This window comes from Pinus tabuliformis, chromosome 1_2 (assembly GCF_031772625.1).
Source record: "Pinus tabuliformis cultivar Carrire ecotype Pingquan chromosome 1_2, CPIR1, whole genome shotgun sequence".
NCBI lineage: Eukaryota > Viridiplantae > Streptophyta > Pinopsida > Pinales > Pinaceae > Pinus > Pinus tabuliformis.
In genome coordinates, this window is record NC_142298.1 from 338459475 (window position 1) to 338531563 (window position 72089).

Here is a 72089-nt window from a genome sequence, read left to right on the forward strand (position 1 = left end):
ATGGGAATCTTTGACGGGAGGATGAGAGAGCACAGAGGGAGCCTGATCAGACTTCAGCGAGCAAGGCTTGGGAGGGGAAAAGGGAGACCCAATTTCACATTCCAGAGCCAACAGGATCGAGCAGCGGGTGCCAAAAACCGTTCTGCTGCAAGGGATTCCAGCAAAGGGCGGACGAAAGCTAGAGGACGGGATGCGAACAATGTAGTTGATGGCCGGATGCTCCATGCTTAAACCAGAAGCGGCCTTGTCTCGGCCAGTGTGTGCATTTACTTCATACTGCAGGCGTACCTGCTCTCGCCTAAGGCAAGCCATCCAGTGCCGAGTCATGACAGTGAAAAACGCGCAAGCCAACAGCTGGCAGGACCAAGCGCCGCCATTCCCTAATGACACCATTAATGAACCCGATGGTCACCCACATCCAGGGAAATAAATTATTATTATTATTATATTTTTAAAATTAAATAAATGTATTTTATAGATTAATATAAAAAAGGGAATAATGTGCTTTTATAAAGTGAAAATATGTATAAAGGTTAATTTGAAGGTTTTAAAGTTACTATTAACGTTAGCATGTAGTATGGTAAGGTTTTAATGGTTTTTTTTTTAAATTTTAAAATAATATGTTTTATTTAAAATTTGGTTTTTGATTTTTAAAATTTTAAAGTAATATGTTTTATTAAAATGTGTAAATTAAAGAATTTTTTTATAAAAAAATAGTATTTTTTATGTGTTAGGATTAAAAAAAAAAATTATATTAAAAAAAATTTATTGATATATTTGAAATCATCTCATATGATTCATCTTAATTTATATAACAACTAATATACATAAAATTAAAAATGAAAATTACACTTGGAAAAACCCCAAACTCAATAATATTTTACTCAATCCCAATTAAAAAAATTCAATTATGAAAATTACACCATCAAAAACATCCAAAATTCAATTAAATATACCCCAACATCCCTAACATGATTTTAGCTTCTGCTATTTATATATCAATCCAAAATCCCTACCGTACTTGGAATGAGAATTCAATAAAATACAACAATAATCATATTAATCAACCATCCCTGCATTCCACCAACCCTTCCTCCCAACCAATGCACTCCAATAAAAGAAGATTCGCTGTTCAAACACCAACATACAGAACTAATGTGCCCTTCATTGGATTCATTTAATATATACACATCGAATATATACATTTCCATAAAATTGGAGGTCTGGTGGGCGGCTCGACCATTCTTGGCTGCTGTTAATCTTGTGTAAGAGAGGAAAACAGCGGTATTGGGCTGCTGTTCTGTTCAGGAAGGGAGTCATCTGCAGTGGAGAGATAGAGATGGGGAGAGCCATGGCCCCAACCCTCTCCAAGCTCCTGCGCACAGCTGCAACGACGGCAAAACAGCCATCGTGGAATGCATCGAGGGCGGCCTGTGCGAGATCCGTATCGACTGAATCATACACCGACACAACACCCATCTCCGTAGAAACCAATCTTCCATTCACAACCCACCAATGCGAGCCTCCTTCCCGTATCGTGGAAACCAACGCCGCAGAGCTCATGAAATTCTATGCGGACATGTTCACGATGAGGCGGATGGAGATCGCGGCGGATTCCCTCTATAAATCGAAGCTGATAAGGGGTTTCTGTCATCTTTACGACGGGCAGGAGGCCGTCTGCATGGGTATGGAGGCCGCCATCACGAGGAAAGATTGCATTATCACGGCCTACAGAGACCACTGCCTCTTTTATGGCCGTGGAGGGACTCTGCTTGAGGTTTTTGCAGAGCTGATGGGCAGAAAGGATGGGTGCTCTCACGGAAAAGGAGGATCCATGCATTTCTATAAGAAGGAGAATGGATTCTATGGAGGGCACGGAATAGTGGGCGCCCAGGTCCCCCTTGGCTGCGGCTTGGCCTTCGCGCAGAAGTATTCCAAGGCGGAATCAGTTACCTTCGCGCTCTATGGAGACGGCGCTGCCAATCAGGGACAGCTCTTCGAGGCTCTTAACATCTCCGCTCTATGGAATTTGCCTTCTGTGCTCGTCTGCGAGAATAACCATTGTAACAGCTGCATCTCTACCTAGTTTTTACTTTATTTTTCTCTTTGGGATTTTAAGTATCAGATTTCTCTTTCATTTCTTGGATTCTTGGAAAATGTTCAATTATTGGGTAGGAATTCTTATATTATATTATTACTGATTTCGCATTAGATTGATCTGGGGATCTATGGACCGTCTATTATTTTATTTTTTGTATTGTGGTGCAACAGCAACAGCGAAAGATTTGAACCTTGCTTGCAAAATAACCTAAACAAGAAAAGCTTTTACCGATTTACCCTGGCCTAATCCCCCGTCAATTTTATCTTATTTGTTTTAAAAAAGTGTGTTTGAGAAAAAAATAATTTGACGTAAAACCAGAGCACCATGTCTCAATACACAGGTTTAATCTCAAAATAGATTTGTCCAATTCAACCTATCAGAGTATTCCAACACTCATACCAAAACCAAAGGTGGATTATGCATAGATATTTGCTTAATTGTCCACTTGGTATGTAGGTGTAATCAGAAAACATAAACGTAGCAAAAACATATCTTAAACTTTCATGGCTGACTTGCATGCCGGATTTGAAAAGCGGGGCTTTGATAATGATTTGGCCTTTGCAGTGAGATGCACTTCCTCTTCTGCGTAAACGGGAGGCTGACATGTGAAAACTTCGTCCATGATAATTTCCAGGAAACTGTGAATTTTCATCTGGCAGGTTTCTTCCTCTCTGTTTCCTTTTCAGAAACAGGACATAATGCAGCAGAGCGTAGACTCTCAAATAAAGCAAGAACCTTTTCCCGAACAGGGTACACTGGCCAGAGTTTTGTTCCTCTTCGTCTCTCAAGCATTCTCCAATACCAACCAAAACATAATAAATATTTTTGTTTGATAGCCTCTTGTGTTTTGGCTTTATTGGGCTGGAGGAAATCACTTATGGGCTGGACAGAGCCATACCCGACCGAGCCATAAAATCTGCAAACATTCGTAAGAGTGAAAAGGATTTGGCTTTTGCTCCTTTCCTTTCTTTGCACCCGCACTGGATTGACATCTTGGCTTTCAAGGCCTCGCCGTGAGAAACTCTCTTTGCTTCGGAGTCAAGAAACTCATCTTGTCTTTCTTCTTTGGAAAGTATCACTTCAAGTTTCAATGCTGTTTAGTGACTTATGTTATGACTCATATATGATATGGTGTAACTTGTGATTTTGCACTTAGCAGAGTTGCATCCACTTTTCTGTGTAAATTATGATATACTTCTTTGCAAACATTGCTACCTCATTTATGATTATCTAAAGGCTGTCTACTTAAATTGCCTATGAACACAAGCTCGTTTTCACTTGCATTTCTGAAGTATGTTCAACATATTTTACGCATTTGTTAAGCAGAGAGGCTTCGGAAATATGTAGAATTTGTAAAATTTAGGGCCTCTAAGATCTAAAAGGTAGATTCACCAGTGATAGGGTTGGATATTTACTTCATCCTTTAATAAGTTTTAAATTGTTAGAAAACAAAATCTACACGAGTTCTTATCATAAATCAATTTCCTTGAAATTCCTTTGAATTATAGGTACAAGAAATGGAAAACACCTTTCATGTCCAAGTATTCCTCATCGACCAGCAACACACAAGTTTTGAAGTGAAATAGAATCATCACTTATTGAAAATTGAATTCAAGAAAAGCCTGTTGTCAAGTACTGAAATTAAAATGCTTCAATAATAGTACATGGAGAGCTGGGCAATTAGGTCCAGCCTGGGCAGTTGAGCAAAGTGTTATCTTCCCCACCTGTGCTCAATTCCCACAAGTGACATGTTGAGCAATTAACGAGTATCTTGTCGTATCGGTCTTGAGCCTCGAAGAATCTGGTTTATCGTGGGTACCATCCTGAGAATCTGGGGAAGTTCCTGGTGGGTTTCCCTGGGATATGTATCTCACGGAAAAGAAAAGAAGAGAGAAAGAAAATACATGGAGAGCTGCCTTTATTTTTCTGTATGCTTGAAACATTAATTTGAATACTTATTCTAGTCTTTCACTACTTGGACATATGGTACTGCAATCTGAGATTGTTTATTGCATTCTATGAAGGATTCTTACAGCATTCTGTTGTATATTTATTACAGATGGAATGGGAACAGCAGAATGGCGAGCTGCGAAAAGCCCAGCGTACTACAAGCGAGGAGATTATGCTCCTGGCCTTAAGGTCAGATTTCTTTACAAGAACCTTTATATAACATTATTCATTCAGAGTTTCAGTGATTATCATTCTCAGACGCAATTCAGGCATGCCTTTCGCAAATTGGTACTCAATGTTGTGGATCACAAGTGTAAATAATCAGGGAAAATTAGCCATTTACCTTTCTTGCTCTAATTTTTATTAGGCTTGCAATTCTATATAGCTTTGTCTGTTTTGTACAGTCCATATCACTTCTCTGAGCTTCGCAGATCTTAAGATTGTTCAAGTCTTTTCACAAATGCCGGACTGTTATATTGAGTAAAATTTCTGTGAATATGTAAATCCTTCCTTCTGCAGCTTTTCCTGACTTTATGGGCAGTCTTTTGCCGAACATGAAATAAAGGTCTCACATTATTGTCTGTTTGAATCTGTTTCCCTTTAACTGGTTGTTGCCATATGTTCTGTTTGACATTCAGTACGAGCAGAGTTTGTTGTAACAGCTGAATTTTTCACACATGTCTTCCATAGCCCACATCTATGGGAGGAAAAGATCAGTATTGCACAGGTTGAAATAGTTTGCCCGTTTACTTTTATTGCTGTTTTGATAGGTTGCTTATTTGTTTTTGACAGATTTACGTTGATTTCTAAAATTTGTGCACATGTAGAGTGTAGATATGGAGAGATGCTATGATGGAGTAGCATCCTTCCAACTTTGAGAAGGCACATGTGGAGTAGTTATGGCGAGATACCATGATGGAGGATACTTCTAGCTTTCAGTAGATATCAAAGTAGGTATGACAAGATGCCATGATAATTATTCTTTTAGCTTTGAGGCGGCACTTGTAGAACAGGTATGGAAAGATGCCATGATGGAGGAGTATCCTTTGATCTTTGAATAGGCACATGCAAAACATGTATGGCGAGATGCTATGATAAAGTATCCTTCTAGCTTTGAGGAGGCTCATGCACAATAAGTATGGTAAGATGGTACTTCGATCTTTGAATAGGCACATGCAAAACACGTATGGCAAGATGCTATGATAGAGTATCCTTCTAGCTTTGAGGAGGCTTATGCACAATAAGTATGGTAAGATGCTATGTTGGAGGAGTATGCTTCCATGTTTGAAGATATTTTAGAGCAAGTATGGTGGGATGCCATGATGGAGGGGTATCCTCATAGCTTTGAGGTAGGACATGCAATGCATGAATGTTGACATGCTATGATGTAGGAGTATCATTCCGATTTTGAAGTGGCACATGCAAAGTTGGTATGGTGGGATGCCCTTTGGGAAATTATTCCAAAACTTTCTCAGGAATTGGTGATTGATTTCTAGGTTGTAGCTGATGGGTGGTATTGAAGAGTACCAAGATAGGCTTGTTGTTGAAGGATTGTCACAAGAAGAGGGATTTGACTTTGTTGAGGCTTTTGCTTTAATTCTTGGATGTTTTGAAGTACATGGGAAAGATTGACATTTTTGATGGTTGATGAGGGCCCCTAATGGCCTAATGAATGCACTATGATCTTGGTGTTTCATGATCTATGACTTGTTACCATTGTTGGGATTTTTCAAGATTTGTGCTAATTTATCTATTGGTTTCTTGATAGATAAGATATGATAAATGTATTAATGTCCAACATACGACCACAAAAGTAGGTCAATAGGATTGTGATATGTACAATAATGTCTATAAACGACAATGCTAAAGTGGCTCCTATATAAGACAAAAACTAGGAAATAAAAGATTACTAATCTAAAACCCTAGATAACCAACTCCAAAGAATGGAGAGATAGTCTATGAGAAGGATATACAGGATGAGTGGCTCATTGGCCTATAATACTAGTTGTACGAGGCAATCCTAGATCATTAGAACTCTCTTTCCTAACATTTGAGGCTGAATGGAGAAAACTCAGTATAGATGTTTGTTTAGAAGAATAATGGGGCGAGTGGCTTGAGCAAATACTGTGGGACTATCTGCAAGGAAAGGCTTGTCGTTGAGGTTTAGAAAGTCTTAATGCGGGATTGACCAACTGTTGGAATGAGGTCTTGTTTGGGGGCGCCTCATTGATCTCACTAGGATAGGAATGGAACTCAATGCACTCACTAATCTAGAATTATTTGTCTCCATCCGTTGCTTGGTGCCTTGGATTGAGAACACTGTAAAAAATGAGGTAATTTGTTGACTAGAAGTTGATCTCTGGAGTGGATGTGGCTAAAGGATGGAAGTGCAAAAGTGAAGAGTTTCTTGCATATAAAGGGCCAAGCATTTCTAGTTAGGGTATCTAAAGAATCGATCAAATGATTGTATCTTGCGGAAAAGGCAATGTAATCGCCCTTGGATCTAATGGACACTATAAGATGAAGTGCTCCTTTGTCTCTACCTCTTGGAGATGGCATCATTAGCATATCCTGTTTGAGCGACTACTTTGGTGATCATTCTTAGTCTGTAATTTATGAGTCCCAATTGTAGACAAGAATGATGTGTCTATGGTGTGTCTACATTTCCATTCATGGCCTTTATCTAGTGGCCGTAACCCAACCTAGGGGTGATCTAAGTGACCCTTAAATACTGCTTGTAGATGTCCTCTCCAATGATCATGTTCAACTCCTATTGCATAGGTCGAAGGTGACTAGGTCCATCTAGGGAATATTTGAAATGGGGGAGGTGATCAATCATAATGCCAACAAATGCTAGAAGATATGAGACACCAACATACCAATATTGGGGACGAACCAAAGAATTGGTGGATGTAATTGACTTTGATGACTAGTAGGCCAAGTATGAATATTGGTCTTGTACCTTTACAATATTGGCTAAAGCTCTGAATGCGGTGCAAGAGAGAGATGAGGCCAAACACCACTTTGAACCAAAAGGGATAAGCACCAAACTCTACAAGAAAGATGGGCTAGGGCAGTCACTGCTTGCACTTGATGATACATTTTTCTTGGTCTTATGAGTTTTCATTAAAATAAGTCCTAAACAACTCATGATGTGGTGTGAGAAGAATTTGGTTTGTGAAGTCGACACAATGGAAATTGGTGGTTAGTTGATCCCTAGCCTGTTGTGGATATTCTACTGGATAATTTGTCACAATAGATCTACTAGAATTTATTTGAAAATCTGAAATCTACCCTATGAGGGTTAAATTTCCCTTAGAATTGTAGATTCATTAATTATTGTGTTATACTTATGCATGAAATAGATAGAACATTGAAAATAGAGAGAAACGAAATAAAACTCACAAACCACAATGAACACAAGATGTGATCTAGGAAACCCTTATGGGAGAAACCTCGCTGGAAGGTGAGGTTGCTCTGCTCTCTTTTTATGAATGGAAATGGATGCAAGTACAAAGGAGTGAGATCTGTGGCTCGTGGGCTACTACAATACACAAACCTTCTTTATTTGTTCTCTCTCTATCCACTCTTAGCTTAGCGACTCTGCTTATTTATGGAAAAAATGGAACCCTTTTTCCTCCTAGTGGCCCGATTATAGTGTTGAAGAATCTAGGGCAATTAGTATTAGTAGGATTCTTCTAGGCTTGATAACAATTTGTGAAGTGCTTTTACAATTTATCTTAGCTTGATCTACTTCTTATTATTAGTGTGTGTGTTTACTTCATCAAACTGCTACCAAAAACAAAGAGACAAGAACACAAGATGTTTGGCTTTCTGCCAAGGCCAAAACCTCTCCCTCTTGGAGACGAAACCCGCACAAAATTCTTCTTATAGAGATTCCAATTGACGAACACCAATACAATAACCCTTGAATTACTAGGCCACTCCAAGGCCAAGTCACAATCCTTCTTACTATTGAGATTATCATCAACACTGCTGCTTCACCGAGTTCATCATTCATGCACCTTCACTGAGAAATTCATCACAATAAGGAGAACATAGCTGCTGCACCATATCTTCTCTTAGATCATTACCATGGAGGTCCTAGAACTTGATAATATTTACTTGTCATGACTATGCCGAGAATACATCACCATGGGATTACTGAGCTCCTTCTTAACCGAGACTGTGAGAGTATGTTGAGAGTGTGTACCCCTGTAATGCCTGTTTGAAACCACAGGGATCCTTCTCCTAACCGAAAACACTGTACTTCTTCATCTGAGATTTTTGTGCCTCTTAACTTGACCGAGATTTCAGAGAGATATATGTGAAGTTGCAGAGGCTTATGCGAAGTTCTCTACACTCCTGTAATGCGGATTTTAGACCTTGTAACTGACCTTCGAAAATCTTAGACAAACCGAGTTCTTCACTGAGTTTTTGTAGATACCCCAGCTGGGTATAAATAGTGGTTATGTCTCCATTTTTGAGCCGACTTTAACAAGTGAACCGTTGTGTCTTTTATATGAGCTGACATGACATTTGTATATATATTTGAGGCCGACATGATGTTCTCCTTATCATTTTGCTTGCAGAATTCTTTGTGCTTGTTTTGGAGGATTGTGCTTGGTCTTGGAGGGCTGCTCTAGGCTTGTATACATTTTACATAGGCTCATGAAGAGCTCCTTATTCATGACTTTGACTCTTTGACCTTAAATATAAATCCTAAGGCTCTCAATGGGAGCCATCTATAAAACCTCTTGCTCATGAAACCCATGCAACAAGGAATAATAAATTTATTTTCTTGTTTTACAAAAATCATAATTACAATGTCATGAAAACCGAACCTAGTTACATTTTCTTCAACACTCCCTCTTAACTAGGGAGGTATTCATGATGGTACTTGGTCATTCTCAATCTGAAGAATTTCTCATAAGAAGAATCGGATTGGTAATCCCATCTGTATAACATCATATCAATCAACATTGTCATAGTGCAAGGCCTTGACTGACAACTCCATTTCTCTACAAGACCATGAGCTACAATGCTGGAGAGACCAATGATTTATAGACACCTTCATCATTGTCTCTCAAGGTTCATACCGACCCAGGTGTTCACTGAGTATGACCTTCTAGGATTATTCTTATCATGGGTTCCCAGCCCTCAAAGAATATCGGTCCTCTTGCCTACTCTTATCTTGGATGCCCTATACATCCTCAAAGAGTATCAGATGCCAGATGATTACCCATCCCTCCATTTTTTCTTCCCAGGTGAAGACAAGAATGATGTGTCTATCGTGTGTCTACATTTCCATTCATGGCCTTTATCTAGACTTACAACTTTTAGTCCTGGTCTAGTGCATGAGTCATGACACATGAAATAGAAAAACACAATTGTCACTCCTTTGTAATCAGGGGTGATTTAATTCAAGCTCCCCCTTGTTCAAGGACTTGTCAGAGCTCCCTCTTAGCTAGGGACTCTTGTATATATCAACAACTTCTTCATGGGTCCTTCAGTTGCTTGATCAACTTTTCTCCTTAATGTCATGAAATTTAGTTGAGCTTCTTCCTTGTAGGGCATTAGCCATCCATCACTTTCCTTCTTGGTTCGTTATGTCATTCCTTTCTTCATGGAAAGTGGCCTTCTTGATACATATCTTGAACCTTCGTCATATGGCTACTTCTTCCTCATTATGTTTCTTTCAAGAATTTCCATCCACCACATGAATGCTAGTTATACTTGTACTTACAACTCTTGTGCCAGTAGCCTTGCATGAACTCATCCAGATATTATTCAAGAAATCAAAACATAACATTAAATCAAATTGTACCTTTCGAGATGGCTCTTCATCATGACATCTTCTTGTAGGTATCAACATCCTGCATACATGTTGACACATCTCCCAAAGATATCCATTGTCAAGGGTCTTCATCTTTTTCAGACTTTCATCAGAGTCTTCATATCTTTCTAGGAGATTTCCTAGTCAAATCTTCCTGGTCTTTTGGATGTTGATTGCCTTCATCATGGTTGCATGTCTCACGATCCCTTCCTTCCTTGCACATTCCATTTCCAAGAGCTTTCAATCAAAGTTTCTTAATCAACTACCTCATACTTCATATGAGGACATATTATGTTGATTTCATCTAGTGTGACTTATGCCTTCCTGCATTCTTTCAGAGGAGAAGGTCCTTTTTCTCTTGATCATGCTTCTCAAGATAGAAGTAATGATCCATGTTACTTGCAACCATATGACATGACATTATAATATTAAATACAAGCATACATACCTCATTTTACCTTTAGGTCATCTACGCTTCTTCCAAGAGCTTCCTTGATTGAAAATATCTCCAATCCCTTGATCTGCTTCATGTCATCATACCATTATCTCATGAATTCCATACGTTGGAGTTCCTGATGAAACACTTGCTTCCTCTCTAGATTAGTGAACCCTCTGATGAGGATTCCATCAGAGAACCTTGAGGATCTTGCATATCCCCATCTGGCAAATGTTTCCTTTTTGCCTTGATGTATGATGGGCCTTGTCCTAGATGACATCTGTCTTTCCTTCAATGTTAAATGAGTTTCCCAAGAGCAATATTCTTCATGTTTGACTGCCATGGATTATGTCCCTTTTGTCCTTCATGATTCCCATGGTGATGTCACGGGCTTTTGCTTCTAATGCTTCCATGATTCCATGATGAATCTTATTATCATTGTCACAAGATCTAGGAGCTTATGATAGGACCTTTTTGTGAGGGATACTATCTTACTCATAGGAGAGATTTGTTACTTCCTCTTTCCTTGGCCCTTTTCTTCAGCTTCCTCCATATTTGAGCCGACTTTAACAAGTGAAATGTTGTGTCTTTTATATGAGCTGATATGACATTTGTATATATATTTGAGGCCGATATGATGTTCTCCTTATCGTTTTTCTTGCAGAATTCTTTGTGCTTGTTTTGGAGGATTGTGCTTGGTCTTGGAGGGCTGCTCTAGGCTTGTATACATTTTACATAGGCTCAAGAAGAGCTCCTTATTCATGACTTAGACTCTTTGACCTTAAATATAAATCCTAAGGCTCTCGATGGAAGCCATCTATAAAACCTCTTGCTCATGAAACCCATGCAGCAAGGAATAATAAATTTATTTTCTTGTTTTACAAAAATCATAATTACAATGTCATGAAAACCGAACCTAGTTACATTTTCTTCAACATATAGCACAACTCGATCGCCTACTAATGGTTAAGTTTGACTCCCTCAACTCTTAAGTAGAGTTACAAAATTGACTCTTCTATAGTCTTCTTCATCATAATCATGTGGCTAGCCCTTTTTCCATGAATAATGGGGGCTAACATGGCATCCTCTTAAATCATGGTGGTAAAAACAAGAAGGTCAACTTCCAAGCGGCATAGCTTTTGCATATATGGACTCTTTTTGAGCTCTTTCTTCTGCCATTGGAAAGGTATTTGAGTGTAGAATGACATTATGGGGTACAATGTTTAAGAGACAAAGTTTTACCCCCGGAAAAATGGCCTTTGATGACTCACTCTAGTTCTCGAAGGTTTTAGACCCCAATTCCCTAAACTATGACACATCAGAAACAATGGTCATGTGAGTTTATTCCTCCAATTTTTCCTTTTAAAAGCATCAAGATGGGTGAAAAATAATATAATGATCCAATCTAGATCATACCTCCTCATTTTGGGAGGCTTTTTTCCCCAAAAGCTCCTATTGAATGAGGCATGGAATTTTTTCCTCTACCTTCTCTCTGGAGTACGATCTAGATTGTCTTGGAAGCTTTCCTTTTAATCCAATTTGCCAAAGGCCATGCAACCATTATCTTGTAATTCTGGACCTCTTCTACAAAACTGTATCCTCTATCAACTTTGCTCGATCATTTTGTGTCAAATCTTCCATAGAAGCTAGGACCTGTTCCTCTTCTTGATCCAACATGGAAGGCTCACAGAGTTTCAAATTTCATACGTTCACCATTGAGTAAATGCACATGTATAAGGGTAGATTGAGTCTATAGGCGTTTTCTCCAACCTTTTCTACATATCTCATAGCCTTGATTTTCTTACCAAGACCCTATAGTCTCTCTTTGTTCAACTGTAACCATACTCTCTCTCCCACTGAATGACTTTTTCTTTTCTATGTTGATCATGCATGGCCTTGTATTTTTTTGTGACTTTTGCAGTGTTGCCAATACTTGCAGATGGGTTTACTTAATCTTCTCAACAAATTTATTCTCTCATAAGGCATCCCATGTCAAATCCTCACTCACTTTTCCTTCTTGTTTGTATGCAATATTCAAATGTGAAGGTGGCAAATATCCAAAACAAGTTTCAAATGGCGATTTACAATAAGTGTGGATTGCTTGTTATAAGCGTGATATATATATATATATATATATATATATATATATTGCATTGGATGTGGGGATCGGGGGATGAGTTTCTGGGACGACAAGTGCGACAACTAATTTTTTATATTTATTAAAAAATAAAAATAAAAATAAACTTTAGTAATTCAGCATAAACATGAATAATAAATTAAAATAAAAAAGTTAGAACTATTAGTAATTTTGAAATTCAAATTGCAAAATAAAATAATCAAGTCTAATACTAGCTAATCATCATTGTGCATCACAAAAACAAATGTCATCATCATTGCCCATTGTCAAGAATTAAAGAAGTACTATTGCTACAACCTACAATCTACTACTGTCTGCATAATCATTCTATGATGCATGATGAATCATTTCAAAATTTAAGTAGCAACTATTTTTTTTTTTTATAAGCTTGGTAGGACTACATCTTCATCATGTCCAACTTCTCACCCCGATTATAGGGGGATAGCACAAGATTTGAACCCAAGACTTCCAGTTCGGTGAGACCTTATTTCCACTGCCATTGCCAATTGAGCTACCCCAAGCGGACAAGTAGCAGCTAAACTTTAAAGACTAAAAGTAAAATTTAATAAAAATGTAAACATGAACAAGTCACAAATCCCAAATTAAGAGTCTAGAAATTAAGAACCTTGCAGGATCTATCATCAGTGTAATGTATATCATAATGATTCAAAATCACTATTATTTACAGAGCACAAAGATTATTACCATCTCGTCTATTTACCTTATAACATTAAGTGTTAAGGATGAGTTAGCCATTATAATGTTTATTTCAGGGGTAACAAATGTTATGTGCAAAAGTAATAATGTCATAAAGTGAAATAAATAATATAGAATAAATGATGTTTATGTTACCCCAAGCGGACAAGTAGCAGCTAAACTTTAAAGACTAAAAGTAAAATTTAATAAAACAGTAAACATGAACAAGTCATTAAAATTTAATTATAAATCCCAAATTAAGAGTCTAGAAATTAAGAATCTTACGGGACCTATCATCAGTGTAATGTATATCATAATGATTCAAAATCACTATTATTTACAGAGTGCAAGGGGTATTACCATCCCGTCTATTTACCTTTTAACATTAAGCGTTAAAGATGAGTTAGCCATTATAATGTTTATTTCAGGAGTAACAAATGTTATGTACAAGAGTAATAATGTCATAAAGTGAAATACATTATATATAATAAATGATGTTTATGTATCCAGGGAATTAGTTGATTGGTTCCTAAAATGAATAATGGAACTTGCTATGTATATAGACAACACTACTAGTAATTTAGTATCACATTGATATATCATCTAATCTCTCTTGCTTGTCTCTTGCATATATTTAACATGGTATTAAAGTCATGGTGATTGTGGCATAGGGAAATTTCAAAGATTCATGCTAAGAAAAGGTTTGTCACAGACATGGAGAAAGAGACAAGTTCAAATTGAAGGCAAATTAATTCATGGAGTATAGTGACTGTAAACATGAATAAGTCATTAAAATTTAATTATAAATCCCAAATTAAGAGTCTTAGACTTTGCCCCATCGCTGGACTCTTACCTCACCTACAAGCTTTGCTCAAGTTCTCTAAGATTTGTTTACCTTTGCCGTCGTGAATGGAGTTCTCTGTTCAACGTTTACCTTTGTCTGTCGTCTCAGACTTCACTCGACTCTTACCTGCAACCCTTGCAACCTGTGTTTACCTGCAACCTTCGCTCGAGGTCAGTGTTTACTTGCAACCTTCGCAACCTGTGTTTACCTTCACTGCTATGTCTCTGTAACATTGTTTACCTTCGCCGCTGCCATGTAGTGTAGTGTGTAGTATGTGATAGGTTTAGGTTGCGATAGGGTTTAGGTTCCAAAATTTGTTTTTTAATTTTTTCTTTCTTAAGTTTAATTTGCTTGATATTAGGGGACATCTTAAAGTACCCTGAAAGTCCCCAATTTTTCGAGGGACAGCTTGGGGACAACCTAGAAGTCCCCAAAGTCCACGATGGAGTCCCCGACCAATTGGGGAAGTTTTCAACGAGTTCCAAAGTACTCGGATCGTCGAGACATAGGAAACGCCATGAATTTTGGTGGAGACGGGTCCCCGTGCAACACACACACACAAGATTTTCATCCCAAGTCTTTGAATGCTTCTAATTGTAACCCGTTAAAAGCAGCACCAAACTCCTATTAACTACTTCTATTTGCCCTCTTTCTGTGGATGGAATGATGTAGACCTCTTGAAATTTGTGTTCATCTTCTCTCACAATGTAGTCCAAAATGCATTGAGAAATCTTGTGTCCTTGTCTGAAATGATGCACCATGGTATCCCAAAATGCACCCAAACTTGTCCAAAGAACAAGTTCGCTGCTTCTTTCCCGTTGATGGTCTTTTAACAGGGCATTAGAACATACATCTTGTTGAACCTATCAATTACCATAAATAGGTAGTCATTTCCCTTCTTGGTTGTTGGTAAATCTCCCATAAAGTCCATGGAAATGCTTTCCCAAGGATGAATGGGTACAAATCAGGTATGGTATAGACCCTATTTACTGTTACTAGGTTTGTTGGTACAACAAAACATGCATACTCTTATGAACCTAGCTACCTCTTCTTGCATCTTGGGCTAGTACACATACCTCTGCAAATTGGCCGTTGTCTTCCCTACACCAAAGTGGCCTGCAAACTTGGAGGTGTAAGTCTTTCTAATCAGCTGCAGCCTCTCACCTTTAGGAACACATACCTTATCCAACTTGTAGAGTAACCCGTTCTGGATATGGTAGTCAATTGTGCTGTCACCATTGTGCACATGACTCTGGCTCTACAATTGTTGAAACACCTCCTTGAAGCCCTTTTGTATGCATCATGGACGAAAGGGTCTATGTGCATTAGAATTCATAAAGCTATGATTTTTTATATGGGTGGCCTTTGAAGCATGTCGACGAACTTGTTTGTGCCGCCCTTCTTATACATAATCACTAAATTAAACTATTATAGAAACCTCATCCATTTAGTATTCTTGGTCTGTTGTAGCTTATTCTGGTGCTGTATGTATTGTAGTGGCTAGTGATCAGTGTGGATTACTATCCCCTTTTCCATCATATAGTGTTTCCACTTCTTAACAACTTGTATTGGGGCATGAGCTCCTTGTTGTAGATAGGGTAGTTAAGAATTGCCCCATGAAACACTTCAGAATGGTAGCATATAGGCCTTCCTCCCTGCATCAAGACAATGAATGTGAAATTTTCTTAAATTGTAGCCACTGGAATTTACTCTTCTAACTAGTTAGCAGTTTATTAATTTTTTAATTAATATCGAATAAATCACACTGCAATTCTTCACAAATAAATTTTGTGGAAGCTAAATAAAACGCTGAAACTAAGAAAATAGATGCACACAAAAAGGGGATGTGACGCTTAAGTGGCAAAATTTTACCCCTAAAAAACTTTGTTTGATGCCTCAAACTAGTTTTGGAAGGTTTTAGATTCCAGTTTGCCAAACTAACTTGCTAGTAAAAATGGTTGCGTGAGTTGTTTCCTTTCTTAAAGTATCAAAATGGACGACAAATAATATAATGATACAATCCTAGTCATTGGTCAATGGTTATTAGAGACTTAGCTTTCGTTGTATTCAAGAGATTCCTGAATAGAAAAGGGAGGAGTGTTTCAAGTTTATGTTCCTTTATATTTCGTAGGTTCTCAATGTTGAAAATAGCAACAAGAAATGCTAAAAATAGAAATGCAAAAAATAGAATTTCAGGATATATTCCAATTTTGATTTGTCCTTGAATTAAAATTCGAATTTAGTCTCACTAGTTGTTTGAAAAATAATTAATCAATTCATCTTGAGTTAATTAGTTGGAGAAATTCAAACATGAAATCTTTGTGAAGACATGCAACAATTATCCCTTTGATTGAGGAATTTATCCCTTAATTAAGGAGATAAGGATGAGTTGTAATTAGTTAGCTCAGTGAACTGAGTTAAGTCCAGTTAAATTAGTTCCAAATAGTTTGTGGAACTAATTGTGAGTTCAATCAGCTAATGCATGCATGCATGCAACTAGTGTTCTCTAGATAACTGAATATTCTCTCATAAATAACTCATGCATGTCAGTTCAGACAAAGACCAGTTGAGATTAAAGGCAGGGACAGTGTACTATCAGTTGCTAGAATATTCCCGTGTGAAGGAATTCATTCCTTCAGGATTGCGCAGTTACTACAGAGGTTAGAGCAGTGTGTGAGGTGAGAATCACATAGGTTACAGCTAGAAGACCTAGGAGAAACTGTGCAAGGAAATGGGAGGCTTGGAGGACTGAAGGAAGGCATATGTGCTATCTATTCTGTCTATGAGTAGCAATGAGGGATTGTACTGAGAGCTGGATCAATGTTGTAGGAAGCGTCCCCCCCGGTTCCAAGGCCTGAAGCGCGTCCCGTGAGGATGTGTCCAGGAAGCGCCCTAGGAAGCGCGCTTCCGCTTGTTTTGGACGCTTTCTGGAAATTTTAGAAGCTTTCCTCCGAAGTGCGCTTCCGAATCTCCGAAGCGTGCTTCGGCGGTACGAAGTGTGGCGCTTTGAGGGCGAAGCGTACGCTTCCCGTACGCTTACGTACGATTCCGAAAAAGCGCCATGCTGTTTAGAAAATCATTTTTTTTTTTAAGTAAAAGTGACATTCTCCTTTATTTTTCATTTTCATCCTTTTACTTAAATTTTTAACATTGCCATGAAATGACTCAGGATTTTTGAGAGTGGTTCTAGCTTCATTGGACTTCATATGGAGAAAATAGAATTTCATATCCTATTCAAAATTCAACAGACTTAACAGTTTTCAGGAATTCAGGATCAACGGGATTGTGGCATTTCATTAGATTATATCAAGTATGAAGGTATGCGATTAGTATTTAATCAAAATCACCAAGCCCTATATGTACCCTAATGTTGGTGGTGTTAATTGTTGAACTCCTTTGTCACGCGGCACGCCCTTAGCAAAAGATTACCTTTCAATCAAGTCAAAATCATTGATCAAGCATGTTAAGCTCTTTCTACCATATTTTAAATCTTGAATTAGGTAGTTTGATCAAAATTGGGCAATGTTGACTAATATCCCTAGACAATCGAGGTAGAGGCAAAGGCTAGACAAGAGGAGAAGAATCTAGATTCTAGATGGTTGATGCATCTAAATGGTTGATGCTCGAATAATTAATCATTAATGTACAATGGATGTTATATCTATCTTGATTTATGCAAAAATATGCATGTTTTCATGTCTTCTACAACTAATTTGGTATTTGGGATGTTTTTGAGTATAAATGCAAATATATATATATATATAACAGACGCTTCCGCAGACGCTTCGCTTCCTAGATTTTTGGAAAATGACGCTTTCGTGTCCCCGCTTCGTGCAACATTGAGCTAGATAGCTTGAGAGCTAAAGCTTTGTGTAATCTTGAGATATTTCCATTTGTATGATAATACAGATAGCGGGGTTTTTAGCTGAGGCTTTCCCCAGAGTATTCTTCTGTGTTTCATGTGTGATTGCCTCTTCTTCTCTGTTATATTTGTTTTGTTTGATCTTGCTCAAAATCGATTAAGCTTCTGCAAGTTTGATTGTAGAAGTAGATTAAGTATTTTGCTTTAGTACATTGCATAATCAGTTTAATCTACAGTGAGAATTTCTACACTCAATGTTCCTTTGAAGATCCTAGGAAGAACTTGAGACATTGAGGATAACTTGTATTGGAGAACCTTTCTTGCAGAGAGGGAGTGTTAGTTTTCTAGGTTGGTTTGAGTTGTCCTCCATTTCATTGTAGCATGTTGAGAAATATTTGCTTGGTTGCAAAAATGACCAACCATTGCGAGCAGAGATTTCTTGGCTCAATGCGATGCACAAATTCTGCAGCACGAAACTCTATAGTAGCACATTCATTGACGATAGACTTTGCAGCAACAGATTCATCATCAATAGTATCTTGGTTTATGTGTGTAGCAAAGAGGTGCATTGGTCCCTACAACATGCATGCGCCAATTTTAGCTATTTCTAGAATTAGTTTTTTTGTAGATTTTGCTAAAGCTCACGAGTTAGAGGCTTTTCCGAATTTAGAAAAGTCCAGGCATTAGGGAGTATTGCGAGAATTAGATAAGGTGTTGTTTCCAAGCATAGAAGAAGCATGCATGCATGCATTTACTATTCTCCAATGGGCATGCTAATATAGGCAAGTTTCCTATGCAAGCTAGGCACACTATTTCAGGTTGGGTTTGGTTTGACATAGTCAACCTAGTTGATTTACTTTGTGTGCCTACATACATTGTAAAACATAGATCTCTTCCAATTTATAAAGGAGAGATACGGTAGATCATTGAGAGTGTGTTTTAGAGATTAAGAGTGTAGTTGGTAGTTCATTCAATCTTTATATAGGGATGTTGCTAGAGAGTGAACTAGGGTAGTAGAGTGGTTATGCTATTGCGTGATACTATAGTTTTTCAGTGAGATGCATGTGTGTGGTACCATGTTGTGTAATTCTAGAGTTGACAGTAGGAAATCTGATTGTTGCTACATATATAGATCTAACAACTAGTTTTTTTGATGCATTTATTAGTTTTTCTTTCGATTCTATCTAATTTCATGATATGTGGTGGCCACACCCTTGAGTATTCATATAGTACTTTGTTAAAGCGAATGTTTGTTTTGATACATGTTTCCTAATCTTCAATTATTAGTGGCTGTAATTAATTCTTTGAGTGCAAATTTGATTATCATAAGTTAATTGAACATGGTATTAGAGCTGATATAGTTAAAGTTTTTGGACCAGTGCATGGAGAAGACTGTTGCTTGTGATAGAGAACTGCAATTGCGTGATACTATAGTTTTTCAGTGAGATGCATGTGTGTGGTACCATGTTGTGTAATTCTAGAGTTGATAGTAGGAAATCTGATTGTTGCTACATATATATATAGATCTAACAACTAGTTTTTTTGATGCATTTATTAGTTTTTCTTTCGATTCTATCTAATTTCATGATATGTGGTGGCCACACCCTTGAGTATTCATATAGTACTTTGTTAAAGCAAATGTTTGTTTTGATACATGTTTCCTAATCTTCAATTATTAGTGGCTGTAATTAATTCTTTGAATGCAAATTTGATTATCATAAGTTAATTGAACACGGTATTAGAGCTGGTATAGTTAAAGTTTTTGGACCAGTGCATGAAGAAGACTGTTGCTTGTGATAGAGAACTGAGATTAGAGGCTTCCAGAGGGTTTGATTCCAAGATATTTGAATGTGCAATGTTCCACCGAGTTTTTGGGACGGGGAAACGTGGGAGCGGGATACTCATAAAGGGGACGTATATAAGCAACCCCAAAATTTAGGGAATTTTCGAGGAAACGGGGGCATGTTAGAGTCATATAAATTGTAAAATTATTAAAAGTTTTATATAGTAAAATAAAAAATAAAATCCCAACAATATGTCAATATCTAAATTAGTAAGTAGTAAATGTTAATAATTATGAAATGTACATCTAAATATGACCATCATTTCGTATTAGACTATTATGAATTAGAATTATTATTTGACATTTCTGTAATCATCAATGTAAAATTGTAAATCTAAAAGTAAATTACTAAATTGAATCCAACATTTGACATTATGCAATGTTCCATCTAAATTCATCATTTGGCAATGGGCATTAATATTATGCAAGATACATCTAAATTAAATCAATCATTTGACCATTGAAATTACACAATGCACATTGAAAGTAAATTCATTATATGACAATGATGTTATGCTAAAGTCTAAAATAGCCATAAAATACTAAACTAAAAGTGAACATAGAAAGCAGTGAAATACTAGTAAATTTTTCAAAATGTACTAAAGAATAAATCACTGCTCCAATCCAGTGGCTCCAAGTCACAAAATGAAAATCGCAGCTCCAATCCGGCAACTCCAAGTCAGAAAATGAAAATCACAACTCCAAATGTCTCAAGCCCCAGATCGATGGTAAATCTGAATCAGATTAAATTGCAGATGCAAAATGTTAAGCGACTACAACAAAAAGAAAATGTTGGGTGACAAGGTAAAATCTTAGGGTTAATGAGAAATGTGAATGATTATGTTTTAAAATTTTGATTTATCCTTTTAGTTATATATATATATATATTATTTTTTTTTCTTTGTAATTATATTAAAATTTGTAATTTTTTATGTTTTTAATTGTTATTTAGCAAAAAAAAATGGGGGGACGTTTTAATTTTTTTTTTGGTTTCTTTATTTATGTTTTTAATTGTTATTAGCAAAAAATATGGGGGGGGGGGACACTTTTCGTCACTAGAAAAATGTCCCCTTGGTGTTTTCCCCGAGTTTCCCCAAAAAAAGTGAACGTGGGAAATGTTTCCCGATGAGTTTTCCCGTCCCGGGAGCATGGGGGAGCAAGGAAGTGCGTTCCCCCCCAGGGGGTGTGTCCCCGCGAAACACTAATGATTTGTCCTTGAGATAGGCTCACGAATTTTTGAGGAGTTAGTCGCTGAGATGCTCAATAGAGCTCTAGTGTTCGAAGTTGAATTATTCCTGTGATAAGCACCAAAAACATGTGAGAGGTCAATGAGTGTGACACTTAGGGGATGTAAGTATCTTCCATTTAACTTGTGATAGATTTGGGCATGTGAGAGGTTGCATGCTTTAATTTATAGTGGATTCTTCCCTTAAGATAGGAACTCTAAACCTATGATATGTCACTAATTTGTTTTTTCACTAAGCTTTGTTGATACCTAAGACTTTTTCACATGTAGAGTGGTAGGTATGGTGAGATTCCATGATGGAGGATTACCCTTATAACCTTGAGGAAGCACATTTATGGCGAGAGATGCCATGGTGGAGTATCTTTCTAGATTTGAAGAGACGTCAAGGTAGTTATGGCAATATGCTGGGATGGATGAGTATCCTTCTAGATTTGAAGAGATTTCAAAGGAGTTATAGTGAGATGCTATGACAAAAGAGTATTCTTCCAGCATTGATGAGGCACATGTTGAGAAGGTAAGATGAGTTGCCATGATGGAGGAGTATCCTTCTATCTTTTGAAGAGATTTCAAACCATGTATGGCAAGATGATGGAGGAGTATCTTCCAACTTTGAGGCACACGTAGAACATGTATCATGAGATTCCATTTTGGACGTGCATCTTTCTATCATTAAAAAGATTTCAGAGTAAGTTTGGGGAGATGACATGATGGATTATTCTTCTAGCATTGAGGAGTCTCATGTAGAACAAGCATGGTGAGATGTCATGATGGAGTAGTATCCTTCCAAACTTTGAAGAGTTTTTAGAGTGGGTATCGTGAGATGCCATGATGGAGGAGTATCCTTTGAATGATAAGGTAGCACATGCAAAGTTGGTATGGTGGGATTCCATGATGGAGTATTCTTCTTCCATCTATTGTTAAGATGGTACATGCAAAATAGACATGGCAGGGTGCCATTTGGGAGATTGTTCCAAGACCTTCTTAGGAATCAATGATTGATTGCAAGCCTGCAATTGATGGGAGGTGTGGGAGATTGTTCCAAGACCTTCTTAGGAATCCATGATTGATTGCAAGCCTGCAGTTGATGGGAGTATTGAAGAGTATTTGGACATGGTTATCACTGAAGGATTATCTTAAAAAGAGGGGTTTGACCTTGTCGAGGCTTTTTCTTTAGTTGTTGGAGGTTCCGAGGTTCATGGGCAAGATACCCATGTTTTTGTCCCTTATGGATTTGATTAATGCACCACAAATTTGGTATTTCAAGATTGATGAGTTGTTACCCATGTGGGGTTTGACCAAGATATATGTAGATTTATCTTTGGTTGCTTGATATATTTGATCCATTTTTCTTAGTCTTGTATATATCAATATTATCTCTCCAAAATCAAGGAATCGGATTAGAACCACAAAAAAAACCAAAAGAATTTGGTTCACAAAGTTCACATGAAGAACATTGGAGGTTGGCAGGGCATTGTTGAAGTTTTCCTTGTACTAAAGAGATTTAGAGTGCAAAATGGAGCAATGGTCCATGGGTACGTTCTTTCGGGTTTCTAGGTGGTCAACATTTTTTTGAAGCCCATAGTAGAGGGAAAGTTTGAGATGCTAAGAGAGTATCTTGGTGTGTTGGATAATACCTTCCTCGCAAAGATGGAGAGTTAGTTTATCTTCTTGCTTTGAGTTCTCTATTTCGTTGTAGCATTTTGTCCAACAATTTCTTCATTGGAGAGATGGCACAAGATTGGGTAGAGATTTCTTGCATTAAGAAGAGAAAACACTTGGAATGAGAGAGAGTTTCCATTATGGCATTGTGTGATGAGTAGATTTTGCAGCAATAGATTCATAATTGAGCCAAAAGGCTCATTATACAGCCCAGTGTGAAGGCGATGTATAAGAATGTTTGTCCCTCTTAAAATAAAAATAAAATAAAATAAAAATAAAATATTCTCTAAATAGAAAACTAATGTCAACTACAATAAAAAAGAAAAAAAATGCTATGCATATTTAATTAGTTGTCCATATGACCTAATATAATTTCATGTAAAGTAATTAGAAGTAAAAATAAATAAATGAGTAAGATGTTTAAACCTTTTAATTTTCAAAAAATATTTTAACACGTGATATCAACTTCATATATATCTATATATAAAAAAAAGGTTAAAATAAAATATTTTAATGTTGTATACCATAAAATATCGAATGTGGGTTATGAATAAAATGGCTCAATGCACATGTTATGTTATCTCTATGACATTCAAAAATACAATTTAAACAATAACAAATTACAAAGTGTTTTTTTCACTCTAATAAGTTTGCACCTAAAGAAATTTGATCCCTCTTGGCTCATGTTAGATCCATGGTTAAGATGGATTTATATTGGTTTGTAATCCCTTAGTTCCTATGGTAGAGAGGTGCATTAGTTGAGGGCACATCAATGTTGATGAGGTGCATCACAATGATTATGTGGACAATGATGGTGGGTGCATACATGCCTACATACATACACTGGCCTTAAATAGTTTCTAGTTTAGTTATTTCTACAACTAGAAATTACTTTTCTTATTTTAGTCCATACTTACATGTATGTGCCAACCTTAAATAGTTTCCAATTTAGTTATTTTTAGTTAAATACTTAGTTTTTATTTTATTTTATTTTAAATTTTAGTTTAAATTTTCGAGATCTAGCTAAAGTGAACGAGTTAGAGTCTAGAAAAGCTCATGAGTTAGGGAGTATTGCTAGAATTAGATATGGTACTATTTCCAAGGATAGAAGAAGCATGCACATGTGTTTACTCTTTTCCAATGGGCACACTAATCTAGGTAAGTTTCTTGTGCAAATTGGTTACTATTCGAAAGTCTTCCTCTACTTTCAACTTTCAGGATGTGTTTGACCCAATCTCACAAGAGGCCTCATTCCAAAGTCTTAGAGACATTAGCATTTCTGAGACCTTGATTGTTATCATGCGTCTTCACAAGTCTATTCATGGTCATCTTCACATAGCACATGGGTTGTGAAGCTTTAATAAGAGCACTATTGGTGTAAAATAGTGGTGCCCCTCTGTCCCCCATATTGTTTTGGATTTAAATTAATGAGTTGGACTGCTACCTTCATGAGCATATCTATGTAGGCGATAAGTGCCTTCCTTGCTAAATGCTTTTTGTGATGATGTCATCCCCTTGTCCTCATCGCTAGCTACATACATTATTAATTTTTTGTATTCATTGATTGTTGATAGTCAACTTGGGCAAAACCGAGGTTATGATCTTCAAGATGTTGAAGAAGGTCCTCTCAAATCATCATTTGTTTTTTATACGGGAGGAGATTGAGATCCCTAGAGCCTACGCATACCTGGGGTTTGTTGCCGCTCGTCACACAACTACCAGTTAGTGAGAAAAGCCCTTAACCCCACAAGGTGTGGTTGGTGGAAAATTAAAGAGAAGGGGTTCTCATCTATTCCCTACTCTCTTCGTTTAAGCTAGGGTTCTCACCTATTCCCTACTCTCTCCGTTTAAGCTATCTCCTAAGTTAGCTAAGGGGGGTGGTCCCTAAATGGAAAACCAAGTTAAAATATGTGAGGTTTCTAGGATATGTTAAAGTGAAATGGATTACTTTTGAGATTACAAGTAAATATAATATGAACAATGTGAACCAAAATCAACATCAACACATGAGATAGTAATAAGCATATGTAAAACCAATGCCTTCAAATATTCCTAAAAAATGAAAGATACTTGCTCAAAATAAATGAAATGCTTTCAAATGGAAGAATAAGTGATCCTGAAAATGAAACAAAAGATTCCAGCACAATAAAATAATTAATACAAAATATAAATATGCTTTCAAGATATATGATCACTTGTTAATCCAAAGCATACAAGAAAAAAATATCTTGCAAAGGAAACCGATTAGAATTCTACTTGCAAAATATAGAATGAGATGATATTTGCCAAAAAAACAAAGTATTCAATTCAACACATGTTCACAAATGACAAGTGTAATGGTTTTTTGCAAGTAAAACAATAAGATGTGTTAATACGAAATGCACCTAAACTACGATTGGATGCAATTATCTTGGTTACGTTTATTCTAAATGCCTGATCTAGGTGAGAGATCCTCCCTTTGAGCTTTTGCTAAAGGGTAAAATTGGGGTGATCGTAAAAAAAGGGGGCAAGGACATAGTGGTGTTATTAACGATACCTGTCCCCTGAATTTTACTAGCCAACATGTGCCTTCTTTCCTACAAGGGGACAAGCCACCTTCATCACTGCAAGGTCACACGCCTTTACCTTACTTCATACCAATTGAAAAAACTTTCCAAGAAAGCTTTTTTTCGTATGATTTCTATCAACTAAAATTATGCAGCTTTTTTTCGTATGATTTCTATCAACTAAAATTATGCTTGGAGGTTAATTTTAAAATGCAACTAAATTAAAATGCCTAATATGATAGGCAAGTGAGATTGTAAGTGCTATGTAAAAGATTGCTTCAATTAAATATGCTCCACAAGATTACTTCTATAGTTGCTCAAGTAAACACAAGATGCATAAGCTTCATAAAAATTGTGAGTTGCTAAAGATAGATGATGAACCAATAACAAACTAAAGCAAATGAAGCATGTGAACTTTCTGAATGTAAATTGCAAATGCTTTGAAAGATAAACTTGAGATTTGTGCCCACAATAGCTTTGCAAAAGGAAACTCTTAACTTGAGAAAATGAAAGACAACTTGCTTGACATGAAAGTAAATGATTGCCTTGAAAGATAAATTTGCACAATACACAATGCTCCAAATATACTCAAAATGGAAATGTGGCACAACCATAAAGCATGAATGATTTAGACAATATCCAAGCCAAGTATGTCAAAGTTTGCTAAAAAAATAATGAAGATGCTTGCACAAAGTGAGTAAATTGCTTTGCAAAGGAAATGTAAATTTGAGACTTGTAGCAACAATTGTAATGGTGCAAGTTTAAAGAACTTTAGCAAACTTGAAGAAAGTAAATGAGATGTGTGGCTATGCTAATTACCAATTTATGTAGCAAACTCGAAAATAGAGAAATGCGATTTGTGTTACTTCCCAAGTAGAGCATGCATATGTGATGTGAAAGCAAAATGGAAAAGCTAGAACAGAGAACCAACAAGTCAATCCACTCAATATTCTCTTCCTAAAATCTAATGGGTAGGCCCATGCTCCCACAACAAAAACATAATTTTATTGTTACGGTGTTACAATGAGGTTAGAGCCTCTTTGAGGGCTACCCAAGGAGTAATGGACAAATACAATGATAGCTCTTTGAATAACAATGAATTCCCCATAAGAATGGGAGCCTCAGGAGAGAAGAAGAAGCACTACAATTAGAAATTAGAAGCTCCAAAGTGATGCACGACCTAACTTCTTAACAAGCACTCCTTATGCCCATGACTTCCTTGGAAATGAATCTTTGGAGCTTGAGAGAACCTACAAGGAAAAATGTTAGAGCTGCAAAACTAAAACCAAAGTTAGTGTGAAAAGAGAGCATGTAAGTGAGTGATAATGCTACAAAATGATATACAAAAACTAAATCAAGTGATGGGAAAAGACCCCATCACTTGTCTAGCTTATGAAAAACTGCTGACTAGCTAGATAAGAAATGAAAGCACAAGAGTAAAAGATGAAGATTTGCTTGAAATAATTGACTTAAGCACAAACTATGTCAAAAGGATCTCTGCAAAACCAACACTCTCGAAAGATAAGCTATTAAAATTCAAATAACGATGTCACCTCCCAATCCTGACACTCTACTTCCTGCTATTTGACTTTTCAGAACTGCCTTAGACAATTTGGTTGTCTCTATTTCTTCCAATGATTTGAGGGCTCTTCAAATGATTTCTAGATTTGTATTTGAGCAAGGCCCTACCTCATGTACAAGAACTTGCGCAAGGTGATAGTTCACTCTGTATACCCCCTTTATCATTTGATGTTCACATAATTTGCAAGTCAAATTTGATTTGTCAAACCCTCCATCAAGTTCACCAAATTCCCACAGAGGGTCCAATTTTCTTGGCTTTGTTTGTAACTTTGCTGAATCTTGAGTTCTAATGTGAGATTGAAATTTGAAGTTTGAACTTAGGGCTCAAAAAGAATTGCAAGTTAAACAAATGAAATTAAAATTTACATACAACATTTTGAATTTTTGACCAAAAAACTCTCAACTTAATGCAACAATAATGGCAAAAAATACAGATTCAAACACAACCACAAATGATGGAAAAAAACTAGGGCACAAGAGGAAATTAAACAAATAAAACTAACAATCAAGATTTTGCATTTTTGACCAAAAAAAACTCTTTCCACTAAATGCAACAAAAATGACAAAAAAAAACACACTCGAATCCAAACAAAAATCATGGAAAATAAATGGGTGATAGAAAGCCAAGGAAAAACAAGAAAAAAAAAAAACCAAATTTGATGCCCATAACTGAAAACCATGCTCTGTTGAAAAAACTTGGTCCAAACTTGATTTTTTTTTTTGCTTGAGATGCTAAATTCCTTCACTTTTCTCTTCTCTTGCCCTTGTAGATGAGTTCTCTGCCTCTTTAGCTCTCACTTTTTCCCTTTGTCTGCAAAATGAGCAAAAAAAAACGAATTTAGCTTTAAAGGTTCATTGTTTTCCGCCCCGACGATTTTTACTGATCGGATCGTGATTTTTTCATGATTTTTTGAAAATAAAAAAATCGCCAATAACATCCGCTGATAAAATCGTTAACTTGAAAAATCGTGGTTTTTTTAAAACATCACGATGTTCACAACACTGCTATTTTTCACCTTCCTATCAGCTGGTAGTTGATACAAAATTTCAACAAGCATCACACATGAGACACTTATTTTTGGTCAAGTTGACCTTGGAAAAAAAACCCCACAACCTCTTGGGGAAAACCGGTCTTCAAAGGGTGATTTTAATTGCTTGAGAAATTAAAATAAACACAATACTTATTTCCCTTTTCAGCTATAGCATTAAATGCAAATTTCTGGAAATTTGTGCCCACTGTAATTTTCAGATTTTCACAAAATCTCATGCCCAAAATTTCTGCATTTTCTCACAGCTCAGCTCTTTGAATTTAGTGCCCAAATTCTGCCTCGAAATCAGTGCCAACTGCTGCTCGATTTCTGTGCAGAAGAGTGACTGCTGTGCCTTGATTTTCATGCCAGAAGACCACTGCAGACCTCGAAATTCATGCTGCCTGTAGCAGCAGTCCCAAAAGTCAGGTCTTGAATTTCGGGCCTGAACAGTGCTGCGAACTTCCTTGAAATTCGTGCTCGCTGCCTCGAAATTTGTGCTGTGAGTTTGCTGCTGCGTTTCTCGATTTTTGTGCAGCCTCTCCTTGAAATTTGAGCTGCTGTTTCTCGATTTCTGTGATGCCTCTTTCTCCTAGAAAATTGTGCCCTAGCTCAACTCTCCTCCTTGGAATTCAAGCCCTCCTTTCTCTGTTGCAGTTTTTCCTTGAGGTTTTCTCCTCATGCTCTCTCAAGTGTGAAGTGAAGAATGAGATCCCTTTTCTCTCTTTTGTCTCCTTGGAAAAGATTGAATCCCTAAACCTAGGATCCAATGGTTGAGATTTAATCTCCAAATTTCAAGATGTGTGGTTGAGATCAATTCTCCCAAATGACCCCCCTCATACATTGGCCCCATCACTTAAAAGTCTCGTAGTACTTTTAGTTTTTCCAAGTTGTATAACTTTTCTATTTTTTTAATAAAGTGATTTTCAATTCATATTAATATTAGAAAAGTACACTATGTACTTTACACACAAAGTCACTTTATAAAGTACAAGTGACTTTAATATTAGAAAAAGTACACGGTACAACACTTCTAAATATTTTTTTCACCCATCACATTAATTTAACTCATAAATGTCATTGAGACAAAAGTCCATTAATGTGCTCACTAAGGTTAAAAGGGATAAAAGCCTAGTAACACCTCTCCTTGGTACTATTTTCAATAGAATTTTGTATTAGAACCTAGAAAGGCATTTTTGCTTAGTGTCTTGGTTTTGGGGGGCTCCCATTAGATGAAATACTAATTTACTTGGGAATTCATACGTTGTAGTGTCTTCATTGCAAATGTCCTAAAACCCTGAGGCATTTGTTTTGGTTTTTCCTATTAGCCAAACCTACATAGGCATGGGTGAAGTCTCTATGCCAACAACACCTCTCTGCCTCCTTATCTTGATGGGTTGCCTTTCTTGGTGATTGGATGTCCTGGGCCTTCAATTTCCATTCTTTTTATTTGCTTAGTGGGGTTGAAGTTTCATTTTGGATATGGAAAAAGAGGAATAATGGTTTATTTAACTTTGTTGCCACATTAGGCTAGTCTTGGTGTGGTGGCAATCTAATTTGTGCCAGCTTACCCTTATAGATTGAGGTGCAGTTAGGCAGCTAGGCTACATACACTTGGAGATGGAACACATATAGTGGCTCTAGGCTATTTGCATGAGGCCCCTTGTATTATGAGCTATGTGCCTCCTGATCCAATCCTTGCTCGTGATCATGCTTCCTCCGACCTGCTTCCATGGGTTCTTTAGCAAGCAGACGTTGACTTTGGGTTGATGGATTGGTTCACGAGCATTGTGAGTGTGGGCACAACATCTTTGTGGGCCCACCCTGGCATGTGGACAAAGCATTTTTTACTTGGATGGGACATGTAGTCTGTGGAGGCTGGCTTGCAATTATTGGATGATGCCCAGCCCTAGATGATAACGACCAGCCCCTGCCCCCAGGGCAGTTGAGATTAATGTTTACTGTTCGTTGTTTTATGATGTTTTGGTTTTCATATCGTGGAGGTTGAGCACTTTGATAGCGTGTAGGTGTTTTGACTGAAACCAGCCCATTTTTTGAATTTGACCCTTGTGTGTTTTGGTTATCACCAGCCCATGCTTATGTTGCATTTTTCTCTGCTTGTGTGGCTGCTTGGGCACTCCCCTCCTTTTGATTTTTTTTTACAGATTGATCTCATTAATAGGCAGAGGAAGCTTTTTTTTCAAGATTTTTTATTTATTTATAAAGATTCCCACATATTTGAGATTTGCTCAATAAGATGGTAAGCTCCCTGACATATAGAATAAAAGGGATGCCTATGCTTCTGAAATTCAAGTACAAGGAAACTTGAAAAATTTGCATGACTGCAGTTGTCTCTTTCTGCGGAAAGTGGAGAGAAATAGGGAACAATTATCTTTTGCATGCTACAATGGATAGAAAACTGACCACAGACCTATCTTTTGAAATTCGTACCAATAAAGTTATTGTGCTGAGGTAGTGATGGAATTCACCATAACTTATCAATCATCTTAATAGTGTATTATTTGATTCCTTTCAACTTGAATGGATAGTTTCTACACTAAAATTTCAAACTCTCTTAGGTCAATTGAAAACATGGTTGTGACATAATTTAAGGATTGAACAATTTCATGCAGTGATAACTTCTGGGAAGTTTTTAACCTACTTTAGCATTGGTCCAACTCAGCATTGCTGAATAATGTAATTTACCCCAATCAATGTTGACTAAGCTAGTGATAAGATGAATATAAAGCAGAGTAATGGATCATTAAATTTTATGTGGCCAAACTTTTGCCGATCAGTTCCGATGATTTGGTCCTGGTTGGGATATGCTCTAAAATCTTATTTTCTTTCTTCATTTTATGGATATGTTTGTAACTTTACAAAGAATCTTAAGTTGTCCCTGAACTAACATGCTGTTTGCAATGTTGCATGCATCATTATAACCTATTATCATCATGATTGCACGGGCAGTTTCTATACTAACATGTTTGCATGCATTATCATAATCTATTATGATTGCATGGGCATTTTTACTAATTCAATTTAGCTGAGATGTATAGAACAAAATTAAAGGACACGCTGATACTAGTTTTGGTCTTATAGCATATTTTGATTACACGGGAATTTTATTGTTTTGATTTTTTTAAAGTATATAATGCAAATAACGCTTCCTGGGTTTATTTTTGGTCTTACCAGGTTGATGGTATGGATGTATTTGCCGTGAAGCAAGCTTGCAAATTTGCCAAGGAGCATGCACTAAAGAATGGGCCCATTGTAAGTAATTGTGTAGCTTTTAGTTCAATTTTTTATAAACAGCAAAGAAGATACTTTATTGATACTCAAATATCGGAATTAAATTATTAATACTATTTTAACTGTTCCCGTTCCTAGTTCACAGGATAAATTCTTGCTGCAATAAAATTGTCAAGTGGTGGCATATGCTTCCAGAAGAAAACTGTTCATAGTCTCTTTTATTTATTTATTTTTTTAACCTGGTGAGTTGGTCATAGTGTTCTTTATTGCCAGAAACCAAAACTTCTTACTTGGGGTTCGGTTGTTAAAATACTCTCTGTTTTAGATTATGCATGGATGGGCCCATGACTTAGAAACTAAAACAACTAGATTATGAATAATCATAGTTACCACATTCTGCTTCAAGTTTTGAAAACATCAAAATTCTCTGAATCTCAATCATTGGTGATTTAATTCCCTGGATTCATCAAATTTAGTTGTCACAAATCTGATTCATATGCTAAATTCTAATATAAGGGAATTTTATTATTCTATTTATAATATAATTCTCTGACCATTGAAAAATATAATTATCTTATATTAGAATTTTAAGACAAAAGGGGTCCATTAAAAGTATAATCTGCTCTTAATTCTGAGTTTAATTGCCATAAATCTGAAATTTAATTGCCTTAAATTCCTGAAGTTTTGGAAAATTCAAAATTCTCTGAATGTCAAGCATTGGCTATTAAATTCACTACATTCATGGAATTCTATTGTGACAAATCTGATTCATTTGATATGTTCTAATATAAGAGAATTTAATATGCTATTTAAAATATAATTCCCTTATCATTGAAAATATAATTATCTTATATTAGAATAGTGAGAGAAAAAAGGTCATTAAAAGTATATTCTGCTATGAAATTTAAGTGGATATGCTTAAGTTTTTTGAAGAACATAATGGTGAATTTATTAATTTAATCATTTATCTGCACTAGCATATTTTTTTGGATTATTGTTGCCAAAAATGGGCATGAACACAGGCCATGTGACCTTTTTAATAACAATAATGAAAGGGCAGTTTAAAAAAAGTTTTGAAAGTTCCTGTCTATACGGTCGTATGCTACCATCTTACATGGTTTCCAAGACAAGGGAGCATTGGGAGTTTTGCCCAAATTTGTATGAAGTGACAAGTTGGGAGCAGCAATAATATGTATTCAAAAATATTTTAAAAATTTGAAAAAACAGAACTAATATATTTTAAATGATAAATATATAGTAAGTTATGTTATATCGATTCCTCGGTGGGCAGTCCTGTTTCAGTTTTCACTGACTAATCATGACATAACTCTGTTCAGCACCGCAGAGGCCGGAGCCTCGTTATACTTTTACTGTTTTTATTAATAGATTTAGCGTTACTTAGAAAAAAAATAAAATATCGATACTTTCTGTTTTAATAATATAAGGTCTACTTGATATATAATATAATTTATATAAAATATTAAATGTATTAAAATTTTATTATTTATTAAGTATTTATTTTATATAAATAGAAGTTAATATACAATATTCTTAATATATGTTGTTTTTAAATCACAATTTTATTCAAAAGAACAAAATTACATTTTGCAGATGCTTAAAAGCATTCGATCAGACCAGCCTTACCTGGTACAAAGGAAGAAAATAAAGAAGAAAAAAAGCACTACTCTTTCCTACCTTTCTTTTTCTCCACTTTTCGCCAACTGCCAAAGTTGGGAGTGGAAGATACAATAGCCATTTGATTTTCTGTTACATTTACAAAAAATTCTTTACCAGAGTCCAAACTCTCTGATGCATGATTTCTTTTTGTACCGTTTGTCTCTCTTTCAGATACAGTCTTTTTGGTTTGTTGCTGGAGAGATGATTCTGTTCTTGCTTTGGATGTTTGAACCATTGGACCTACCTGCTTCGCCCACCTCTTCTTTATGATTTCTTGGGAGTTTTGTTCAACAATATTTGTAGCATTCACTGGGATTTCTTCCTCTTCTGCTGTGATATCATGTGAACCTGAGAACTGCCATCCCTTTGGCTTTTGGACTTGTCTCTTTTTTCTTTTGGGGTCTTTTTTGGTCCGAGGACACGAGTTTTGCAAGTGTCCAGTTTGAAGGCAAATATGACATCCAAATGCCGTGTTTTCAAAATCTAGAGACTGGGACCACTGCATATTATTATGAATTAGAATAATATGATCTGGTAAACCTTTACTGAGGTCTACTTCTACACATATCCTGACAAAGGTGAAGATTCCTTTTAACACTCTACTCGAGTCTACCTTTAGGAATTTCCCCAAAGATTTGTTGATTCCTTCTAACACTTTGTAATTCCAGAAATGCAAAGGGAGATTATGTAATCTGACCCACACCGACATTTTGGAAATCACCATGGAGTTAGCATCAAAACCCGAGAACCATAGGGTTATAAAAAGACCGCACTACCCCAAAACCATGGTCCTTCTTTTAAAACATATTCTAAATCTTTTGCTGTATCAAATTTTACAATAAAAAAACCTCTAGAGCATAGATGAATATCACAGTTTTCAGTCCAAGTGGAGAAGATCCATTGATATAGGTCCTCTGTCTTGGGCCAGAAATCATTAAATTTGCATATGATTGCTCTTTAGTGGAAATCATAATAGAGTTCATTGACCTTTGGTAGGTTTACTGTCAAATCTGACACCTGTTTAATTTGTTCCACAATATAGGGGCTGGGGATAGTGGAAGTTGATCAGATTTGATATGTGTTTCATCCATTCCTTTTACCGCATCCTTGAAAGAAGTTGGACCCTTTGAGTTATTGGAAGACCCTCCTGCTCCTAAACTTCCACCCTACAATCTCAGGTTTATAATAATGGTTGAGTTACGAGTGACTTTATATTCTAATTTCTTGCATACAAAAGTTGTCTTGTAAAAGCTTTCCTTCATAGATCAAACTTGGAAACGTTGTTGGAAAACCCAAACAATTTTGTACTTTTGTTTTCATATCCTTTACTATATCCACATCCTGAACATCAATGAAAAATGATTTTCCGGGAGGGGACCTTGCGAATATTTGGAAGGGCATTATCAAAGCTTGATCTGGCTCCAGATCTGACGTGAAGCTTGCCGGATCTGGTTTTCCAGTCTGTTCCTCAACCCAATCTGCAAGAAGAAAAGGGCCTGGGAGCCATGGGTATGAGATAAACCTAGCATCCCTGCCCTCGAACAATTTGGTGTTGAGGCAAAAAGCCACAACTCCTGAGATTGGCATTTTATAAAACATTTGAACCAGACCCGTCAAAAGAGTCATGGAAGCGCCATGTAATGAAGGATTCTATAGATTAACATCCTGATCTGTAAGGTGATGGAACGGATCTGCATCAACTGTGGGCAGAAAAGCTTGTTTGAGTCTTCGCATATGCAGATTTGATAGTGCGAAAGCAAAAACCAATTCTAGCGTGTTATGAATATAATTATGTAAAAGTAATAAATAAAGATAATAAATAATAAACATAATAATATGTAAATTAGTAATAGTTAGCTAAACAAAGAGGCATTTCTCTACAAACATGATTGTTTGTGAAAGGGTACTTATTTGGCAATATACAGGACCCTCAATCTCAATTGTATAGTCATTCTTACTCATACATTTTAATATATGTATTCTTGTATCTCAATGGAGATCTTTATATTCAAGTCTTCTAGAGTATTTAACGTGAAGAACGAACTTTGTTCGCTTCATTTGGTATCAGAGAAGTTCGATCCTCTAGCCACTCCACACACAGAACCACGCTCTCCGATACTGGCCCTTGGCCATCAAGGTTTTGTCAACATTCTTGCTATCAAGATTGAAGCGTTTCACTACACTTTTGGAGTTTTTTTGTTGCCGAGTTCGTCAAAGACCCTTGGTCATTTTTTAAAGAAGAAAAAAATAAAATAAAAATAAAAATAGAATAAAAAAATAGAAAACAAAGAAAAAAAGAAAGTTGTATAAAAAAATATTAATTGGAAAAATAAATAAATGAATAAAAGAAAAAAGAATTAAAGAAAGTCGATATATATAAAAAAGGAGTATATATATATTAAAAGATTTTTTTAAAATCAAAGAAAAAAATAAATTAAAAAAAGTTAATAAATTATAAATAAGAAAAATAAAGTTGTCTTGCGACCAATCTGTATTTAGCACTGCCATCCAACAACCATCTATCCAATTGCATGACGACTGCCACAACAACCGTCTACGCCATTGCCGTAGACCACTTGCACCAGAGCGACCAATCTTTCGCTGCACTCGACCAAGGGAGCCACAACAATACCCGCCACCGACCAGATAGTGTCCAATTGCTGCTTCCATCAGACAGACAACCACCACTGCTGTCAACCCTAGTGCACGCCATCAAACCACCGCTATCCGTCGTCCGTTGCCTCCACAACCCCCACGACAGTTTGCTGCATCCCACTGCACGATCAACATCACTCTCATCTGTTTCTACCCCCACGTTGACTCCCTTCGTTGCTAACCTACGAATTCACTCAAAATTTTTTCTGCCAGTTCTACGTTTTGTTCCGAAACTTGGCCGACAAATCCTTGTGCCACCATTGTTCCAAGCCATCGATCTGCGTTAGCTTGTCACTGTTGTACCACCTCGAATTTTTCCTGTTTTCTGCTACATTTGCTGCCGTCATTCCTGCATGAATCCATTAAACAAATCATTGTTGTACAAGTCCATTAAACGTCACTACTCTTTGTTTAAGTCGTGACCATTAATTATCAAAGACTTTAAATTGCCATGGTATATTTTAAAAAAAGACCATTCGTTAAGTTGAGAAGTATATTAAGTGAAATATATGAAAATTGTGACTCTACTTTTTCCCCAAGGAAAAATTGTAATTTCCATTAATATTTGAAAATTACATGTTGTAGATGCTTGAAGAAGCATATGCTGTATGTTGTGGCGAACTACCATTAAGATGTTCATGTACAAAAAACTCTGTAGGGTATACTGATAATATGTGCATAATTACATATCAAAAATAAAATATATACATAAAACTGTTCAGTGAAATATGAATTGGCAGTAGCTCAAAACTCATGTAAATAGGCCCTCTTGGGCCCCTATATTCTGTGATTGATGTATGGATGATGATAGTAGTGATAGTGGTCCCTATCCTTCTGCTCTTGTATCATCCATAAACCCTGAGGTCAGACCACAACCTCCTTCGATAGCTGGTTGGAAATCTGGTTGCACTCCCTGTAGATATGATGACAAACATGTAGGTTTTAACCCCGTACAGAAATTACCTACATACGAATTTTAAAACACAGAAAATAAACAATGCGAGAGCTTAACACATAAAACACATATACACAGAGATTTTCCTTGGATCCCAAAATCGGGACTACCAGATTGATTTTTCATTATGTTCATTTCAATGTTACAATACATATATATACATGCTGAAGCATCCATTACCATGGACCAAAAAACCATCGTGCCCAAAACCAAAGGTAGGTTTGTCCCACCTAATATAGGGTCCCAAAAAGTTTTCCCTGGGGTGCTGCCCCGAACCCTGTAGAGGGGGGCTACTCGCCCCCCTCAAACCCCTTGGACAGGGGGGGTTGCCACCCCCCTTAAACCCCTTGGACAGGGGGGGTTGCCGCCCCCCTGTGCAATCAACACAATGAAGGGGGGGCGAAGGTTAACTAGGGTAGCTAGTCGTTGAAAGAATATAACACAACCCAACAAAACAATGGAGTCAATTTGGGCCCTTGAAAGCAGTGCATCATCCAATATGTGCCTGAGTGTGTGTGCATGGCAAATAGATAAGATGTTGAACCAATTTATGATAATCTTGGAGTCACCAAAAACTTGTAGGTGCCTACACTCTTTTTCTAAAGAAAATTGCAAAAGATGTCTGAGTGTGAGCAATTCTGCAAAGTTATTGGTTCCATTGCCCAAACCCATCTGAATTTTGAAGAAATGATTCTCTGATAGGTGTAATAAAACTCCCCCACCACAGCCCTGAGCCTGGGCAGATCCATCGAAATAGGCCCATGGAATGCTTTTGTCAATGACTTCAAGGGTAATGGATCGATGGGGGGTAGGTCTATCATCCTCAGGTATATTGGAATAAATGGACAAGACCCGAGCAGAAGCCTGTTTCTAGTGAGGCATAATATCACTGAATATGTATTTGTTTTGAGTTAGCTAGATAGCCCCTGCAGACCAGTAATAGGAGATTTCTAGCTTTGTGAGGCTGAGCCAATGACCACCAAAGATTGCCAGGCGTCAAGGATGGTATTTCCCTGCCATCTGAAGGTGATGGAGAGAGAGAGGAGAGAATTAGGGCCCAAAAATCCAGATGGTGGGACAGTGTAGGAAGAGATGCTCAATGGATTCAGAGGCTTGTCGACATAAACTACACCAAGTATGACCATGGAAAAATCGCTTCACCCATGGGAGCTTTGTGGCGAAGAACAATCCACATGAAGAGTCTGGTACGAGGAGGAGCTTTCAATTTCCATAATAAGCTCCACTAGTAAGAGATTGGTGGCTTATGTGTAGAGTATCTAACAAGGTAGCCATCCTTGGGAGTGTAATGACCATGCTTAGTATGTGCCCAAATTAGTTCATCTTCACCTGCAAGAATCTTGACATGTGATTCAGTAAGAGCATTAGTATAACTGAGCCAGTCTAGGTGCCAAATGTCAGGTATGCCAAGTTGTAATGCCAATTTCCAAGCCTGAGAAAAAATATTAGTGTTTTTTGGGTCTGCTATTTGATCAAGATAGATAATACCAACATTAGATAAATAATGGATGAGTTCAGGTGGTAGTCTAAAGGCATTACCACTGCCGGACCATGGATGCATACCCACACGTATTGAGGAGCCTGACCTAATCCTCCAAGCCAGTCCATATCGAACATATGATATAGAGTTTAATGCAACTCTCCATACGGATGATATTCTTGTCCTGTTCCAAGAAGGGAGCCGAATCCACTCAAGTGTGCGAAGGGGCTAGATGTATTTTTGATGAACAAACTCACTCATAAGCTTTGTGCCGTGAGAATCTGCCAACCCATTTTGGCTGCGAGTGTTTTGGAGAAGGACTTGAGGTTTTTTAGTCCTCAGCCACCCCATTTCTTTGGAAGTGCAAGCAAATCCCAATGAACACATGCATAAATGTGACCATCTTGTCTCCCTTTTCATAAAAATGTACAATACAACTGTGGGATCTGCGAGAGAATGCCTTTTGGGATCCAAGCCATGGACAACCAGTAAACCGGAGTCGCTTCCAATACATATTTAATTAGAACCAATCGTCCAACTCTGGAGAGGTATTTGTGATGCCAAATGTTTAGTATTCTTTCAATCTTGGCTACTATCCAAGTCCAATCAACAATATTGTAATGAAGGGGTTTAAGTCGAAACTTAAGATACTTCAAACCATCATCCAAAGATAGGAGAGAGTAAGGAAATCTATGGAGAGTGAATTGGATCTCATGAGGTGAGCATCTAGAAGATGTAATAGTAGATTTTTGGGCATTACACTCCATACCAGTAGAAAAACAAAATAAATGCATAATAGATTGAAAGATTGATAGATCACCAATGCCCCATTGAGAAAAATTAAAACATCATCTACAAAAAGTAAATGCGTTAAGATACAATTGTTGGTGATCTTAATACCCTGGAGATGTCCCAGTCTGCGCTCTTCTGTAATGAGTCGGCTTAGGCCTTCCATAATTAGTAGGAACAGGAGAGGGGAGAGGGGACAACCCTGTCGAAGATCCCTCTCTGCATGAAAAAAGGGGGAGGCAGATCCATTGATGAGTACACTAAAAGATACCTTAGTGATGTAACACATGATCCAATTGACAAATTCCAGAGGGAATCCCAAATGGGTTAATAGCATTCTCAGGTAAAGCCAACTTGTGTGATCAAAAGCCTTTGCAAGATCAATCTTAAGGATCATGCCTTTCAATTTCTTAATTTTGATGGAGTGTAAAACTTCTTGTGCAGTACCAATGGCATCATGTATTTGTCGATTGTTAAGAAAGGCAAATTGTTCTGGGGAGATATGTGTAGAGAGAATGGGCTTAAGTCGATTGGCAATGATCTTATAGATGCAGTTGCAGAGAGAGATAGGTTGAAATTCGTTGAAAGATTCATGGCAATCAGATTTCAGAATGAGGGATATGAAGGTAGAATTGAAAACCTCATACATCTGACCACTGGTGCGACAATCTTCAATGATTTGGAGCAGATCTTCCCCCAGAATGTCAAAGAAAGCCAAGTAAAACTCGACCGGCCAGCCACCGGGACCAGGACTCTTGTCCTTCTTAAACCATTTTAAAGTATTGTCTAGCTCCCCCATCGTAACTGGCTTGAGGAGATCCTCAACTGCCTCCTGATCAACAAAGCAAGGAAAAAGGCCAGCCACCGTAATGATTTCTGCCAAAGTTACTTCCCGAGGGGCCTTGTAAATATTTTTAAAGTGAGATGAGCCGAGAGATGCTAAGTGATGGAAGGAGTGTACTCTTTGGCCTTCCTCATTGGTCATCTGCCAGATGGTGTTGATCGCTCGACGCCCGTTAGCATATTGGTGGTAGAATTTTGTATTGTCATCTCCTTCTTTCAACCAAATAGCTCTGCTTCATAGTCTCCATGTTTCTTCTCTGTCCTTTAATATTTTGTCCCGTTCAGTGTCCAAGTTGATGAGATGGGTCTTGGCATCAACAGATAAAACGCCCCTCCCATTTTCATCCTCTAGACTAGTGATCTCGATCTCGATGGGGTGGGGCTTGATGTCATCTTGCTGTCGCTTGTTATGACCCCAACCAATGGATAATTGTTTGAGTTTAAGAAGGTTGTTAGAGAAACCTTTTGAGATTGATTGGCTTGAACTTGGAGGGTGAGCCTTCCAAAACTTCGAGACTAAGCGGGTGTAGTCAGGGTCCTTTAGCCAAGTGGCATTGAATTTGAATGGAGATTTTGGTTTGCGATCTTGTCTGCTGATCTCAAGATAAATAGGAGAGTGATCTGATAAGCCCCTCGATCCTACCCATTGCCTGTAATTATGGAGAATGCCAATGAGCCTCTCCTTAATAAGGAAACAGTCCAATCTTCAAGCCAACATTGCCTCACCAGTCCTTTTGTTCCTCCAGGTAGGTTGAAGTCGCGCCATGGGAATATCAATAAACCGATGATCCTCTAGTAGAGCCTCCAAAGTATCAGATAAGGGGTCAATCTAGGCATTGTGTCCCCATGATTCAGTGTGTCCAATGGAAAAGTTGAGGTCACCACCCATAATGATGTTTTCAGCTTGTAAAAGAGCTGAGTTGAGCAAGTGATCCCAAAAAGCAACTCAGTTGTGATAGGGGCCATACACATTTATCAGACGAAGCTCCAAGCCCAAATCAGATGAGAAAATATCTGCACCAATGAAGCCATACCTGCCCCAAACATTTGATAGTCTAACCGTCCTAGGGTTAAAACCAAAGGCAATACCCCCAGATCGCCCACGAACATCTAGGGCATGGAAGTGCCATCTAGGTACCAGAGATTCCAATACAGGTATAACTAGGTCAATAAGACCTAGGGTTTCTTGAAGGAAGAGAACATCCACCCTTTCAGCTTCCATAAGTCTCCTGAAGGCTAGTTTTTTAGCGGGACTAGCCAACCCTCGACAATTAAGGGATAACCACTTCATGGGGGAGAAGAAGAATGGGTGCTTTGTGCTCTAAGAACCCAATCAATAGCGAGTTGTCAACCTTCCGCAACATCAATACCAACTTGATGGATGGCTTTGGAAATGGTAGAGTGACGACCCCGAGCAGATTTAGGGGGCTTAAGGGAGGGTATGATCCCAATACCACAAGAGTCCTTGACAGAGGATCTATCCAAGGAACGAAGATTGTAGGAGTGGGTAGGTCTAGAGGAGTCTGATGCCCCCGACAGAGAAGCATATAGAGGGGGGTCTAGGAACAAGGGGGGCGTATTTGAAAAAATAGGGGGGGTGAATCAGGGGGCAAGACAAGGGAGATGATGCAGATGCAGATGTAGAGGTGCAAAGTGAAGAAGTGTATAACAACAAAGACTCAGATATAGCAATTGAATTAACAATAAAACAGAGGAGAGGGTTACCCAATGAGAGCGCAACAACGGTCGCCACCCGGGATCTGGTAAGAGGAGGTGAGGGTGGACGGACCGGAGTGGTGCCACACTTCTTCCCCTGAACCTTTACTTGAGCCAAATTACCAAAAGTAGTGGGTGTCCTCTGTACATGTGAACCTTGCTTGTCCACCAATCCTTCAGTCGCTTCCTCCAGGGGGGAACATGGTTCACTAATGGGCATTCCTTATATAAATGCCCTACCTTATGACATCTTCGGCACCTGAAAGGCAACCCTTCGTAATCAAGGATTTGAATGCAAGTGAAGTGCTTCCAATGAAGGGTTATCTGTTCCTCCAACCCTTCTCTTGTGTCAAGGTGAACCAATATGCGGGCCAAGGACATATTGCTGGAGATAATAAGGGGTTTGTCATGATCCAGGTAGTTTCCTAATGCATTGCCGATGCGCTTGAAAAATGTCTTTGGACCAGAAGTGAAGTGACAACCGAGGAAGCCTCACCCAAAGTGGACCAACTCCCAATTGCTCCCTCTCAGGATCGAACAAGGGACTACATCGCTTGAGCAGGATGAGGGTTAGCTCTATGTGCCAATATTTTGAGAGCACATACGAAGTGTAATTAGCATGATGAATCGAAGGGCAAACCAACCACGCGCAAGAGTGGAAACGGATGGCAATTCGGTGAGTATTTGTCCCCAGATTTTAGTGATCCATTGTCGAAGCCTGACTGCAGAGTAGGATCGACCTTGTACCATCCCCACCAGTACTCGGTCCGTGGTATCCATCGCATCCCCCATCTGAATCCCTTCACCAAAGCAGAGAGAGACGTCTTTGTTCTTTTCCTTGACACACTTAGACTTCTTCACCGATTTGGATTTCTTGTTAGCCTGGGGGACCGAAGAGGGCTCAGGAGGGGGGTCCAGATCCTCAGCCCTAGGGTTAGTGTCACAGTGAGCGAAGTTAATGGGTGTGCCTTCAAAAAATCCGGAAGAGGGAGGGCCGGGTACAAAACACTGGGAGTTCGGCTGAAGAGGGAGAGGCCCAAAGAGATGATCCGGGGGGATTGTAACCGGTGCAGAGGATGAAAAGTGTGGGGGTGCAGTAGCAGAGGGAGTAGAGGAATAACCTGATGGGTAAGAGGGGGTGGTGGTATCAAGGCAGGTAGCCATGAATTGTAGGGATGTCGGAGAAGGGGGAAGATAATCTGAATTTGACTAGGGAAGTGAGGCATCAGGTAAGGAAACATTCGGACGTGAGGAGCTAGGGTTTGTTGGAATAGGTGTAGTAACAGCCCTAGGGTAACCGACAAGAGAGTCTGAGGGCGCAGACAACGACACATCCGACAGTGGAGGGGGTGTTGTGGTCTAGATGGGCATCGAAGCATACGGGTCGTCCATATAGTCAACCAGGTTTACCTCCATTTCCGTTGACCTGCCAACAGCTCGTGATGCTGGTGAAAGTTCCCTTGCCAGATGCTAGGTAGGGTGACGAAATTGAGGAGAGCGAAGAAACCCAGGTTAGCTGCCAGAAGGGTGCATGATGGTAGAGTTCACAAACTGAAGCTGCAGAATAGCAAACCCTAGGAAAAATTGGTATTGCATCATATCGGGTGAAGTTGCGCCATCGTTCTCTCCAAGCCATGCACTTTGTTATGGGAGGTATTTAGTGTTATCTTGAAGAGGAATTGCTTTTGCAATAACTTGTTCTATTGTAAGTTCTTGTGGAATAGTTACTCATTTTTCCTTAATAGTCCCTAAAATAATCAAAATTGTGACTCTTATATTATCTATATATTGGAATTTATAAATATATATATTGAGTTACAAAGAAGTAAAAAATTATTAAAAGCGTATGTTAATAAGGTTAAAAGGGGCGCTAATCCGAAGCAAGGAGACAAACTATATTCTAAGGAGAAGAAACATTAAATAAAGAGAGTTGAGAATTGTGAAGGTAATTTTAAACTACCTTATTATATTCTTATAAAAAGAATAATAAAATTATTTAAGGATATCAAACTTGAGGAGTAAGGGGATCATTTAATAAAAGATAAAGGCAACTTAAGCTCATCTTAACAAAGGAAGTAGTATATTAAGTGAAATATATGAAAATTGTGACTCATATATTAAGTGGAGTGACTCTTATATTATATATATATATATATATATATATATATATATATATATGTATGTATATATATTGAGTTACAAAGAAGTAAAAAGTTATTAAAAGCGTATGTTAATATGGTTAAAAGGGGCACTGATCTGAAGCAAGGAGACGAATTATGTTCTAAGGAGAAGAAACATTAAATAAAGAGAGTCGAGAATTGTGAAGGTAATTTTAAACTACTTTATTATATTCTTATAAAAGAAATAATAAAATTATTTAAGGATATCAAACTTGAGGAGTAAAGGGATCATTTAATAAAAGATAAAGGCAACTTAAGTTCATCTTAACAAAGGAAAATGGGGTCTAATCTAGAAACAAAAGAAGGAAGATTTTTAGAAACCTTACCTAGATAAGCTAAGGTTCTTTTTAAAATTAAGGGAACTGTCGCAGGAAAAGGCGTTACTATTTCTATCTCTCCCGCTGAAAGTAAAAATTTTATAAACCCTAAAGTTGCGAACCGATTAGTGATTCCTGAATTAAATATAATCGAAAAATTGGACTTCTTGGACAAAAAAACAATACGAAATAACTGATTTATGGTTAAACATTGGAGAATATACATTTATATCACAATTCTTTGTTCAATCCCTATGGAATGATCAAGGTGACATTATTCTGGGATTGCCATGGATGGAAACCCTAGGTTCCTTCATCTTAAATATGAAAAAGAAGTTTTTAACATTTTCCTACATGAAGAAGAATTTAACACTCCAAGATGTTACATTGAAGCCAAATTCAGTGACACCAGAAGAAATACTAGATATCTCAAAAGTAATTTTTCAAGAAGGTAAAAAAGTACTACAAAATATGCAAAGAGAAGTTGACAAGATCACTGCTGAAAAAAATGAAGAAGTTTTGCGACTTAAAGACCATAGTGAAAAACTACTGACGCAAATTAAGAAGCTAAAAAAGGACAAGAAGTTTTTGGAAAACAAGGTACAATAGCTTATCGAGAAAGAAGCAACAAATGTAGAAGTCCAAGTTGAAGGAAAAGGAATAAATATTGATGCAGTGAATATCGTAACTCAAGAAGAAGGCAAACCAGTTTAAGGAAAGACGCACTTAGATGTTGCAGTTTAGATGATAAACATCCCAAGTGAAGGTTCTGTAACCAACTTAACAACATTGTCACCTGAAGTAAATTAAAATATCGCCACACATATGATAGGCGAAAGACAAACCAAAAGAACTCTTTATCTACATCCGAATCACAAGAGCAAACATCTCAATCAATCTACAAATCCATATCACTCAGAATATAAACAACAAACTTATGTTACGAAGAATACTGAAGTGTGCACAACTCAGTCCAATAATAACATTTCATCACAAGTTTCCAATAATCAAAAGATTTCACAAAAAATTAATTTAGGATGGTCAGTTCCTTCCTTCGTGCGATAGTTGGATCATATCAACTTGTGTCGAAAAAGATGACTGTCCCGAGACGAGAAGACGTTTGTAGCAATAAAAAAGAGGTCAAGTCCTTTCATCAACAAGCATTGAGGACAAAGCTTTTTGAAGAGGAAGGCAATGCTATGAATATAATTATGTAAAAGTAATAAATACAGATAATAAATAATAAACAAAATAATATGTAAATTAGTAATAGTTAGTTAAACAAAGAAGCATGTCTCTACAGACATGACTGTTCATGAAAGGGTACTTATCTGGCTATATATACAAGACCCTCAATCTCAATTGTATCATCATTCTTATTCATACATTTTAATATATATATTTTTGTATCTCAATGGAGATCTTTATATTCCAAGTCTTCTGGAGTATTTAAAGTGAAGAAGGAACTCTGATACCAACTGAAGCGAACAAAGTTCATTCTTCACGTTAAATACTCCAAAAGACTTGGAATATAAAGATCTCCATTGAGATACAAGAATATATATATTAAAATGTATGAGTAAGAATGATGATACAATTGAGATTGAGGGTCTTGTATATATAGCCAGATAAGTACCCTTTCACGAACAATCATGTCTGTAGAGACATGCCCCTTGTTTAACTAACTATTGCTAATTTACATATTATTATGTTTATCAGTGTTGATAATATCGGTATCGGAAAAATATCGACGAGGGTCTAGAAAACATCTTATCAGCAATGTCGACGAAAATATCGACAAGCATAAAAAATGCATAATATATTCATTTTTTTTCTTCAGATTTTTAAACATATAAAGCAATAACAACATGAAATAAACATATTGGCACATAAATATAAAGAAAGCACTGATATATATGATGTCAAATAGAAATGATACGTCAAAGGCGATACCAAATCCCGCTGATCCCTGATAATTGTCCAATCAAGGACTGAAATGTGGAGAACCAATACAAAATAACATCAATATATAAAAGTATCTCATCATCATGAGTTATATGTAGAAAAACAAATAAAACTAGCAGCCATCTATCTAAAATCAGTGCCCTCTCCCTCTTTTACGGGAAAACATGATGGGCTATTTCCAAAGCCTGCCCCTAGCAGTAGAAGGCCATGTCCCTAGCCCTGCACCTAATGTCAAATAATGAGTGCTAGGTATGGAGATGTGCTCTCCTATATCTATAGCAGATGGTGTTGATGCTAATGCTCCCACAGCCTCCTACTCCTCCTCCTCTACCTCCTCCTCCTTGTGTTGTTGTTTCTCCTCCTCCTCCTCTTGCTGCCCCTGTGCTAATGGATCATCTGGCTCTAACCATGAAGGTGACTCCTCCAAGATGGGCACCTCAGACTCCACCCTCCACTGAGACAATACATCAATATTGTTCAAGGAAATGGCATCTGGATCCATTGTTACTTGTATTTACTTCACTTGAAGTCAGATATTGTAGTGCACATACACTAAATCATTGAGGTGTGCGAACTCCAACCTATAAGAGTGTAAAAAAAACTAATGAGTCTTGACTCTTGACTCTTGACACTTGAGGGTCATAAATTAAAAATTAAAAATTACAATAAATGTAATTGCTCATTTGAAGGTTGAAGCTCAAAGTTATACTTGTTGCGCTTTTTTGAGTGTATTTTCTCAAATACAGTCCAATTGTGCTCACACCCTGAAGAGCTACATGTTTGATTCAGGATTTTTATGGCCAATTTATGCAAATTTGGTGCCCTTGTACCATAATTTTGCCACCAAATATCTACAACAAAATAAAGAAATAAAAAAGTAAAAAACTTAAAACATAATTAAACTTTCAAATAAAAGTTACATAATTGAATTTTAAAAATCTAGAATTATAAATAAGGAAATTCTAAATTGAAAATTCTAATGAGTGATGACTTGTCACTTTCTCATGAAGAGGGTTGTTTACCTAATAACATCATCAAAGCCAAATAGGCCAACACAATCCTGATAAAACTGTTTCTCGCAATTGATTTTGCTATGAAGCTCAGGATCAGGTACCATCCTCTAAATATAGGAATGGAGCCCTTCCATCACCTCACCATCAAAATCAAAGGCACATTTGTGTATGAAAATGCAGGGTTGAGGAAGAGTGCTGCTGCATGAATGGGTCGATGAAGCATCCCTATCCATCGACTATCAATCACATCCCATAACATCATATGACTATCAAGCCCAGCAGAACCCTTTTCTGCATAATAAGAACGAATAGCCTCCTTGGCCCTATTTATGGCCTCATACAAATAAGCCATTGCAGGCTTGTCCCCATCTACCAATCTCAGAACCTTTACTATAGATTCACTAACTGAACACGCCTCTTCTACTCCCTGCCAAAACGTGTCAGAGTACACCTTTTTTGCAATGGCTCTCCTGTCTTGTCTCATGATGTATCTACAATCACGCCACTCATCAAAAACAAACATTTGCTTCAACTCGAACTGGCATCGAAGCAAAGACTAAAGAGTAATAAAGTTGGTGGAAAAACGTGTGATTGCAGGACGCCACAACTCCTTGTTTCTAGTGTACCTCCGCATGAGGCTAAGAACAAAAGCATGGGTTATAAATAAATGCGGGGATGCTCCTAGCCATATCAATCACCTCCTTGATGAAGGAGAGTTTACCCATATCCTCAAGCCATATCCTTAAGCAACAAATCGATAATGTACTACACAGAGTCCAGAACAATGTGCGGTGCCTCTCCATAAGCATCCTGCCGATAGACACATAATTAGTTGCATTGTCTGTTATGACTTGCACCACATTTTGCACACCAATCTCCCCGCTGAACCCATCTAACAACTCACATATCATTGCTGCATCTTTGATATGTGCTGATGCATCCACTGATTTAATAAACATGGTACCTTTACGAAAATGTACCAAGAAATTTATAAGGGTCCTACCCTTCCTATCTGTCCAACCATCAGACATCACTGTGCATCCAGAAAGTTCCCATGTTTGTTTCAACTCCGCCAATCTAGAGTTGATGTCTTGCTTTTTTGCTCGAAGAATTGGCCCTCACAACTCCTCATATGTAGCACTTTTGTACCCTGGGCCCACAATAGCAATAGCATCACACATTGGCTGCCAAACTGGATTGGTTTTGGTGATGCTGAGAGGCAAGTTGCTCTAGAAAAGAGACCTCCCCATAACTCTATCTGCTTCTTGCTTCTCCTTTCTTTTAACAATTGATTTTATGGAAGGTTGTGCTTCATGTCCTGTTCGTGGAACAAAAAATGATGACCTCGCACTAGTAATAGCAGGTGATGCTGTGGATCCCCTCCCACTACCCTCAGCCTCAAAATCAAAAGGAGGTATCTCGAAATATCTACCTGCATGTTCAACCTTGTTTCTTTCTGACTCCTCCTTCTTTCTGTCTTTTTCATCAACTGCTTCAAGAGTTTGTATAAGCTCCAGACTAGAAACTGTACAAAGCCCAACATCATGTCCAGGGAGTCTAGCCAAATGGTATTTCAATTGCGTAACCCCTCCTGTCACCTTGGTCCCACACAATTTGCATGATAGATATGCCCGATTTGTCCCACCATCAGGCTCTCCATACTCCCAAAATGGGTCCAAGGCTTTTGGCATATTTGTAGTGAGCTAATTCAAACCTAGGGCACCAAAAAAACAAAAAATTGGAATTAATGATTAAATTTACTCCACCCATACACAAAAACTAATAAGTAATAACCACCTCATTTTACAAAATAATTTTTTTGCTACATTATTTGCAATGTGAATTCAATGAAAAATGACAATAAGAGGGTGCATTTGAAAGTTAAAAAAAGAAATGGAGTTTGCTGTCCAAATATGGAGAAAACCCTTGCATTGGCTCATGGGCATGAAAATCATAGCAAATGGAAAAAGGAAGAAGAAGCAAAATGTTGGTAGGCAAAGAGGCAAGCAAGAATAACCCTAAATCTATGAAAAAAATCATTAACATAGGGGTTTTTAAGAACATACATGTTAATGGAAGAAATGAATTTTGTCTCACTGTTCTTCAATCTTTGATCAACAAAAAATTCGTAGTTGGTGGTGATAATGGCTTGTCGATCCTCAATTCCTCCTTGACAACTACCACAACACTCTCCCCTTCCTTCTCCAACACTCAGAAAACCAAAATGAGCAAAAAAAATCGCTTGTTCCTTTTTCTAGGTGCGGGTTAGACGGACCAACGATATTTACTATCGTTGCACGATATTTTCGCGAGGTATCAGCGAAAATATCGCGATATTTTATCGCCAATATTTTGACTTCCCGAAAATTTGCGATATTTCTGAATATCGACGATATATCACCGATATTGTCAAAACTAATGTTTATTATTTATTATCTATATTTATTATTGTTACGTAATTATATTCATAACATAGTGTAACTTGGTAGGGCCCCTTCCTCCGATGTATAATCTTGACAACAGAACTAACTCTTGGACGACGGGACAACAACCAAAAATTATGCGAAAAAACTTCAAAAACCTCCGCAATCACACATTGGGGACTCTGATTTCTAGTAATGCAGCCTTCATTTGTAGTAGTGACAATCTAATGCTCGATGGTGGTGACATGACTAAATGCATATAAATGCATAAGAAGAAACCTTAGCCATCATTTGAAGTCTCGTACAATCTCTTTCTAACCCCAACATATCTTGTCTATTAATATATATTGTTTATATTTAATAGTAATAGAATTTTGACACAATAAAAATTATTGGTGAAGTGACGTAGCAACCTAAAATTTATTCCACAAGATATAAACAACAAATATTCATGTTGTCTGTGTAACAATTCAAGCCACGAAAGAAGCATCTAACAAATGCCCTTGTCTTTCATATTTTTTATATAACGTTGCTCTAGAATTTGTCTGCAACATTGAAGAGGAGATCTACCAAGGTCTTCCATGAAAATTTATTGAAAGTGTTCTAAAGGAAAAGAGATTAAAATTTAAAGTTGTTGCTTAGATAGAAGATCGAAGGTCATTGACCCGCTGTGTTGAATAGGCTCAAATTTTTGGCAATATTTTTAATGCTTTTGATCGAGAAGTGTCTGGAGTAATCACGACAAAATGTGAACGCTCCTAAAAAGCTCCCTAGGCTTTAGGTATCGCTCTATACACTTCTTGAACATTTTGTACCTACGTTGAAGTTCTCGGGAGTGGGGAAATGGTGGCTATGGGTTCCCAGATTTGGGGAGCATTACTTGTGCAACTTTGGTATGCTATAAAGAAATTCCTCCTTGATAGCAGTGGTGCTAGCATGGTTGATTATGTTATGGCTAACTAGAGCTTGATCTACCACATTTGGAATCACTTCGTTTTGTCCCCACTCTTCATTGTTGACCACATCTACGTCATCTTTACCCTTGTGGACACCTCCCTTTCCCCACCTCCATCACTCCTAAGATTGTTTGACAACCAACTTACTATAGTTCATGTTGATGTGGAATATGCTAATACTTATACCTTTCACCCTTCCAAATTGTTCCACCCTCGTTCTACCTCTTTTTCCTCAACACAAGTATGACCAAAATGAATAATTTTCAATGGTCCTTTGGGAAGCCACCTAGACTTGTACCCCCATAGCATCTACCACAAGAAGCCTATTTCCCCCCTGGGCAACTCTTCTATGAACATGTGGCATGGCAGTGGATGCAAGGCTATGCATAGGTATCTTTGTTTGTCCTCACCCATGACTCACCCTCTATTCTATCTACACAAAGGGACTATTGTCATCTCGTTAGACATAAGAAATGATACTTTGTTGCTCCAAGGAGATGTGATTTTTTTTAGCCTTACACACTTGCCCTAAAACCTTCTAGCATACACTCCTCACTAAGAAAGTTACTCATTTTCAAACATTGATTACCACTCTTGGATTTTAGATGCGATTTTATGCAATGAATTTGTTGTGTTAATCCCCTGCTCTTGCCCCTTCTCCCCCACCTCCTATCACTTACTTTCCTTGGGAGACATCAAGGCTGTCCAGACATTTGAGCACTAGCAAAGCATTGGTTGAAGGTCTTTGAGTCAAATTTCTCAAGTATGGTATTGATTCAAGGCTATCTAGACTTGGAGCACTAGCAAAGCATTGGATGAAGGACTTTGAGTCAAATTTTCGCAAATATGGTATTGATTATCTCGCATTCCACTTTAATGATGTGGTTTGCTCTGACATCCTGTTGGCTTCTTGGAGGAGTGCTTGCAAGTTGCATCCATGTAGGTTCAAAACAATGAATGACCATGAAGGAAGCACGTAACAAACCTTGAGCATCGACATATCCAACAAATAACCACAAAGGCAAGTAAATCTAATAACATCTCTTATCAAGAAGAAATGAACTGATAACATCCATGATTGAATGCAGACAGAAAGGCAAATCATTTATAACCATACCCATGGAGGTAAGTGCGTTAAGAGCTATTCCCGTTGATATTTAAGAGAGAGTACAACATGCACAAGGAGCGTTCATAGCTCAAGCACAAAGTTATTCAACAACTGATAGCCAAAAATTAACACGTTACCTTCGAAGGAGCAGGAGCCTCTATTTATGCAAATCTGAATTTAGTTCTCTTTCTTGCTCTCTCTCTCATAAGAAAATATATTAAAATAATGCATTGAAACACCAAAGCATCTTTAAGTAATATTCGTTTCTATGCCTAACAGTTTGGTAGTTAATGTGCACAATGTATCATCTACACTGTTTCTAAATTTGAGGATAACTTTGAAATTTGATACATATAATTGTGGGACTTGTATGATTGCACACACCTTTGCTAAGCTTTATGCTTATCATCCTAAAGATGTAGTTTTCAGAGCAATTGATTTTGGAGAGAAACAAACTCAAAGCTCAGGGGCAATCACATTTGCGGTCCATGGTATCATTGAGGAGGCCTGAGAATGTTCATCCAAAGTCTTATGCTTTCGTGGACTTCCAGAAAGCTTTTGATTGTGTTTCAAGAGAATCCTTGTTCTAGAGATTATGTGATATTGGTGTCTTCAAGTCTCTGATGGTTGCTTTTATAAGGTTCTATGGTACAATTATAGGTCAGTTTCACAAGCTCACACATTCCAGGGATGCCCCCTCTCATCACCTTTATTTGTGATCTACATTGTTGAGTTGGAGGTACACCTCAAGAAGAATACACATGTTGACACTTGACGATGGTTCCCTTTTATACCATGTTTTGATTATACTACTCTTGTTTGCATATGTTGTGGTCCTTTTGGCTGCCTCCTTGGAGGGCCTATAGAGGCAATTTGATGTCCTTGTGAGGTTTTGTGATAGTAGACACTAGACAGTTGGTGGTGAACCTTGGCAAAACTAAGCTTATGATTTTTAATAAATTAATACTCCATAGAATGCTATGCCAGACTTCCACTTCTTCTTTAAAGGGGTGAGTGGAAATCACTACAAGTTACATTTACTTGGGAGTCCATTTCATGAGTCCTAGAGTTGAGCTATGACCCCTATCCCAACCTCTTCTCAATGAGGGGGGTATGGGTCTGTCTTTGTCCTTGAGCACCAATTTTTCAATATGCAACTCTTAGGATATCCCCTCTAAGATTTATCACTTTGACATGATCATCAAACCTACTGTACTTTATAGTGTTGAGGCTTGGAGGTCTAGTTTGCTTCTAGTTGGTGAAGCTTGTGCAGAGAGAGTTCAATCTATCATTCTCCATTGAATTATTTGTAGCAAATGGACGGTATTATTTGTTGCAAGTTGCAACTAGCAAGTGGGCTATGTCAAACTTTCACTTGAAGGGGGTGAATGGAAATCACTTCAACTTACATTTGCTTGGGGGTCCATTTCACAAGTCCTATAGTCGGGTTATAGCTTACATCCAAACTTCATGTCAACAAGGGGCCTGTCTTTGTACTTGAACACCATTTTTTCCATATGCAACTCGTGGGACATCCATTTTAAGATTCAACACTGACATGATCATCAAACCTACTGTACTTTATAATGTTGAGGATTGGAGTCCTAGTTTGCTTCTAGTTGATTAGGCTTGTGCAGAGAGAGTTCAAATGGGCTATGTCAAATTTCCACTTCTTCTTTAAAGGGGGTGAGTGGAAATCACTAAAACTTTTATTTACTTGGTGGTCCATTTCATGAGTACTAGAGTCAGGCTCCAACCTACATCCCAACTCATCTCAACAAGGGGCTTGGGCCTGTCTTTGTAGTTGAGCATCAGTTGTTCTATATGAAAATCGTAGAACATCACCTCTAACTTCATCATTTTGGCATGATCATCAAACCTACTGTGCTTTATAGTGTTGAGGCTTGCAGGCCTAGTTTGCTTCCAATTGATTGGGCTTGTGCAGAGAGGTTTCAATCGATCATGCGTCTTTGTATTATTTGTTGCAAATGGGATAGTTAAATTAACACTTCTTTAAAGGGGGTGAGTGGAAATCACTACAACTTACATTTACTTCGGGGTCCATTTCATAAGTCCTAGAGTCGGGCCACGACCTAAGTCCCAACCTCATCTCAACAAGGGGTACTTGATCACCATTTTTTCCATATGCAACTCCTAGGACACCCCCTCTAAGATTCATCACTTTGACATGATGATCAAACTTACTGTACTTTATAGTGTTGAGGATTGGAGACCTAGTTTGCTTCTAGTTGATTAGGCTTTTATAGGGAGAGTTCAATCTATCATGCCCCATTGTATTATTTGAGGACACAAAATGAAAAATTCCAAAAAACTGTTGGTGAAATCAGGGCCCAGAGCCCGTGACAAAACCCAACTAGTAGAATGACACCCCAAGTGGGTGCCCCAAATGGTCTTGCAGAGTCAAACCAGCAATCCAAAAACAAGAGGAAGTGTTAGGGGACCCTACTCAAATGCTAGACATCCCAAGGACACAGAAGAGCCTGCATGTCAAGGATGAGAGATTTCAATGTCATCAATGGGCTGGTCATGTATGGAAACAACACAGAAGTAGGCCGCACCACAGTACCTCTAAGTGGGTAGAGGTGTATGTGAGTATTAAAATGTGAAATCCAGATGCTGTACACTAATGGTCTTTCCAGGAATGCCATTTACAAAATTATAAAAGATACAATGATGGAAGTATTGACACAGCTGTTGCTCATAAGATTAACAAAAGGTTCGATAAAATTTGACAGATCATATGCAGTACTTTTTGACCACCCAAAAGAAATTAGCACACATACAAAGTGAAGAATAAATTCTATAAAATCAAGCGTGTTATGATGGGGAATATTGATGTCCTTGGCTATGATAAAAATACGGTATTTTGGTCTGCCTAAAATAGAGAACCTATAATTTCAGGTTCTGGCACCAGTTTTTGAGGTCTGTAGAGGGCAGGACTCTTACAGGATGAAATTCAAAAAGACACAGACAGAGCATTAAGAATGGTGGAACATCAGACGGAAGGCAGACGATTTTCCCAAAACGTAGCATGTAATTTATAAGTCTCTGCCAACTTATAAAACTAACAAATATATCTTGATCCTAGGTGTGGGATCCTTTCCAAATAGGCCTACATAATTGAAATTATCTTTTATACATAAATACAATGTTACACCTTGGTCCTCTTGGACCCAACATAATTGTTGATGATATCACAGAAGTCCCCATCCACAGAGCGGTGCAAAGTCTTCACAGTCACCAGAATTTATTGCATCATTCTGTGGTCTCCAAAGACCCTATATTATCCACTACATTTCATCATTTCATCTAAAGAACAGGAATGCAATTGGGATGGTGTTACAAGTTGATTTATGACTTCAATGAATCCTCCTCTGAATTAACCTTCATGAACGATAGAGCAAATTACAGAAATATAAGTTATCATAACATTAATATTCCCTTGTTAAGGTTGGCTCCATTGTAGGCTTATCTACATGGAAAGCAGGGTTCTTGTTCTTAAGTTATGGCGAAATACAAATTCGTTTGGTGAGGTGGATGGCCATCTCTAGTGAGAACTTGATTCAGGTAAAGCTACACAGGATTGAAACATGATAGTTAGTGGAGTTGGACACAAATACTGCTTTGAATTTTTTGAGTGCCACCAAGAGTGAGCTTCTTCAACTGCATAACATTCATTTGCTTGGATGCTTTTTTGTTAGTCCGAATTCCATGTCTTCTCAGAACTGGGAGGGGGTATTTAGTTTAATTGTCTTCCTGAGATTTACTGTGTTTTTGTTTACCATGAACCCAGGCCTGTTTTTGGAGCAAAACCCCACTTCTAGGTGACAGGTCTAAACTATACTGGACTAAAAGAGTGGTCCTAACATCTATAGCCAAAGTTACATTGTATGTACAATATGATCAGTATGGTGCACACTGGACCTAAATTATAGATGACAGTTGCAAGACAAATTGATAGTCTACAGGACAAAAATGCAACCAGCATACCATTCAAAACCATAGGATCTTAGAATAATAATATAATTTGATAAGGTACCTGCCATCTTCCAATTAAACACAAGTCTGATAATGTAAACAGTGTTCAAAATTTTACTATCCAAGCACATGAAAATATTGGAACATTCATTTTGAAATGTTTCCAACAGGATCAAGAGCGAAGACATGAGACCAAGTGATGAGTTATGATTACTTTGATCTATATATACTTCATTAGACAATTTATCATTTGATTCTTCCAAATTCCTGGCTGTGACATGTGCATATTGAATGATTCACTGAAAAGGCATATTCCTATTGTTGTGCATCTATTTTCTGGGTTCACATAAGCAGGGAATCGACCAAAAGCTATCTTTTTTATACTTTGAGCTCTAAAATCATTCGCTATGTGCTGAGAAGTCAAATCCAAAAAGTTCTGTCATAAACATCTGTTGCATGTTAATTGGCGAGACTGATTTATGGGAGGCCAAGAAGCAAATAAAGCCACACGAATGGTTGAGAGGAAGTTGTAAAACCAAAAACACTTCGTATTATCATAAACAAATTAACACTTCTCTTCAGTTAAAACTCTGTAAAATGTAATATTTTTTCGAAGTTTGGTCAATATTTCTTAATTACTGAATACTCAAAGATGAACTTGAAACAACAAATTTAGCATGATGCCATCTAAGAAAACAGGAACATCTTAAAATGCAATGGTTTTCGTTAGAGTGCATAGGTGTATGATAAAAGGAAAGCAAAAATTTTGAGTTTCGTAATATAGAAATGCTATATGTTCTGAGCTCTGCATGCAAATTGAATGCTATTGAATATTTGTTGATGGATATAGTCAGGTCAATCCTAGTAGAAAACTTAACTGATCTAATTCAAACATTAACCATGTGGCCTACTATTCATATTATGTGATGTGGAAGTCCATTTGTGATCTGATATTTTTGTGGTTCAGATATTTTGTCACCTTGTTTTTACAGTTATGCCACACAAATGCAGTTAGCAGCATGGACAAAAAGGATTTTTCTTTCCAGTGATTTTGCTCATTACAACCAGTCTACGTGAATTGTTATTTTGAAACAAGCTAAGATTGTATTCTTAATGCTTTTGCTTGTTGTCTGTGCTGTCATGTCTTTAGATACTTGAAATGGACACATATAGGTACCATGGACACTCAATGTCAGATCCAGGGAGTACTTACAGAACCCGAGATGAAATAACAGGTGTCAGACAGGTACTACAAACTATTTGAAAATTACTCCTGAATGCATTAAAACATCTCCCACTTCTAGGATTTATAATAACAGACAGAGTTGAATATGAGTATATTTTGGTGGTTTGCATTGCAGGAGCGTGATCCAATTGAAAGGGTCCGTAAACTTGTGCTAGCCAATAACATAGCCACAGCAGCTGAATTGAAGGTGCCAAAAGGATTAAGTGGATATTATTTTTTCCCCGGCATATTTTTTTTGTACTTTGGCTTGAATGCTTCTCATCATATTTATCTAGTCTGCAAGGTTTGCAGTTCAAGATAGGTTGTAATGACTTGCTGTAACTTAATTTTTTTATAGGATATTGAAAAGGAAGCAAAAAAAGAAGTTGATGATGCAATTGCCCTGGCAAAGGTAAATACTAAATACGATGTTTGGAATATCTGGAAATTATGTTTACTTTTGGAATTCTTTGTTAAATTTCTAGGTTAGCTCTTCATTGTAAATACCGTACATTAGCCTGAAGTTTTGATCTCAATAATTTTTTCAATTATGTTTCACATCAAGCAGGAAAGTCCACTGCCAGATCCTTCAGACCTTTTTGCTCATGTATACGTAAAGGGGTTTGGAACTGAGGTATCCAATATCTTGACCTTTTTTGGTAAATCTTTTGTAGTTTTCCTTTTTTTTTTTTTCCATTATAAACTCATCATTCAGGTGTCACTTTTTGGTAATGCAGGCATTCGGTGCAGATAGAAAGGAACTGAAAGGTTTATTGCCGTGATGAATGTTCTTTACAGTCCAATTTTTTGAGTTACAGTTGAATAGCAAATAAGAAAGCAAATGTTAAAGCAAATGTTCAGTGAAATTTATATTATTATTCATTGGGTGTAAGGGGTTACTGGGTCAATTCTTCCTGTTAAAAGACTTTAATTGACCAGTGTATTCCATGGAAAGATACTTTGACGGGCAATATTTTGGTATTGTCATTACTGCTATCTTCAATTCGCTGGCTTTTAACCATTTTTCAGGAAGTCAGTTCAAACTTCATATAAGAAAATGATTTGGAATATATTTCTGCACGTTTCTCCAACTTTTCCTTACGCAAGCCTGTTCGATATAAGAGTACTGTTTGCCTATTTCATCAGATGTTCAACTCCCATTATTTAGGTGTCTAAGATGGTTTTCTTGTGCTTTTGACTTCGAGGACTAGTCGTTTAGAAATTAGTTGGAAGAATCTCATTTAATGGGCAACAGAAGTATCTAAAGAAATTATTGCAATGCTGTTTCTCATGCTTAACATGCATTTTAGGTCATGGGGTGTTATCCTCTTCTTCTATTTGTCCTCAAAGTGATACATGCAGATCTATGTTGATAACCCCTTTGAGAGAACAGAATTATGACTTGTGTCCATCTGTTCCTCTGAGCCTTGTCCAAAGTGTTTCTTAAAGCTAAAGGTCAAACACATCCATTTCCTCTCCGAAGGCTCGTGTTTGTAAGTTCCTTTATTATTTCTTCAAGTATGGTGTGCAGTTCAATGGGATCACACGAGTGTTTAGGACGGCATTATGACGTTATTGGTAGCTATTTCCTAGAATTGATTGCCAATCAGAAAAAAACTGTTTTAAGTCAACCCCATCTATAATATTGCAGTTATAGATAAACTCCATACGTAATATTGGAGTGAGAATCAACTTTGTTTTGACATTCCTGCCAACTTGCTGGCAATTCAAATTCATTTCAGTTCTTTTTTCATTGATTTTTCTAGAAAAAGGATCAAATTAGTCTCTGCATATTATTGATTAAACCTCGGTCACTATCTATCTCTCATTTTTTATTGAAAATGTTGAATATGTGCAAGTGTACATTTGTTTGAACTTTGAATTGCCACCTATATTTGTAAAGTTTATTTTTCACTTTTCTGTTTGATGAGATCTATGTTTATATGGTTAGCTGTTTGTAAAACTGTTCCATCTATTCTGAACTTTGCAAAGTTCTATCGATTATACAAGGTGGGAGGTTGGGTATTTTTCAGGCAAATTTTGAGAGAACTAATTGCCTTTTTCCATCACTACTGAAGTTGAGGAAGGCAGGGAAATATCCAATAACTTGGAACTCAAAAGATGAACCATTTTGAAGGAATTGTTAGAAAACAAAGTTTTTACCATCCATATTCGTGAATGCTATTTTTTGCCCTTCTGGTGGATGAGAGCTATGATTGAATAGTCTGATTGTGAGTATTGTTCCATCTGTGATCGACTTTGTGCAGTATTGAATTAGCAAGCTGGGAGGTTGAGTGCATTTCTCAGGCAAAGTTTGACAGAACTTATTGCCAAATTCTTGGCTGCTGAAGTTGAGGAAGGCAGAGAAATTAACTCCATATTTGGAAATAAAAGGATCAACCTTATTGAAGGAATTGTCAAAGTTTGAAGTTAAGGGACATTTAAAAAAATGACACTGTCTAGAGTTTTATTTATTTATTTTTCTTCTCTTTTGAATTATCTATTTTTGTTTCATTTCAAGGACAAGAATAGATTGAGTTATACCATGGGATTTTCATGGTCCCTATTTATTTGAAAATATCTTAAAACATATCCATGCCAATTTGATTGTGCACTGGCAAATTTGGGGTCTCAAATGGAGCGTTGTGCATATTATGGAACCACATTCTCACTGTGGCCTGAAAGGTTTACGTGGCTGTCGTTGGAGGTCCATATGAGCTGCTTCTTTGGAGGTCAGCTCCAAGTGAATCGCTAAAAACACCATCTAATTGTACCAAAAGTTAAGTTGATGTGCTTACCAAATTTTGCATTCCCTGTGAAGCATGGTGTTTTGGTTGCATTTGGTGGCTTGCAACATTGCTATTGGTGTGTGCCATGTGCATGGGGGGTGAAGTGGAGGTGGTTGCTGGTGTTGAGAAATCTATAGGGCTGCAATTAGGACGATTTCTCTTAAACTTGATAACTGCTTGTATTTTCTTTTTATTTTTCTTAATTATTAGCGATTAGCAAGTTGGGAGGTGGAGTGCATTTCTCAGGCAAAGTTTGACAGAACTTATTGCCAATTTCTCGGCTGCTGAAGTTGAGGAAGGCAGAGCAATTAACTCCATATTTGGAAGTAAAAAGGATCAACCTTATTGAAGGAATTGTCAAAGATTGAAGTTAATGGGCATTTAAAAAAATGACACTGTCTAGAGTTTTGTTTGTTTGTTATTTTCCACTCATTTGAATTATCTATTTTTGTTTCATTTCAAGGACAAGAATAGATTGAGCTATACCATGGGGATTTTCATGGTACCTATTTAGATGAAAATATCTTAAAACATAGCCATGCCAATTTGATTGTGCACTGGCAAATTTGGGGTCTCAAATGGAGCTTTGTGCATATTATGGACCCACATTCTCACTGTGGCTTGAAAGGTCTACGTGGCTGTTGTTGGAGGTCCATATGAGCGGCTTGAAAGGTCTACGTGGCTGTTGTTGGAGGTCCATATGAGCTGCTTCTTGGGAGCTCAGCTCCAAGTGAATCGCTAAAAACACCATCTAATTGTACCAAAAGGTAAGTTGATGTGCTTACCAACTTTCGCATTCCCTATGAAGAATGGTGTTTTGGTTGCGTTTGGTGGTTTGCAACATTGCTATTGGTGTGTGCCCTGTGCATGGGGTGAAGTGGAGGTGGTTGCTGGTGTTGAGAAATCTATAGGGCTGTGATTAGGACGATTTCTCTTAAACTTGATAACTGCTTGTGTTTTCTTTTTATTTTTCCTAATTATTAGCGATTAGCAAGTTCGGAGGTGGAGTGCATTTCTCAGGCAAAGTTTGACAGAACTTATTGCCAAATTCTCGGCTGCTGAAGTTGAGGAAGGCAGAGCAATTAACTCCATATTTGGAAGTAAAAAGGATCAACCTTATTGAAGGAATTGTCAAAGCTTGAAGTTAATGGGCATTTAAAAAAATATGACACTGTCTAGAGTTTTTTGTTTTGTTTTGTCCACTCTTTTCAATTATCTATTTTTGTTTCATTTCAAGGACAAGAATAGATTGAGTTATACCATGGGGAATTTCATGGTACCTATTTAGATGAAAATATCTTAAAACATAGCCATGCCAATTTGATTGTGCACTGGCAAATTTGGGGTCTCAAATGGAGCTTTGTGCATATTCTGGACCCACATTCTCACTGTGGCTTGAAAGGTCTACATGGCTGTCGTGGGAGGTCCATATGAGCTGCTTCTTGGGAGCTCAGCTCCAAGTGAATCGCTAAAAACACCATCGAATTGTACCAAAAGTTAAGCTGATGTGCTTACCAACTTTTGCATTCCCTATGAAGCATGGTGTTTTGGTTGCGTTTGGCGGTTTGCAACTTTGCTATTGGTGTGTGCCATGTGCATGGGGTGAAGTGGAGGCGGTTGCTGGTGTTGAGAAATCAATAGGACTGCAATTAGGATGATTTCTCTTAAACTTGATACCTGATTGTGATTTCTTTTTATTTTTTTTAATTATTAGCGATTTGCAAGTTGGGAGGTTGAGTGCATTTCTCAGGCAAAGTTTGGCAAAACTTATTCCAAATTCTCGGTTGCTGAAGTTGAGGAAGGCAGTGCAATTAACTCCATATTTGGAAGTAAAAAGGATCAACTTTATTAAAGGAATTGTCAAAGACTGAAGTTAATGTGCATTTAAAAACACTTTCTAGAGTTTTTTGTTTTTTGTTTTTTTTTTTACTCTTATTTTGAATTATCTATTTTTGTTTCTTTTCAAGGACAAGAATAGATTGAGTTATACCATGGGATTTTCATGGTACCTATTTAGATGAAAATATCTTAAAACATAGCCATGCCAATTTGATTGTGCATTGGCAAATTTGGGGACTCAAATGGAGCTTTGTGCATCTTATGGACTCACATTCTCACTGTGACTTGAAAGGTCTACATGGCTGTCGTGGGAGGTCCATATCAATTTCTTCTTGGGAGCTCAGCTCCAAGTGAATCGCTAAAAACACCATCTAATTGTACCAAAAGTTAAGCTGATGTGCTTACCAACTTTTGCATTCCCTATGAAGCATGGTGTTTTGGTTGCGTTTGGTGGCTTGCAACATTGCTATTGGTGTGTGTCATGTGCATGGTGGTGAAGTGGAGGTCGTTGCTGGTGTTGAGAAGTCTATAGGGTTGCAATTAGGATGATTTCTCTTAAACTTGATAACTGCTTGTGGTTTCTTTTTATTTTTCTTAATTATTAGCGATTAGCAACTTGGGAGGTTGAGTGCATTTCTCGGCAATGTTTGACAAAACTTATTGCCAAATTCTCGGTTGCTGAAGGTTGAGGAATGCAGAGCAATTAACTCCATATTTGGAAGTAAAAAGGATCAACCTTATTGAAGGAATTGTCAAAGATTGAAGTTAATGGGCATTTAAAAAAATATGACACTTTCTAGAGTTTTTGTTGTTGTTTTTTTTCTACTCTTCTTTTGAATTATCTATTTTTGTTTCTTTTCAAGGACAAGAATAGATTGAGTTATACCATGGGATTTTCATGGTACCTATTTAGATGAAAATATCTTAAAACATAGCCATGCCAATCTGATTGTGCACTGGCAAATTTGGGGTCTCAAATGGAGCTTTATGCATATTATGGACCTACATTCTCACTGTGGCTTGAAAGGTCTACATGGCTGTTGTGGGAGGTCCATATGGGATGCTTCTTGGGAACTCAACTCCAAGTGAATTGCTAAAAACACCATCTAGTTGTACCAAAAGTTAAGTTGATGTGCTTCCAACTTTTGCGTTCCCTATGATGCATGGTGTTTTGGTTGTGTTTGGTGGCTTGCAACATTGCTATCGGTGTGCGCCAGTGCATGGGGGTGAAGTGGAGGTGGTTGCTGGTGTTGAGAAATCTATAGGGTTGCAATTAGGATGATTTCTCTTAAACTTGATAATTGCTTGTGGTTTCTTTTTATTTTTCTTAATTATTAGCCGTTTCTCTTATTATTAGGTTCTTATCATCAAACAACTACCAAAACAAGAAGATCAACAATACACAAGAGCACAGGATGTAGGCTTTAAGCTAGGGCTAAAACCTCTCCACTTGAGAGGAAAACCCACAAATCTCCTCTTCTTATAGATTTTTCAAATGACGAATTCCAAGAGCTTTAGACCAAGACCAATATGCTTCCAAGACCAAGCCATACCTTCTTGATGATGCGTTCCTTCTATCTAAGTCAAACCCAATCTCTTCTAGCTACAAAACTTCGACCCCCGCTACAAAATTTCAGCCTCCACTGCAAGTCTGAAATTTTCGGCCCTTGCAACAGCTACCGCTTCCACACATGTGAGCAATTCTAGGGCTTTTGCAACTTCCTTTGACCTTCGCTTGGGTTGCTTCTCATTGTAGGGATTGTAGGTGACCTAATAGTCCTTTCTTCGACCTTTCTGGAATTTCCTCAACTTAGACCTTGCAACATCAAAACCCTAGCCTTCCTTTTTCGCATGAGAGAGAGAGAGAGAGAGAGAGAGAGAGATAACCCAAACTTTCATCCTTCGTCCTTCCTCCTACGCTAGCCTTATTTCGCTTCTCCTTCACTTAGATGATGAGAAGTGAGTGTCCATAGGAGGTTGAGTTCCCTCTTATATATAGGCTTCCAAGGAGCATGACATGCCCTAATGAGGCCGACTTCTTAATTGCCAGGCTTGTTAGGGTCCTATATTTCATAAGAGTTGTTTTTACCTGATGATTTTATATTTGAAAACTGTAAATATCTTTCATGTTTAAAATTTATTTCCAAAAGAATAATATCTATATATATAGAAAAAGAAAATAAATTGTTGGGGATAGAAAAAAATAGAATAAAGAAAGAAATGAAATGAAATGAAAAACAAAAAACAAAAAATGTGTGAAAATGTCCCTCTAGGTGAGCAAATCTAAATGCCACCAAGAAAAATCAGTATTGCATCAACGTAAATTTAGAAATTTTGAATAAAGTGTGCAACTTGTTTAAGTGCCACTTGGTAAATAGGCAAATTAGAAATAATTTGGGCTAATCAACCTATTTAATCATGATTAGGCTAGGAATACAATAGGTTAGATTAGTGAATAAATTAATCACTTGGTTTTATCATGATTAATCGATAGGAAAAAAATAGTAAAAAATGTGCTATGCTAGTTCAAATGCGATATTGAATTGTTTCTAAATAGTTTTTAGGAAAAATTGGTTTTTGATTAACTTTACCCTAAGTAAAGGGTTAATCGCGCTTTAATGCGCTAGTAATAAGGTTTGGAATATGGAGTTTAGCCTAAATTTGCACTTTCGAATAAAATGGATGGCTGAGATTGTCCCCTGCCCAGATCAACGTTTTCTCCATGTGGGGCAGGGGGGGGGGGTTCCGAAGCTCCTACTACGTGGTACCCTCTCGACATTTCGCTCCCCCCTCTCACTTTCCTCTCATCACATCCCCCCTCGAAAAGTCTTCTGCTGTTGACTTCCTCTGCTTCCACTTCCACTCATCCCCTGCCACGTGGGTCTCCTGTCCCCACCTTCCCTCAGCACCTACATGCCATGACATATCTCCGACCCTACCATACTTACGACCTTAGTTTACCTTCCCTCTACGTGCTCTCTGCCACCTCACCCTCGTGGACCCCACTCCCGTGACTACTCTCGACTATTAAACTTATCCCGATGACTCACCTCCTCTGAATCTTATGCCGCCATTTGGTGCCCCCCTCACCATGTCAGCAAGTTGTTATTGTATTAACTCCCTTGCACTCCCTATGCAACAAACCCGCTCCCCGTTAACGGTAAATGATTAACGTTAATTGGGAAATCACTCTATATAAACGCTTTGAAATTGTAAAACTTCTTTCTTTCACCGTGTCGTATGATCAACAACATGTTACAAATTCTTAAGCCACAACAGTGACTAATTAAATTGCCCAGCCATTACTGTTTCAAATTGTCATCAGGGACCTAGTTCAACATTCCTTTGTCGTTTTCCTATTTCAGGTAATCCGTGAGCTTTTCTCATTTCAACAAATTCATCATGCCGCCTAAAATGAAATTCCCCAAAGAAAAGGGAAAGAAACCAGAAGAGAACCCCATGTTGCCCCCACCTGTAGACTTATATCATGTACCCTTATTGGACTTGCAATATAAAATTGTTGAAACCAATTGTGAATTTGACTTGTTCGAACTTCACAGTTGGTTAAACATAAATTCCTTGACCAAAGCGATGAAATTAATCTGTGGGAGTCTACCCTACCTCAGTTCATGTTCCCACAAACCCATTTTTTCCTTGAGTTAGTTTCCTGGTGTCAATTGAGTTATGTCCCCTCACAGAGAGCTATTGTAAGTCGCAATGGTGAAGTTTTGATAACTATCACAATTGAAGCCATTGCCCAAATGCTCTTGGTAACAATCCTAGAGTCAACTATGCCACTGTTAGTAGACTCTCTCTTAATGCTCTACAAGAATTTAACTTTTCTCCAGAGAGCCAAGATTTTTGAAGTTTTTCTGCCTGAAGATGCCCAATAACCAAAAACCAACCCTCCATATACATCTTCCATGTTGGCATTATGAGACAAGTGTTGTCCTTGATGGCAAATCACACTGATGACAAATCATAGTGCAGAAGGATAGCAGCAAGGAATTGATGATCAGACTATAAGAAGAAGAGAAAATTCATATACGCAGGTTCATTAAGTCCAAGTCGCGTATACACGCAGGTTCGTCGCGTATACGCAGGTTCGCTATATACCAAGTAGGGTATACACGCAGGTTCGCTATATACCAAGTAGGGTATACACGCAGGTTCATGAATGGAAAAGAGCGTACGTGTCGGAAAGCTTACTTTTGGTCCGTGGTAGTTAGTCCTCGGTACTTGAGCCTATGTTTTTGGACCAAAGTATCTCGACAGACGTGTTGATCCCTAGTATTGAGTTGATGGTATTGTTTTACTATGGTTTTGGACCGTGGTATTATGAAAGGCCTAAACCTATATAAGGAGAAGATCATTAGGCCAAAGGTGGTGAGTGAGTAATGAATATCTGATGAAGTGTGAGATCCAAATGCTGGTTATGGGTTGGTGATCTGAACCATGGTTTCACTCATGTGGAGGATGATGAACTATGGAACGGGATCTCAAGGCTTGGAATGATTATCTTCATATGGTTTAACTGTGGATAGACTAGATCTATTGACGCATGTTTATTGTTATGATCTGGGTATGTTTTGATGTCTGGTATAGCTGCGGAATTATAAGTTAGGATTTGCAGATCTGTACGCAGGTTGTCTTTGGCAAAAGAGCGTATACACGCAGGTTGGGTTTGTCCAAGTAGCGTATACAATGTGATGCATGATATTTGAAGATGAAGTTGGATCTGGTTACTGTTATGTTGTCTATGTTGTTGACAGGGTTTCAGTGATTCAGTATTGGGTGATTCAGAGATTGATGATGCAGGTTGTTTTATGGATCCAGTATGAAAATGTATGAAACGTGGTCCCGGGAAGATCGTAGAGTTCAGTAGGCTGGCACCTACGTACTGGTAAACATATCAGCCAGTACAAGAGCTAGGGGGTAGTAGCTCCCTTCCAGGAGCAGCTGGAGAACAAGTAAAGGTTGGAGCATTCTGTAGGCAGGCACCTACGTACTAGTAAATGGATCGGCTAGTACAAGAGCTAAGAGGGTTGTAGCCCTCTGCAGGTTGTAGCCTGCATGCTGGTAAAGGACTGCACCAGTACATTGTAAAAGAAGTTTCTTATTAAAGGAAGATAGAAACAAAATTGCAGCAGGTGGTTTTCACCCACATTGGGTTTCCACCTTATATCATGGTGTTCATGTGTGTGCCTTATGTGTGATGATCTGTTCTGTTATACTGCACCTGTTTACTGTTAATATGGTTAATAATGTTCTGATGCATTTACTGAAGATAAGCTAACTGAATCATAAGATTACTGCATGTACGCTAGTTGCCCTTAACGAAGTCGCGTATATACGCTGATATCCTTAACTGAAGCTGCGTGTATGAATCTGAGTATGAAATTGAAAAGTTTTATCTGATCTGATAATACTGATTCCCCCCCCCCCCCCCCCCCCCCCCCTCTCAGTATTATTTCCATCAATTGGTATCAGAGCAGGTCCTTTGATAGAAGCTTGATCACTTGAAGGAGATCCGTGGAACAATGGGAAAGAAGCTTAAGAAGAAAGCTCATAAGAAGAAGAAAACATCTCAGAAGGACTATGACAGTGGGAGAATCGATTGGGGATTAGGTATAAGAAGCTCTTCAGATTCAGAATCAGATTCAGAATCATTATCAGGTATGAATGTGTTATCCTCTGATGTTCCAGCTATATTTCCTTGTGAAAGAGATGGAAGTGATAGTGAAACTACTGAACTTGCTCTTATGGGTGAACAAGAAAGATATCAAATAGAGGCAGAATTTAAAAGGCTGACAGACAAAATTAGAGATCAACAAGATCTATTGAACAAAAGGGAATGTGACTTCAAAGAAGAAGCTACCAAACTAAAGGCCCAACTTGAAGAAGGAAACAAGGTAAGAAAACTACTCAAGGACAAGGAAGGCCAATGTCAAAAATTGCAGCATGAAGTGACATCATTAAGAAAAGAAGTCAATGAAAGAAGCACAACCATCAAGAAACTCAAAGATAGATCCAGCTACTATGAAAATCTTGAAGCTACAATCCTCTCACTAAAGGGAGATCTTGAAGAATCAAGGAAGCAGAATGAAGATCTACATCAAGCAATAGAAAAACAAGACAATGAAGTCATCAGCTTAAAATCCCAGCTGGAATGTGCCTTCCAAGTTCGTCAAATGCAGCAGGATCTGAATGAAGAACAAGAAAAGGAGATTCTCAAACTAAGGGAACAAATGGAAGAAGGAAGAAAAACTGAAGACGATTTGAAAAATCAATCTCTTGAAAAGGAAGAACAGCTTCAGGATGAGGTAAATATCTTGAAAGGTAAAATAGAAGAAAAGGATAAGCTTTTACGATTTCAAGATAGCTCTAAAGTCTTGGATGATATTCTTAGTAGTCAAAGATCCCCTGCTATAAAGACTGGTCTTGGTTTCCATGAATCTATTGAAGGTGAATCTAGTTCACAAGGTGAGGCAAGGAACTCTAAAGAGAAATCTAAAGTGATCAATGAAGAAATGAAAGATCCATCTCATCATCACCAAGGAAAGAGATTCTTCAAAGAAAATCTTTTACTTCTCCTATGAATAATGTTGAATGTTATGTATGTCATAATCTTGGACATGTTGCAGCCAGATGTGGAAGAAGAAGAGTTCAAGACCATCATGCAGGAAGATCATCACATTCAAGGTACTTTAATGGATATTGCTTTGCTTGCAATAAGTTTGGTTACAAAGCTGCTGATTGCTACAGGAGGAATATGAAACATGTAAGATGTTATGCATGTAACAATCTTGAACATATAGCAAAGGAATGCAGGAACAAAGGACGGACATCACACCAAAAGGAGAAAACATCATCACACTTGAAGATATGGAAGAAGAAGGAAGTTCAGCCAGAAAGATGTGGCACAGCACAAAATACTCAGGTTCAGCACAACACAGACATAATAAACTCAGAGGGAGCTGAAGGTGTAAAACTTCAGTGTCCTGAAACTCATACGCAAGTTTCATAAATTGAAGTCGCGTATATACGCGCGTTATACACTGCAAAGTCGCGTATATGTCAGTCTGTGGAAAAGCAGTGGGGATAGGCTCAGAAAAGGGGTCTGATATGATTCAATCCAGTATCTGCTCTATTGGTTAACAGTTACAGTCTGCTGATGTCTAGAAATGACTTGATACTTGTAAGATGCTAGAAGTGTTTTAATCCTAACTTGATGATGATGATGTCTTGATGCTTACTACTGATGTATGCATGTTCAGATCTAACAACAAACAGATGGCACAGGTTGAGGGGGAGAATATGTCTTTAATATTGCATTGTTGGCATTATGGATTAATAGTCCTTGGTGATGTTACTTATATGGCTAAATGATATATCTTGCTATGATGTGGTTGTGAGTAGTCCATGATAAAATTTCATATGATTCTTGGGGTTTCATAGTTGATGTTCAGATCAAATTTATGGTTGACTCATTGATGATGCATATATGGTGCTTACATGGTGATCTTCATAAGGATAAGGAGAAGTACAAAGCTTGAATACACATCTTCCTCACTTGATGATGAGTCACTCATATGCTGCTGTCGTCATATGCATAAAGATCATACAGTTATGATGCAGGCACTCATGGGGATAAGGATTGTTGTTGTTGATGATATCAAGAAGTTTTGTCAAAAGAGTTTGAGCTCAAGATACATAGTGCTGATACATGGATGACTCCTCAAAGTCACTTTGTTGAAGACATGATGATGAGTTCATATCTATATGATGATAGGTTGATACTTACATATGTTGGTTGATGCAGATGTTCCCAAGTAATGATACTTGGATCATGTAGAGCTTGATGAAATGGCTATGGTGGTTTCACACATGATATAATGTGAATGACTCTGAATTCTGGTCAGAGGGATGAATTGATGCAGACATACCTTGTTATAGGTTGATGACTTATTCTCTACTGGACATTTACAGGTTGCTGATATGGAAATTTGTGTACGCGAGTTGGATAAGGACTATCCGCGTATATACGCTTGTTTATGTAGATACAGTCGCGTATATGATAATTTGAAGGAAATTAGTGGGTCAAACTCAGAATGAGAAGATTCTGATATGGGTCTAACAGAGACCATCTGGCACAGGTTCAGGGGGAGCAGATTAACATCTAATAATGCATTGTTGGCTTTTGGTTCACAGCTGTTGCTGGTTTCAGGTGGAACAGAGGTAGATGGAAAACAAAAGGAGAACATGATTGCTGATATATATAGTGATTGACAGATGCTGCTGATAGTAGTTATTGATGATTTGCATAGTCTTGATATTTCATCTCTATGTCATATATCTCTTTTATGTGGTATCTCTTTCATGGTGTCAAGGTCATGTAACAGCCTATATTGGTTTCCCCACTATGCCTGGGATGAAGATGTAATGTAATTGGTTGTCATATGTAAACTTCTGATGTATCCCCACTTGGTTGGGTGAAGGATGTATGTATGAGTCTTTGGTGTTAGGAAGGTCACTTATGATGTATAGAGTTGTGTTCTTTCTTGTAGAACATCTTTTTGCAGATCTTGCCTTCAGTCAAGAAGAGCATGAACAACACACTTCAGCAGTACAGAGACTTGGCATGGACAGATTGGTACACTTTGGCATATACAAAGGGGGAGCACATTTGGAGATTTCAGCAGGTACTCAGGGGGAGTATGGACAGCAGAATGTTTATCAAGGAAAGAGAATATCTTGGTCCACCCTTTGCCCTTGATGTCAAAGGGGGAGAGTGATTTGGTGTTGTTGCCATCAAGTCCAAAGGGGGAGATTGTTGGAATTATGAGACAAGTGTTGTACTTGATGGCAACCCTCTCATAGAAGAACATCTCAATTACATATAACTAGATCAATCTACAGATGTGACTAAATGCATGGGATGCAAGACAACTCAAAGGAACAAGAAGATCAAGTTCTAAGTGTGACAAGTTAGCTTTGCCATCAAGTCCAAAGGGGGAGATTGTTGGCATTATGAGACAAGTGTTGTCCTTGATGGCAAATCACACTGATGACAAATCATAGTGCAGAAGGATAGCAGCAAGGAATTGATGATCAGACTATAAGAAGAAGAGAATTTATATACGCAGGTTCATTAAGTCCAAGTCGCGTATACACGCAGGTTCGTCGCGTATACGCAGGTTCGCTATATACCAAGTAGGGTATGCACGCAGGTTCATGAATGGAAAAGAGCGTACGTGTCGGAAAGCTTACTTTTGGTCCGTGGTAGTTAGTCCTCGGTACTTGAGCCTATGTTTTTGGACTAAAGTATCTCGACAGACGTGTTGATCCCTAGTATTGAGTTGATGGTATTGTTTTACTATGGTTTTGGACCGTGGTATTATGAAAGGCCTAAACCTATATAAGGAGAAGATCATTAGGCCAAAGGTGGTGAGTGAGTAATGAATATCTGATGAAGTGTGAGATCCAAATGCTGGTTATGGGTTGGTGATCTGAACCATGGTTTCACTCATGTGGAGGATGATGAACTATGGAACGGGATCTCAAGGCTTGGAATGATTATCTTCATATGGTTTGACTGTGGATAGACTAGATCTATTGACGCATGTTTATTGTTATGATCTGGGTATGTTTTGATGTCTGGTATAGCTGCGGAATTATAAGTTAGGATTTGCAGATCTGTACGCAGGTTGTCTTTGGCAAAAGAGCGTATACACGCAGGTTGGGTTTGTCCAAGTAGCGTATACAATGTGATGTATGATATTTGAAGATGAAGTTGGATCTGGTTACTGTTATGTTGTCTATGTTGTTGACAGGGTTTCAGTGATTCAGTATTGGGTGATTCAGAGATTGATGATGCAGGTTGTTTTATGGATCCAGTATGAAAATGTATGAAACGTGGTCCCGGGAAGATCATAGAGTTCAGTAGGCTGGCACCTACGTACTGGTAAACATATCAGCCAGTACAAGAGCCAAGGGGTAGTAGCTCCCTTCCAGGAGCAGCTGGAGAACAAGTAAAGGTTGGAGCATTCTGTAGGCAGGCACCTACGTACTAGTAAATGGATCGGCTAGTACAAGAGCTAAGAGGGTTGTAGCCCTCTGCAGGTTGTAGCCTGCATGCTGGTAAAGGACTGCACCAGTACATTGTAAAAGAAGTTTCTTATTAAAGGAAGATAGAAACAAAATTGTAGCAGGTGGTTTTCACCCACATTGGGTTTCCACCTTATATCATGGTGTTCATGTGTGTGCCTTATGTGTGATGATCTGTTCTGTTATACTGCACCTGTTTACTGTTAATATGGTTAATAATGTTCTGATGCATTTACTGAAGATAAGCTAACTGAATCATAAGATTACTGCATGTACGCTAGTTGCCCTTAACGAAGTCGCGTATATACGCTGATATCCTTAACTGAAGCTGCATGTATGAATCTGAGTATGAAATTGAAAAGTTTTATCTGATCTGATAATACTGATTCCCCCCCCCTCTCAGTATTATTTCCAACACAATAACCAAAAACCAACCCTCCATATACATCTTCCATGTTCCCTGAGGGAACTAAGCAGATTATTTCCATCATCTCTTACATTCCTAGTTATCATTCTGACCAGTGGATTGATGAGGTCATTGTTGGCTTCTTGTCAATTTTCACCACTGGTGAGCAACCACTCATTTTTAATTACAGTGAGTTTATTGCAGAAGCTATGCATTATCATTGTATCAAATTTTCCACATAGGGAGCTTTCAATTTTTCCACACAGAGGTCACCTGGAGATTACAAGGAGTCTGTGTTCACTTTTGATGCACAACATATTCATCCCATAGACCAGATGGACCTGCACAAACAAACAAGTGAGATGATGTATTCAAAACTCACTAAAACTGCCATGTTTGCCTATAAATTGCAGGTATCATTAAATAATGTACACTCCCAGCGCAAGTTAGAGAAGAATTCATCCTTAGCCAAGGATACTAGAATCAAGTCACTGCAAGGCTTGGTGATCAAGTTGGGATATAATCCCAAAGATATCAACGCAGTTGAAGAACTTCTAAAGAAAAAGGGCGCTGACATAACAACCTTGAGAAAACAATTAAAGCTGCCTACTA

General features: G+C 37.7%; 1 protein-coding gene across 1 annotated transcript; it reads left to right on the plus strand.

Moving 5' to 3' along the window:
* The first annotated feature begins 1101 nt into the window (after nt 1-1101).
* Nucleotides 1102-57427, plus strand: LOC149205763 (pyruvate dehydrogenase E1 component subunit alpha, mitochondrial-like). The gene is made up of 8 exons (XM_089395150.1): nt 1102-2063; nt 4161-4240; nt 30961-31038; nt 56262-56357; nt 56473-56544; nt 56695-56748; nt 56905-56970; nt 57074-57427. The coding sequence occupies exons 1-8, from the start codon at nt 1340-1342 to the stop codon at nt 57116-57118; spliced, it is 1215 nt and encodes a 404-aa protein (XP_089251276.1). The 5' UTR covers nt 1102-1339; the 3' UTR covers nt 57119-57427.
* The last annotated feature ends 14662 nt before the right edge of the window (nt 57428-72089 follow it).

Excerpts from the sequence above, each read along its gene's own strand:
- LOC149205763 (XM_089395150.1), top strand. The coding sequence starts at position 1,340 with ATGGGGAGAGCCATGGCCCCAACCCTCTCCAAGCTCCTGCGCACAGCT. Across the intron at positions 31,039-56,261 it reads CACTAAAGAATGGGCCCATT|ATACTTGAAATGGACACATA; the intron begins GTAAGTAATTGT and ends TCATGTCTTTAG. Across the intron at positions 56,358-56,472 it reads AAATAACAGGTGTCAGACAG|GAGCGTGATCCAATTGAAAG; the intron begins GTACTACAAACT and ends TTTGCATTGCAG.